General features: G+C 37.7%; 1 protein-coding gene across 1 annotated transcript; it reads left to right on the plus strand.

Annotated features, from left to right (window-relative positions):
- The first annotated feature begins 25475 nt into the window (after positions 1-25475).
- Positions 25476-56458, plus strand: Wdr75 (WD repeat domain 75). The gene is made up of 21 exons (XM_069995627.1): positions 25476-25836; positions 27311-27440; positions 29962-30027; positions 30798-30888; positions 34368-34492; positions 36077-36147; positions 37065-37184; positions 37650-37738; positions 39511-39669; positions 40601-40660; positions 40745-40860; positions 41211-41389; positions 42054-42214; positions 43483-43663; positions 44565-44659; positions 45393-45488; positions 45943-46112; positions 46825-46884; positions 49125-49271; positions 49820-49911; positions 50168-56458. Exons 1-21 carry the CDS (start codon positions 25751-25753, stop codon positions 50367-50369), a joined length of 2496 nt encoding a protein of 831 aa, XP_069851728.1. The 5' UTR covers positions 25476-25750; the 3' UTR covers positions 50370-56458.
- Positions 56459-72089: the final 15631 nt, after the last annotated feature.

Consider the following 72089-nt stretch of genomic DNA (forward strand, 5'->3'; position numbering starts at 1 on the left):
GAATTTCCACATTTAAGGACAAGCTTAAAATGAGAGCCCGTCATTCCCATTAAGCACAAGAAATCAACTTGCTAGCTTCTGAAATGAAGGTTGATTTGGGGCAGTCACAAAGTACAGACTTAGGGTGAACACAATCATATTTGAACAAAAAATTATAATGCCTTAAATATAATGTGCAAGGTATAATTCACTTTAGATTCTCTTTTAGCCATAGAATGGATATATTCAATATGTATTCTATTCTCTCACATATATGGTATTATCAGAGGGCATTCATCAAAATTCTCCCACTAAAAACAAAGAACCATTCTTTGGGGGGACAAAAATGATATTTAGGTCCTTTAATGGACATCAACTGTTTTCTTTCATACTTCTTGGATAGAGAGAAAATTTAGGGTTTGCTTTGTAAAATACATCATATGTAACTCAGTCCACATACTAAAATTTTATTTTTGTGGTTGAATTTTTCTAACTTACTCTTAATTCTTCCATTTGAATGGATATGTTGTCATGTATTAACTGTACATAAAAATATTACAAAGCTGGATATTAAAATACAGTGGTGTTTTCTTAAGAAACCATTTCCCATACACTATTAATGTCTACCTGAGGTTTTGGTTTATCCATTATTAAAACATTCTGCCATGATAATATATTGTTTTTATTAATATTTAAAATAAAACAAATTGAGATACGTCAATGTGGAAGTATTTTTACTTTTGTGTATCTAGTTATAGTATATAAGTTTAGACATCATACTGAATTCAACTGTTTCAAATTCCATTTTTCAGTTTCCAGTTTTCCACTTTCCAACTTGGAAAGTTAATTGGGAGATATGAGAAATTGCCAATACAGTCCTAAGAATGAGAACTCTTAAAATTTGTTGAGCTCTGAACTAGATTTAGAAATAGGTACATTACTCAAGAAACACTTTCTGAAAATGTCACAATGACATTTTAATTAAGCCCTATAAAATATAGGAATACGGAGATTAAATGATCACCTATCCCTTGGATAAGGAGATTAAATGATCACCTATCCCTTTTCCTTGAATTGAAAAAAACAGAATTTATATGCCTGATTTCTAGCAGCAAAGAATTTCCCTTCTTCCTTCTTCCAACTTTATAGGACAAAAATGTTTTCACAAATCATCCTACTTTATCACCAGTTCAAGTGGATTCCACTGCCCCATTATTCCTAGACCATAGCTTGTAACCAGCCTTGCAGCATATGGACATAAGAAAGGAGAAGATAGAAGTAGGATGGGAATTTACTACAGTGGTGATAGGAGTGATGCGTACAGTATATCACACTCAGCACATGGCCCATGGTGAAGGTAACCTTTGAAAGGACCATCTATTTCCCAACCTTGCCTCAAAGAATTCCTTAGCACCCTCTCTTTGGATTTAGTCTAGTGACAAATTATCCAGTCACCTTGGTAGTTTAAGAATCTACCCTGAAGACTTAAGAGATATTACATTTATACAAAATTGATGAAAGCTGTGGTACCTCTTACATGTTGGTTGCCCTTACAGTTTCATCTCATTATTCCTGTTTACTGAAGAAATATCACAAATAAAAAAACTTTACTGTACGGACAAATAGATTAAAATAAACACTTTTGTCTATGCTGAGGTTTGAGCAGAAAAACACAAAAATAAATTCATACTAGTTGTGACATCGTGCTATATACATGAAAGTACACTGATAGAGTCAGATAGTCAGATTTGATATTTAGACTTGTTCTCTGGTACATATGCTATTGTCAGACAACAACATTTAGTCCAATACTTTAGAAAGTTAATTATAAAATGAAAGATAGCAAGTGGCACTGTGGCTCCAAGTGGTAGAGCACTAGCCTTGAGATAAAGGAGCTCAGGGACAGTGGCTAAACCCAGAGTTTGATCCCCAGGACAGGCAAAAAAAAACAAATAAAGATAACTACTAGGTAAATGAGACTAGATCATGTCTTTTCTATGGTAGAAAAGTTCATATTTTATATACATTTTCATTCATAATTTAATACTTTAATCAGCTTGAAAACTGACTAGGACAGAGACTTGTTTTTCTACATTCTAACATCTCTACTTAAACTTTTTTAAACTCCCATTTTTTAGTCAGAGTGAACAAAGTAGTATCTGTATAATGTCCAGCAGCTGATGGATTAGGCTGGTGAGGAATGTTGTTTATAACATCAAGATTTAAAGTCTGAGTTTCCTTGGATTACTGAAACAAACAAACTCTGCTAATCTACAAAGAAGCATTAGTCATGCTGTGCTAACTGCATCTTCCAATAGCGAATAATATCTTTCAGTGCTTCTTGGTCTGCTATTCCAATAAGTAAAAGGAACTTGTAAGCATTTTCATTTTGTGTCCAAATTCCTTCAATATTTCTCAGTGACAATGTCACCAGAGATAAATGGCTAGTTCTTTGTCCCTGGAGAAAGAATTTAGGGGTGAATACACAGAGTAGGATCACCAGAGTAAGACTGAAGTAAAAGCAAAAGTAGATCCCCCCACCCTCCAACACAAGAGGTTGTGGGTAGACAACTAGCTTGGTCAAGCAACTGAATGCAATGCAAAAGCACATGTACATCCTGCAAAAAAAGAAGAAAGTGAGCAACCAAACCAAGTAGCCCACTGCATCAGTACTTTCATGGAAAAAGTTGAATGATGGTGCTAAAGATACGTACATAATTATAGATATTTCTGGACAATGTGATATTTCCAAGAACCACGGGATACAAAATAGTTTCCATACTAAGGTGTCATCATAGGTAGCTTTTGGGAGGCATATGCATGACACTGAAGCTACAATGAGATGTAAGTGAGTCCTATAGCTAACCTTTAGAGTAGGGAAAAATCCATGTTGGGGGACTACTGCCCAATATACCAAGCAGTAACCATGGCCAACCATTGAATCAAGACAATAGAACAGCAAGATGTTGGCAAATGTACCTAGATACAGTACTATACCTGCTCTCGATCCTTTTTGATATGTAATTCCACTTTCTGCCTGCTTTCCCCCATTATCAAGACATTGAATTTTCATACAAGACCTTTGCCATAATACAAGATCCCAGTTACCCACATGCTCTTACTGCCTTCAAAAGTTATCCTGTCTTAATTTTTACTCCTTCCAACCACATTTGTTACATTCTCCATCCTTTGCAGGCCATTGCACTTATTTTGCCTTTGTTGATTGGAAACCAAATGGTGCCTCACCTTAGACATACTTCTCATTTACAAACTTCCATGGCAAGTAATCCTATACAATAAAGTGTTTTCACACAATTCACCTTTCTTCATCTCTCCATTCACCTTTCCCCTAGAAAGGACATATTTTAACTTCCTGATATTTATTTTTATTATAGGGCATGTTAATTATTCAAAGAGGCTTTACCATGGTACTTTACACATTCATATATCATACTTAAGCTGGTCACACACACACACACACATGATCCTCTGTGTGTGTGTGTGTGTATATATATATATGTATATATATATATATATATACATATATATATATATATGGAGACCTTTTAGGCTTAGCATCCACATATAAGAGGAAAAAGTATGAATTCTGAAATTGGCTTAATTTATTTAATATGATGGTCTCCAGATCCATCTATTACCCTGCAAACCACATAATTTATTTCTTTGTGCTGAATAATATTTGTGTGTGAGTGAGAGACAGAGACAGAGAGATAGAAACTGAGACACAGAGATTCTCTTGATCCATTTGTCAGTTTGAAGGCCATCTAAGCTGTTTCTATACCTTGGCTATTGTGAATAGTAGTACAATATACATCTTGTGCAAGCACTTCTGTTGTATTATGACTTATATCCCTGTGGTTACATGGCAAAGATCACTATCACTGGCTCTTATGAGAGTCCTGTTTTTAGTTTTTTGAGAAAACCACAAACTAGTTTCCATAGTGATTACACTAGTTTACATTCCCAGCAACACTGTAGAAGGCTTCCTATCTCCTCATATCCTCACCAACATTTGTTATTGTATTCTTGATGATGGCCAATCTGACTTGAGATGAAATCTGCGTCATTTTGATTAGCATTTCTTTTATGGCCAAGAATGCTGAACAATCTCTTATATAAATGCATGGATTTTTAAATGAAATTACATACACACACACACACACACACACACACACACACACATTATTGGCTCCTTCTACTTCTTTTGACAGTTCAAATTGCCCATTAATTAGGTTACTGATTCTTTGGAAGATTAGCGTTTTGAGCTACTTATAGATTCTAGTGATTAATCCTTTATCAGATGTATAGCTGACAAAAATCTCCAATTTTATGTTTGTTCAGCTTAGTGACTATATATTTTGCTATGCAGAAGCCTTTTCATTTCATTGGTTTGTGTGTGTTTGTGTGTTTTGTTTTAGGTTTTGTTGTTGTTGTTGTTGTTGGGTTTTTTATTGTTGTTGTTTGCATTCGTGGGGCTTTAACTCAGGGCCTGGGCACTGTCCCTGAGCTCTTTTGCTCAAGGCTAGCTCTATACCACTTTGAGTCACAACTCCACTTGCAGCTTTTGAGGGGTTAATTGGAGATAAGTCTTACAGGGACTTGTCTGCCCTTGACTGGCTTCAAATCATGATCCTCAGATCTCAGCCTTCTGAGTAGCTAGGATTACAGGCATGAGCCACCAGCATCTGGCAACAGTAATTAATTTTGACATTTCCAAATAAAATATTAAATTTATACTGTGAATGACTAAGGAATTTCAAAGAAATAAGTTCAAGATAACAGAGAAAAGAAAATCCATTATTAATGTGTTAGAAATTTCCAATTTTAGTTTCAATTTCATTTTAATTTTTATTGCATAGTGCTAAAACCTTGGAGTTGATGCTTAAGGGAGGTATTTATTCCAGTGAGCTTTGGTTTTTGGTAACCTGTTTAACAAATAATATGAAGATGTAGTAGAGTCCATCTGTAGGATAACACAATTACTACCTAAAGTTGACAAATTCATAAATATCTAAGAACATCAAAAAGTATATATTGTTTGTTAGATGTTTTTACTCATATGAGGATTCAATACCTAACAACAACAATAATAATAACAATAACAATAATAACAACAATAGGACAGGATTATAAAAAGAAGACTGCTTAGAGGCAAGGAAGCTGTGAGAAAGTGTACCTATATATATGTATATATACATATATACATATACATACACTGCATATATATGGGGGATAGCATTGTAAAACCACAAAAAACCTTTTCCTTATATGTATTCATGTAAATCTCACAATGAAACTTCTTTATACAACTAATTTATGGTACAAAAAAATTAAAGCATATGTTACTACAATTTTATTTTTTTTATTTTTTATTTTTTGGGTCTGGTTGTGGGTCCTGAACTCTGGGCCTGGGCGCTGTCCCTCAGTTCTTCAGCTCAAGGCCAGCACTCTACCACTTGAGCCACAGTACCACTTCCGGCTTTTTTCTTTTTGCTTATGTGGTGCTGAGGAATCGAACCCAGGGCCTCAGGCATGCAATGCAAGCGCTCTACCACTAAGCTACCTTCCCAGCCCCCTGAGGAATGTTTTGATCACTGAGAACATGAAGGCTGTTTTGCATCAAAGGGAAGGCTTTTTTTTTTTATGTTGGCAAAAGTTGGTGTTTTTTTTTAATTGTAAAGATGCTATACAGAGGGTTACAGTTACATGAGTGAGGTAATGAGTACACTTCCTATTGAGCATTGTTACCCCCTCCATTGTTTTCCCCTTACCATCCCTTCCCTCCCTACCTTCCCCAAGGTTCTTTTTTTTTTATTGTGATTAAGTGATTACATAATTTCTCGAATTTCACAGTATTGTGGAATAATGATGCTCATTTAAAGTCACAAGTTCATTCTAACTTTCCTGGAGCAAACTGTCTATCACAGTCTATAACATATAACTGTGTTCACATGTTATACACCATACATGTGATCAGCAGCATGGGGATATTTAGTAGTGGTTCAACCAGATGAGTGGGAGTTCTTTGTTTCTTAAGTCCTGTTGGTTTTGTCTTATCACCTAACATTTTGGATTTAGCATCCGCTTATCAGGGAGACCATGTACCGTTTGTCTCTTCACTCTTGGCTTACCTTGCTCAACATGATTCCTTCTAGCTCCATCCATTTCCCTGAAAATGCCATTATTTTGTCATTTCTAATGGCTGCATAATACTCCATTGTGTATAGGTACCACAATTTTTGGATCCATTCATCTGTGGTGGGGCATCTGGGTTGTTTCCATATCCTAGCTATTGTGAATAGTGCTGCAATAAACATGGAGGTGCTTGTGTCCTTGTATATTGGTTCCTGTTGTTCAGGGTAGATGCCTAGAAGTGGTATGACTGGGTCGTAAGGGAGGTCAATCTTTAGCTTTCTGAGGACCCTCCAGACTGCTTTCCAAAGTGGTTGTATAAGTGCACATTCCCACCAGCAGTGTAATAGGGTTCCTCTTTCTCCACATCCCCTCCAGCATTTGTCGTTGGCTGATTTGTGGATGTGGGACATTCTGACTGGGGTAAGGTGGTATCTCAGGGTTGTCTTTATTTGCATTTCCTTCACCACCAGGGATGATGAACATTTCCTCATGTGTTTCTTTGTCATTTTTATTTCTTCATTTGAGAAGTCCCTCTTTAGTTCCCTTGCCCATTTAGTAATTGGTTTGTTAGGTTTGGGAGAGATTAGTTTCTTGAGTTCCCTGTATATACAGGATGTTAATCCCTTGTCTGATATATTGCTGGGAAATATTTTTTCCCAATTAGTTGGTTGTCTTTCTAGCTTGGTTGCGATAGATTTATCTGTGCAGAAGCTTTTTATTTTAAGGTAGTCCCATTTGTCGAGTCTCTCTCCAACTTGTTGTGACCCTGGGACTCTGTTCAGGAAGTTTCTTCCTGTGCCTATTAGTTCAAGTGTTTCTCCTAATCTGTCCTGCAGTAGTTTCAGAGATTCAGGTTTAATGTTAAGGTCTTTTATCCATTTTGAGTTGATGTAGGTGCATGGTGATAGGCTGGGGTCCACTTTTAGTTTTCTGCATGTGGCCGCCCAGTTTTCCCAGCACCAGTGGTTGAAGAGGCTGTGTTTCTTCCATTGTATGTCTTTGGCTCCTTTGTCGAATATCAGCTGGCTGTAGGCCTGTGGATTTATTTCTGGATCTTCTATTCTGTTCCATTGGTCTTCGGGTCTGTTTTTGTGCCAGTACCATGCTGTCTTTGTTATTATAGCTCTGTAGTAGAGTTTGAAGTTCGGCATGGATAGCCCTCCCATATTGTCTTTATCCCCTAGAATTGTTTTGGCTATTCTAGGTCTTTTGTTGTTCCATATGAATTTTTGGACTGTTTTCTGTATTTCAGTGATGTATGCCATTGGATTTTAATAGGAATTGCATTGAATTTGTATATTAGTTTTGGAAGTATTACCATCTTTACTATATTAAGTTGGCCTATCCAAGAGCATAGGAGGTCTTTCCATTTCTTAATGTCTTCTGCAATTTCTTTCTTTAACTTTTTATAGTTTTCATTAAATAGTTCTTTTACATCTTTGGTTAGATTAATTCCTAAATATTTTATTTTTTGGAAGGTTATTGTGAATGGGGTTGTTCCCTTTATTTCCCTCTCTTCTTGTACATTGTCAGTGTACAGGAAGGCCACTGATTTTTGTGGGTTGATTTTGTATCCTGCTATTTTGCCGAAGTGATTTATGATTTCTAAGAGTTTGGGGATGGACTTTTTGGGATCGTGAAGGTATAGTATCATGTCGTCTGCAAAAAGGGATAGTTTAACTTCTTCTTTTCCTATGCGGATCCCTTTAATGTCTTTTTCTTGCCTTATTGCCCTGGCTAAGAGTTCCAGGACTATATTGAAGAGGAGTGGAGACAGTGGGCATCCTTGCCTTGTTCCTGATTTTAGGAGAATTGGTTGTAGCTTTTCCCCATTAAGTATAATATTGGCTATTGGTCTGTCATAAATGGCTTTTATTGTTTTTAGAAATGTTCCTTCTATTCCTATTTTCTCCAGAGCTTTTAGCATGAATGAATGTTGAATTTTATCAAAGGCCTTTTCTGCATCTGTGGCAATAATCATGTGATTCTTGACCTTGGCTCTGTTGATGTGTTGGATTACATTTACTGACTTACATATGTTAAACCATCCCTGAGTCTCTGGGATGAAGCCTACCTGGTCATAGTGTATAATTTTTTTTATGTTTTTCTGGATTCTGTTAGCTAGAATCTTGTTAAGGATCTTTGCATCTGTGTTCATCAAGGAAATTGGCCTGTAATTCTCCTTTTTGGTTGTGTCTTTGCCTGGTTTGGGGATGAGTGTGATATTGGCTTCGTAGAATGAGTTTGGGATAGCTCCCTCCTTCTCTGTTTCTCTGAAGAGCTTGAGGAGTATGGTTATTAGTTCTTGTTTAAAGGTCTTATAGAATTCTGCTGTGAATCCATCTGGTCCTGGGCTTTTTTTTGTTGGAAGACTTTTGATAGCTTCCTGTATCTCGTTATAGGATATTGGCTTATTTAATTGGTTTACTTCTTCTTTCCTCAGTTTGGGCAACTTGTATTTCTCTAAAAATGCATCCATTTCTGCCAGATTTTCTTCCTTTAGAGAGTATAACTTTTGAAAGTAGTCTGTTAGAATTGTTTGGATATCTTGGGCACGTGTTGTGATTTTTCCCGTGGTATCCCTAATCCTGTTATTATGGGTTTCCTCTCTTCTTTTTTTAATTAATATTGCCAACGGGCCATCAATTTTGTTTATTTTTTCAAAGAACCAGCTTTTTGTTTGGTTTATTTTGGTTATAGTTTTCTGATTTTCTAATTGGTTAATCTCTGCTCTTAATTTGGTTATCTGGCTTCGTCTAGTAACTTTAGGTTCCATTTTTTCTTGTTTTTCTAGCTGTTTTAATTGCAACATGAGATTATTTACTTGCTCTGTCTCCATTCTCTTGATGTGGGCACTGAGGGCAATGAATTTGCCCCTCAGGACTGCTTTTGCTGTGTCCCACAAGTTTCTTTGTGAGGTGTTTTCATTTTCATTGAGTTGTAGGAAATGCTTTATTTCTTCTCTGATCTCTTCCATTACCCAGGTATTGCTAAGGAGTGTGCTGTTCAATTTCCATGTATTAGAGAAATTTCTGCGGTATGCTTTTTTATTGAGAGCTAGCTTGATTCCACTGTGGTCAGATAGGATACAGGGGATTATGTCGATCCCTTTGTATTTGCTTAAGTTCCTTGTATGAACTATGATATGGTCTATTTTGGAGAAAGTTCCATGAGCTGCTGAGAAGAATGTGTACTGTGTTGTTTTAGGGTGAAATACTCGGTAGATGTCAGTTAATTCTGCTTGAAGTATGGCCTCACTTAATTCGGTAGCTTCATTGCCAATCCTCTGGTTGGTAGACCTGTCCTTTGGTGAGAGTGGTGTGTTAAAGTATCCTAGTATGATCGTATTGGGATCTATTTTATTCTGTAAGTTTCAGAGCGTTCGTTTAACATATCTGGGTGCACCAATATTTGGGGCACATAAGTTGATGATGGTAATATCCTCCTCTTGGATTGTTGCCTGTATTAATATGTAGTGTCCATTCTTGTCTTTCTGTATTGATTTTAATGAAAAGTTTATTTTGTCAGATATCAGGATAGCTACACCTGCTTTCTTGCTGGGGGCATTTGATTGGTAGATCCTTTTCCAACCCTTTACTGTGAGTTTGTTTGTATGTTTGGCTGAGAGGTGGGTCTCTTGAAGGCAACAGATGGATGGGTCTTGTTTTCTGATCCAGTCCTCAGTTCGTTTTCTTTTAATTGGCAAATTCAGCCCATTTATATTAAGAGAAAGTATAGAGAGATGCATTGTTGTCCCTGCCATTCCGTTTTCCTAAGTTTTTCTTCTTTCCTTTCCTCCTGTGCTTGCTCAGTTAGGCTTTGAGTAATGCCTGTCTGGGGCAGGTCCCAGTTCCTGGTTGCTTTCTTCAGGTTGTGTCCCTACTCTTAGAATTCTTTGTAATGCTGGCTTAATGTTTATGTATTCATTTATTTTTTCTTTGCTATTAAAAGTTTTCAGTTCTCCATCAAATGTGAATGCTAGCTTTGCGGGTTATATCAGTCTGGGTTGGCAGTTATTGGCTTTCAGGGCTTGTATGGTGCTTTCCCAGGCTTTTCTTGCATTCATTGCTTGTGTGGAGAGATCTGCAGTGATTCTAATTTTTTTCCCGTTGTAATATAGCTCCTTCTTCACTTTTGCTGCATGCAGGACTGTTTCCTTATTATTCAGATCTATTATTTTTACTATAATGTGTCTAGAAGTGTTTCTCCTGGGATCTTGCTTGTTGGGTGTTCTATATGCTTCTGTTATGTAGGTAAGGTGCTCCTTTTTGAGATGGGGAAATTTTTCACTGATTATCTTGTTGAATAGGTGTTGCATTCCCTTGCTCTGGAATTCCTCACCTTCGACCACTCCAATTACACGAAGGTTAAATTTCTTGGCATTATCTGCTTGCTCTTGAATTTCCCTTTGGTTTGAGTGATTTTTCCATATCTGTCACTTTTTGGTCCAGTTGGTGTATTCTGTCTTCTGTATCTGACACTCTACCTTCCATTTCATTCACTCTGTTGACCGTGGCTTCTATTGTGGTTTGCATGGAGGAAATGGATCCCTTTATGGATTCAATGTTGGTTCTCATAGTACTGATCTCAGTATGCATTACCTCTAATTTGGCGTTTATCTCACTTCTTACTGAGGTCTGTGCAGCTTCTATTTTTGCATGCATCTCTTGTTTGATATCCTGTATCTCTTTTGATAGTTCATCCTTGTGCTCTTTCAATTTCTGATCAATTTCTCGCTTTATTTCTTGAGTCATTGCCTCCAGCAGCCCTTGGATGTAGCTTTTGTCTTCCATTCCTGCTTTGCTCCCACTGGCTATCGAGGTTAGCTTGCTGTCCTGGGTGGTGGTAAACCTTGTAATTTTTCTCTGTGATTTTCGCATGGGGGTTCAGGAGACTGATCTGCAATTTTGTTTTGGTGTGTCTGTCTTTGCTTGGTTGCTGATTCTGTATTGGTAGAGAGAGTCTGTGCCTGATCTGGGTTCTGTTGGGGGCCTATTTCCAGCTGCTGTTCTGACCTACTTAGGATTCTCGGCTTTCTGCTGTAGATTGCTGGCAATTCCCACCTTTGGAAGGATTGAGCAGCCTAGACTGCTTGTGTTTGCTCCTACGGGTGCTCTTGGGAAGATCAGATGCTCTGGATGCACTCTCCCAGATACTGGAGTCTGCTATGGGCTCCTGTTGTGTTCTTGTTTGTTTGTTTTGGGCTGGTTGTGGGCTTGAACTCTAGGTTTGGGTGCTGTCCCTCAGCTCTTCAGCTCAAGGCTGGCACCCTACCATTTGAGCCACAGCGCCACTTCTGACCCTTTTTGCTTTTGTGATGCTGAGGAATCAGATCCAGGGCTTCATACATCCAAGACTATCACTCTACTGCTGAGCCACCTTATCAGCCTGAGCTCCTGCTTACTATCAGGTGCTGGCAGCCTGTGTTGGGGTTTGGGCTTCTCTTGTCCTGAGCCTCCAGATCTTTTGTTGTCACAGGCGTGCTTCCTGGGGAGTGCTGTTCCCTGTTTTTCTCCCCTCTGCTGAGGGGACTTCAGTTGGGGGGAGTTGGTTGTGTTGTTCAGGCACCAGATCCCCAGGCCTGGTTCCGGCCCCCGCCTGGAGCATGCTCGTTAGGCCTGTGCTGCTGTGTATACCACCTAGGTTATGCAGCCTTGGGTACACAGTTCAAATTTCTTCTACTGTTGGTAGTCTTGACCCGGGGCGCTGTTCCTGGCTTGGGCATTTAAGCTCCCTTCCAGGGGCGCTCTTGCTCTAGCCTGGCCAGCTAAGTGTGCTCCACAGGCTGGTGGAGCTCTCGAACAGTTCCCAGTTTTAGTGGGTCCTGTGATCCGGGTGTTGGTGTAGGCAATCTCGGTCAGGGTCTGGGGATTCCCTCCAGCTCTGGTCTCCCTTGAGGGATACACTGTCCCCTGTGGGGTACTCACCCTGGAGCTGGTTGTTTCTGTGTGGTGTAGATCGTCAGTTGTTGTTGCAATCCGAGTTCAGTTGGGGTGGTTGCGGGCTGGGCTGGGCGGTGGTGGCTCTGTGTGATTCTTTTCTGTCTCTGCCTCTATCAAAGCTGTCAGGTCCACAGTGTCCACACTCAGGCGGCTTCTGCGTGGGTGATCTGCAGGCAGCCCCCTGTGCCTCTGGGACAATGGGTTGTAGAGATGGGGGGTCTGACGCCGGTGCCTCAGGTGGCTTCTGCGTGGGTGATCTGCAGGCAGCCCCCTGTGCCTCTGGGACCCGGGCGGCCCCCGCTGGGTTGTCACAATCGCGATTAGGTGGGTCTGGTGCCTCAGGCGGCTTCTGCGGGGTGGTCTGCAGACAGCTCCCTTTTTCGCACTGCAGGTGCTGGGCGGCTTTGGCGGGATGGAGCCTCTCTGCTCAGGTGGAGAGTGAGGGGTGGGGGTGGGATCCTCGTGGAGACTCCCCACTGGTAGGTTTCTCTGTTCACGGTGATCAGCTGGTCTGCAAACCGGTACCTCAGGCGGCTTCTGCACAGGTGATCTGCAGGCGGCCCCCTGTGTCTCTGGGGCTCCGGCAGCCCCCACTGGGCTGACTGGCCGGCAGCTGGGTGCACTGCCGCATGGCCAGTAAAGGTTGGGGGAGGGGTCTTCGCTCTTCTCTGTTCTGAAATTCTTCTTTTCCTCCCTTTCTTTTTTATTTTCCACCTCCTGTTTTTCTCTGAGTGTTGGTCTTTTTGTTGTTGTTGGTCTCTTGGGGAGATTAAGCATTGGAACTCGAACTCTCTTTTTGGTTGGGGAGAGCTGTGGCGTTTCCCTACTGCCCCGTCGCCATCTTGGTCCCCCCTCAAAGGGAAGGCTTTTTAAAATATGCTAAAAGCTAAGTTTAGAATGCCTAGCTAAAAAGTTCCCTGTACACTGAAAGGGACACCCACCTTTTCCAAAACCTCACTTTCTATATCATGTACTTGTTCATGTTTTCAGGTGACCATGATCTAAAGTTATAATAACAAAAGATAATATTCTGCCTTTGAAACCTCTTTCCCCATCCTCCATCTACTCAGCAGCTGTGTATAATGAGTGTAAATAGACTCAAGAGACTTAATCTTTTCCAAGTCTTCAGTTTATGAATCAACTAACCAGCATAATTTTAATGGAAACAAAATTTCTTCCTAAAACAACAAATAAATTAACTCATAGTAGTACTGCTTCAAGATATCATGTCTGTTGTACTGAACAAATACAGGCTCAATTTGCTTTGCCTTAAGACATTTGTAACCATTGACATTTAATCAGAAAAATGACTATATGTTTTTCTGTTTTTCATTTTCTGGGAAAAGAAATATATTAAAACTAACTTTCCAATAACTTCCAATTTAAACTATATCTTGTTATAAAAGATGAAAGATCTTTTTACCCAGGATGCAATATTTCGAATGGTGAAAATAAGAATGAATTTCTTAAGGCTGCTCAAACAACCACTATGTTATCTGGCTCCAACTTTTCAGGATGTTCTACTTTCCAGATGTGTGTGCTTAAATTATAGATAAAGATATAAGCCATTAGAATATGGAGTTGCAAAGAAATTGTACTCTTGTGTAACCAATAAGGAAACATAAGACCCCCTTTTAAGTCACATGGTCATTACTGAAATACATTTTACTCTATTTTATTAACTATTAATGCTAGAATACATGTCCTAGTTAGTCAGAAATGTAAGTCAAATTAGAATTGTTTTATAGTATTCTTTGAGAAATAATGAAAAAGTTATTGCTAGTTTCTCCTTGATACATTTTTTGAGAAGCCTTAGAAATGAAGGATACTTTACTACTTCTCATTGTGAGGTGAGTAATTTTTTTGTTGGTCAATGGGCTTGAACTCAGGGCTTGGACACTATGCCTGAGCTTTTTCGCTGAAAGCTAGAGCTCTACCACTTTGAGCCACCATTCCACTTTCAAGTAATTTTTTTTTGGGGGGTCCGGTCATGGGGCCTGAACTCTTGGCCTGGGTGCTGTCCCTCAGCTCTTCAGCTCAAGGCTAGCACTCTCCCACTTGAGCCACAGCACCACTTCCAGCTTTTTTTTTCTGCTTATGTGGTGCTGAGGAATCGAACCCAGGGCCTTAAGCGCTCTACCACTGAGCCAACTTCCCAGCCCCTCAAGTAATTTTTAATAATTGTAAAAATTGACTTAAATTACTACTTAACTCCTTTATGAGCTTAATTCTAAAAATGGAATTATTTCAGTAAAAATAAAATATAAGCTAGAATAAACCTTTGTAGCACTGCATTATTTTGACAAGATAATTTAATTAACCAATTATTTTCTCAAATAGATTTTATAACTGAAATAGCTGTAGCTTACTATTTAAGTAGTTCAAACAGACTAAAAAACCTAAAGAATTTTTCATAATAGAATTTTATCCACTCCTTAACCACAGCTTGATGGAAACTAAAGTGGAAAGTAGAAGACATGCAATCTTCTGTCTTATAATTTAGGCAAAAAAAAAAAAAAAAACTTAAGAGCGAATTAACTGTTTGGCATTAAATGAAAAAGCACAATATGAATGTGTCTTCCTTAACTTAGAAGTGTATTTTTCTTAAACAAAAAAAAGATTACAAAGTACTTTAAGACACTCTTCCAAGAACATTTTTGAAAGAAATCCATGTTTCAGCAAATAGCTTATTTTTTTGCCACATTGCCAAGACTTTAGTGTCAAGAACAAAATATACATGATTTGTGAATGTAAGAAATACAAAATCAGAAAGTGAAATGTAACTTATTTTGTGAAACAGAAAATAGTATTATGTATTGTAAAAACAGAGAGCAAGAGACTGGAAGCTTAGTGACAGATTGCTCACCTAATATGCATAATACCCTGGGTTTAATCTCTAGTATTAAATAATCAAACAACTGGTGAATAAAAAATTTCCATCAGTGATCTAAAAGCTAGATAACACAGATTTTTTTTTTTGGTTGGGGGACAGGGTCGGTCATGGGGCTTGAACTCTGGGCCTAGGCACTGTCCCTCAGGTATTCAGTTCAAGGCTAGCACCTAACACTTGAGCCACAGCACCACTTCTGGTTTTCTGAGTGGTTTATTGGAGATAAGAGTCTCATGGACTTTCCTGCCCTGTCTGTCTTTGAACCATGATCCTTAAATCTCAGCCTCCTGAGTAGCTAGGATTACAGGCCTGAGCCACCGGGTGCCCAGCTAGATTTGTTTTTTGAATGTGATTTGCTTTGTGAAGAAGTCACTATATAGATAATTATTTCTTAATTATATTTAATAAATATAACTGCCAGCTATCATTTTCGTAAAATTCATAGAGAAAGAAAAATTCAACATCATCGTGGAGGAAAAGATAAATGAAGCTCATTTCTTACTTTTTTTAAAGCACAAATTAAAAGATAAAGGTATGGTTCTGGTGGTAGAGCCCCTGTCTACCAAGTCCATGGCCTGAGCTCAAACAAGAAAAATGCTCCCCAGAAAGCGGAGGAAAAGGTCAAATTATCCATTCCTCTTTAATATAACATTATAGCCATGCATCTTTGGCAGTTTTCACTAAGGCTTTACTTCTTAGTCTAGAAACCTAACATCCATGGACTTCAATGATTAAAGACAAATTCAAAGAGCAAAAATTATGGGAAAAGTAGACTGCATAGAATTTCCTAATTTTTTAATCAATTGGCATATTTCATGGATGTCACTAGAAAGTAATTTAAATTAATGTCTACATGTTCACTATCAAAGGAAAATTTATATGTTACACATTGAAATAATATATCCCAATATCTTAAATTTGTAACTACTAGCTTTTAATTTTCAAAATGTACATATATTTTCAAATTATTCAGCATGAATAAATCTGTCATTGTCCTTTCTTTTCATTCTGAAATACTAATTTCTTCCCCAATATATCTGTAAGGAAACTATATAAAGTTCTACTTGTATCCCACAAACTCATCATTTGATGCTCATTCCTTTCTGGTACATGGAATATATGCTCCCAAAGAAGCATATAAAGATAAAAACACCACATTCTCTATTATACTTTCTTAGTGATTTTTTTGCCAGTATAATAAATCATAGGGTTGTGTCTATATATTTTATATCTAGGCTATACTGAATGGTCTTGAAAAATAGGGTCTATTTTCATTAGTAACCTAGTCTAGTCTAAGAGGTACATATCTCAACAAATATCGTTGGAAAGAAAAAGGCAAGTATGAAAGGAGAGGATGATAAAAAGACATAAGAAGGTAACTAGATGTTAGTTCTAAGAGCACAGTTTCTTTGGGGAAAAAATGGAAGCACATGTCATTGTGATTTAGATATATATTTATCACCAACATAGTTCAGAAGTTGAAATGCTTTCAAAATAATTCACTTATTGCTTTAATGCTTTAATATTATTTTAATACTTAATATATAGGAGTGAGAAGTTATACAGTTATACTGATAGCCATAAAAACTTATGGCTATTTTTTTTTTGGGGGGTGAGTTAGTTTTCACTTAAGAAGTAGTATCAGTAAGACCTAGTTCATTTTTAAGAAAAGTTCTTTCATTAGGTGTGAAATTTGTAATTAAAGAAGAAAATTTAATGTTTGCAAAGAAAGAAGAAAATCACACTGTAATTAAAAGAATTTCAAGACAAATACAAGATTTATTTGGGGCAACTGTTTCCCAGGAATGAAATACTTACAGATAATGGGGTCAAAGACTGTAGATGGTCCTCCTGAGGCCCTTTTCTATTTAAATGGGCTTTCCAAATAAAGTGGAAGAGGCAGCTAAGGATTTGTTACTCCCTGAACCAAATGTATTCTCAGAGTACTAACATCTGTTTTAGTTTACATACTTTAAGTATGACTTTACACATGGAAATTAAACTTGGGAACCATGCTGAAGAAGCCTCCCTGAAAAGAACCACACGTACTATCCACAGCTGGATTTTGTATCAATTCACGTTCTACACAGCATAATACCCTTTAAGCCACCACTCTCAAAAACAAATGTCACAGAACATCATTTTACCATTCATGAAACTTTTATTATAGAGAGGGGAAAGGCAGTAAAGAAGATCCATCTGGTTGCAAAAATAAAATAAAATAAAATAAATTGGACTCCTAGCATTTAAGATGCAAGCAAGGGCTGGGAAGTTCGCTCAGTGGTAGAGTGCTTGCCTCTCATGCATGAAGCCCAGGGTTCAATTCCTCAGCCCCCAATAAGCAAAAAACAAAATAACAGAAGAAAAAAAAAAGATGCAAGCGATGCTTTTGTTTGGGAAAAAAACTTAAAAACAAAAGATCTTTCTACATTTCTTTACAGTAACAAGTGTTTGTGCTACTAAACTTCCTCATTAGCTAGTTAGATGTTTATAACAATTCACAATTTGCTATTAGGATAGTTTCTGAGAGTGAAGCCCTACAAAAACAATGATGTGCCTTTGCTGCCACCACGTGGTAAATCTGTTCTTTCTGCTTGTTTTTTTTTTTTTTTTTTTTTTTTTTTTTTTAATTTTATTGTCAAGGTGATGTTTTATTTTGTGTGTGTGTGGGGGCAGGGGGGTGTTTGCCGGTCCTGGGGCTTTAACTCAGGGTCTGGGCACTGTCCCTGAGGCTCTTTGTGCTCAAGGGCTAGCACTTTACCACTTGAGCCCACAGCACCACTTCTAGTTCTTCCTTAGTTTATTGGAGATAAGAGTCTCACAGACTTTCCTGTCTATGTTGGCTTTGAACAGTGATCCTCTGATCTCAGCCTCCTAGAATTACTGTCATAAGTCACTAGAGCCTGGCTTGGATCTATATTTTTTATAGTTATAGCTTCTATTTTTTTATTGTGAAAATACCATACAGAGGGGTTACAACTACATGAGCAAGGTAATAAGTACATTTCTTATAAAGCATTGTTGTCTCCTCCTTTGTTTCCCCTTCCCATCATTTCCCATCTTATAGTTATAGCTTCTGAAGCCATTACCATCATTTCAGACCTCAGACATGAAAGTAGTATTAAGGAGTTTAAGAGCACAAGATTTATCCACAGATAATTTACATATCAAGGAATTACTGATAAGCTAATAGTAAACAAGAGCCAGTAAGGCAAGAAGTGTTGTAATATGCCTAGAATAATATTTTCTTTTCCTCAAAGACCATATAGCCTTCAATATCAAAACAGGAAAATCAAGAATTAATACGTAACAACTCAAGAATTATGGTGTTATTATATGGCAATAGGTGGTAAAAAATGTGTTTTGAATATAAAATAGGAAAGTGCTTGAAATATTCATGGAAGAGGATTGAGATGTTTTATAACCATTGAAAAAGGTTTAGATATACAGAATGAAAATGAGAATGTATCACAAGAAGTAATGATAAACAAAGTATATATCTAGAATCATCAAAGAATGTTTAGAAGATAACTGTTACAAGGGAAGTTTCAGGATGCAAGAAAAAGTCATCAAATTATGACAGGTCTTTATTGCCAAGCCAGTAAAGCTTTGACAGGCTATTATCCAAGTAATGTGAATCATTAATTCCACGTATGTATTTCTCTATATTAGAAACAAAACTTCTGCTACATGAATTTACATTAAAACAATTTATTTCCCAAACTGAATAATCTAGTAATGGAGATCCTCTAATCCTTTACCCTAAGTAGGAAAGCTAAGACTCAGTCCTTGAAATCAAAGGAAACAAGTTAAGTCTCTTATCAAGTCTCTTGGGAGAAAAAAATTAAATAGATTTTTTTTTAAAATGATGACTGAGTCCAAGAAAATATCAGATCTCCTTCCAGAAATTTCACTGAGATCTGTTCTGAGATAGTAACAATAAATTCATGCTCATGGTGCCTAGCAGGCTATAATTTAATTTGATGTCAAGAACAAAGGGCTCAATCAAAGGATCAATCAAAGGGCTGAGAAGTCAGGTGACATGCAAGGTTAGTGACATTCAGATGTCCAGCCAAAAGTAAAAACTCCAGAATTGAGTCTTTTCTCTCAAAATCATGAAAATAATTTTTAAAACAAAATGCTTATGTGGTTGATATTATCTTAAATGTTGTATTGTTTGTTTGTAGATACAGAGAACCATAAAGAATAAAGGATCCACAGGGTGAAGATCAAAACAGCTTCTCAATCTTCACAGTCAGAAAACATTGGGAAAATTTATATGCATCCTCTTGGGAGAAATAATGATTACAAAAAAAGTAGTAAAAAGTCATATGATAATTTAAATCATTTTTCAGATTGTAACATTATAGGCAGATGCAATTATTCACTATCAAAAAAACCATATTAACATTAATACTCAGCAGAGCAATGATTTTCTTAATTGTCCTCCAAGATACAAAATGATCTTTGGGTATTAAAGATGCTGAAGAATTTTTATTGAGTCTCCTGATACAAAGTGACCATTCCTTAAACAAAAAGGATGAGAATATACAAAAGTCTTCCTAATTTTAATATTTTTGATAAGTAAAATTCATACGCAAGGCTCAATTATCCTCCTGCCTTAGCTTCCCATATGCCATTTTACAAACTTAAGCATCCAAGGATTTTTGTATCTGTGTGGGGGGAGGTCCTGGAACCATCTCCTATGGAAACCAATGGATAACTACAATACACTTAAAGATAAAAACATGGTCCACCACGGACTTACTAAATGGGGATATTCCTCTCACCTCTTTTTGATCACATATGACCTCACTTTAAAAATATGACACGTAGCTTTAGTATCTAAATCCTTTGGTATCAACTTCTATATCTTGAGTCTTACAAGGGAAGAACTGTTGGATCTTTGATTGAAAGCTGTATAAGCCATCTGTACTTGGAGAGATTTCTCTGAGATAATGTTTATGTAAGAAGTTTCACCTAAAATAATGTCTGGGGATTTGGGATTTTTAAAGTATAACTTCAACTTACTTTCATTGTTTATCTTGCCCATGTCTGGCATGCAGGAGCTTTACTGATTAATGGAAGACCAAATTCCAAATAAGAACACCACTCACATTCCCTTCATGGCTTACATGAAGGGCATATTCAATTATGCTTAGAAAAGCTAAAATTACAGCCTTTCATCAGATATTTATGAGATATTTATTGTGCCTTACAGTTAAGATGCAACTTATAAATCAAGAGTTATTTTACCACTGGCAATTTTATCAGTTTCCAGTGGATCTGACATGCAAAGTTAACTAGCAGACACATATCATGACCTTTTATCATTTCTTTACCAACACTCTTCACAGTGTGCTCTTAGGAGTCATTGTGACATTTCTACATATGTATACAATGTATCCTGATCAACCCTACCCACCTCCCCTACTTAAAATTATTTTAATAGGCCTCATTGTTATATTTCCATACATGCAAAAAACCTATTTCAACTATACTCATCCTCATTTACCCTCCTCATTCTTTACTCCATACAATGTATTCTTCAATGTAGTTTGTGAAGTTTCTCCCAACTAAATAAATGAACTATGGCAATTTAGCAGAATTAGGCAAACCCCTCTCCACTGTGCTGAAACTACCTCACAATTCTCCTGACCAAGAATATTGGCAGAATATTGTGATAGACTTCAAATCCACGCGACTACTAAATTTCACTGTGTGGGCAGAGTTATCCCCGTCCACAAGTGGGTTGACACTTACCTTGTGGAGGGATTGAAAAGAAGAGCTATGGAACAAAAACAGCCAGAATCCATGAATGTATATCCCTGAAAGAAAAGTTCTCCGGCCCTGATAACACCTTTAAAATGAAGAACCAGAATACTCATTCCCAATTCTATTTCACGCCATTTCTAATCACATGCATACCCATTCCCACCAAAACATTTATACATTAAAATGAAAAGAGTATATTGCCACTGCAGACTCCTACATAACCTAGAAATGACTGAAAATAAAGCACAAAAGACTGTTCCCTCACAGGATGGAAGGAAACTATCTATAGTAGCAGTGACGAGAGCAGAAGGCACCTCAATTGAGCATGGAGGCCCTCATTATAGAGAAAAACTAACTTCAATGTATGTTCAGTCAAAAAATGGACCAATGAACTCACCAACTGGTAAGGCCAAGATGTTTCTAATGGGGGGAAACACTTGTAGAAAAGAGATTTTCCTTCAGATAGATGTGACTCTGGAAGTTTATATTTTTCCAGTGATGTCCACAATAGTGATACATTGTACCTCCCTTTGAGAGGTGAGTCTATTTCCCCTCTGCTTGAAACTGGGCTGGCTGAACTCCTTTGAAGTCTCCACTGGTAACAGTGGAGATCATCTACTCCTCCTTGCAGATCTATCAGGTTTCACATCATGTGTTTTGATGACATGTTCTTAGGTACAAACACATTAAGGATTCTTTTTTTTTTTTTTTTTTTTTTTTTTACATTAAGGATTGTTATTTCTTCTTGGATCGTTAGTCCCTTTTTTAGGTCTTTTTTTTTCTTTGAAGCATGCATTGTTTGAAAATAATATAGCTTCTTAGTCTTTAGTGATAGCATGAGATATCTCTTTTCATCTTTATACTTAAAGTGGCTTTCTTTCTTTTTTTTTTTTGGTCGGTCATGGGGCCTGAACTCTGGGCCTGGGCACTGCCCCTCAGCTCTTCAGCTCAAGGCTAGCGCTCTACCACTGGAGCCACAGCTCCACTTCCGGCTTTTTTCTTTTTGCTTATGTGGTGCTGAGGAATCGAACCCACGGCCTCATGCATGCAAGGCAAGCACTCTACTACTGAGCCACTTTTCCAGCCCTTAAAGTGGGTTTCTTTTGTTGCTTTGCTTTCAGTTATTTTTCACTTTGAGTCTTGCATTTTTCCATCAGACCATGACTCTCTTACCTATGTTTCCCAGTAAACTGGATTACAGACACACATACTACACCAAACTTATTGGACAAAATGGATTCCCAGGCTCCACTGGGAGGATGCCCAATCCTCCCAATCTCCGCCCCTGGAGTAGCTGGAACTGCAGGTATGTACCATTACACCCAGCATAAAGCAGGTTTCTTATAGACAAAACACAGTTAGTTTTTCTTTCATGACCCACTATGGGACTCCCTCCACCCCCAGCTATTGGTGGTGAGGTTTATGAGGTTTAAATGATGACTGGTAGTGTTAAAATCTACTTTGATTTTTTTTTGCCTTTGTGTTTTCCTTTCCACTCATTTTCTGCTTTCTCTCTTTAAAATAACCAAGTTTATTCCATTTCCTCTGCTCTCTTAACACATTCATTATAGTCTTCACATTTTGAGATTGCCCTTGAGTTTGTAATAAACATTCAGAAGTAAACCACATTCACTTTCAAATAATGGTCCCACTTCACAGGTAGTTCCTATACCAGAATCTTCACAAATTCTCCCTTCTATGCTTTATCATGTTGCTGAGTTCAAGCCACTATATTAGCATAAAAAGTAGAAAGCAGGAAGGCAGGAAGGCAGGAAGGCAGGAAGGCAGGAAGGCAAAAAGGAAGGGGGGAGAGAGAAAGAGGGAAGGAGTGAGAGAGGGAGAAAGGGTGATGGAATTCCTACTTTTTTAAACTACCTTCCTGACACTGCTTTACAAATTTAAAATCTAAGGCAATAGAATGTATTGCAAAGTCAAAAATCTGTAATCTATAGATATACTGTAGACACTATAACTTTATGTAACACTGTAAAAGGTCTATGTTCTTCAACCTTTATATTTTTAGAGTTTTTATTTAATTTTTGGCTTAATTATGTTGCAGCATAACAAACGGCCAAAAATTTTAATTACATTATGACTTTCCCTAAAAAAGGAATTAAGATTATCTCAACTACAGGATAACATTGCCTGTAATACATATTTCATTATCAGATGTAATGTTTCTTAGACTTCATGAAATAAAAAAAGTAATAGTTTGAGACAAACTTGTTGGTTTTAGCTATATATATATATATATATATATATATATATATATATATTTTTTTTTTTTTTTTTTTTTTTTTTGGTAGGTCGTAGGGCTTGAGCTCTGGGCTTTGACACTGTCCCTTTGCTCTTCAGCTCAAGGCAAGTGCTCTACTGCTTGAGCCACAGCACCACTTCCAGTTTTCTAGTGGTTTATTGGAGATGAGTCTCATGTCTTTCCTGCCTGGGCTGGCTATGAACTGGGATCCTCAGCTCTCAGCCTCATGAGTGACTAGGATTACAGGTGTGAGCCACTGGCGCCAGGCAAAAAATCCGATATTCTTAAAGGGAAGAACAGAGATTGGTATTTTTTTGTTGCAGGAGCTAATCTAATCTTGTTAAATGTTAATCTTCTGCCTTCCAGATCTTCCTTGCACTAAACCTTTCTCACTAGACTAAGCTTGATCCAGCTTTTTACCAGTCAACTTTCTGTAGTTGAGCTAAACTTGATTTCCTCTTTTTATATAAAACCTTACCGTTGCTTTGTAAAACTACCTAAAACTAATTTAAAAATATGGTCCAATAAAGCCATTGCATCCAGGGCCTGTGCATTAGTGTGGTGGCAGTGGAATCACTAATGGGATAGTTTTGTTATATAATTTGGATCATTGCTCCTATTTAGCCTAGATATTCCGAGTGCCCTATCTCTTTTAAATTTTTTTAAAATCCTTTAAAATGTTTTAAATTAGAATATGTTCCATTACTGGCTTTTAACAATTTTGTCATACTGCCCCAATAATTCTACTTTGTTACCTACTTAAGGACTTCTCTAATCCCACTGCCTTTCTACTTTTCTCTTTCTTGAGTCTTTCTCAGCAGCATGCAAACACATGCATACATACCTATTTCTTCCAACTTAAAAGAAAAAGCAGCAGGACACTGAAGGCTCACACATGCAATCCTAGCCACTTGGGAGGCTGAGATCTGAGGATTGTGGTTCAAAGCCAGGCAGGAAAGTCTGTGAGACTCTGTTATCTCCAATAAACTACTCAGAAAAAGCCCAAAGTGGCACTGTGGCTCAAGTAATACCACGCTAGCCTTGAGCACAAAGAGACTCAGGGACAGTACTCAGGCCCCAAGTTCAAATCTCAGGGCTGACAAAGAAAAAAGAAAAAAAGAAATCTGTTTTAAATATATCTCCACTTCAAACTTCAGACAGTTCTTTCCTTTCAGAAAAACTCAAGAGTTATATACATATTCAATACCTAGTTTATCTCCATCCATTCTCTTTTGAATTCACTTCAGACTTATTCATGTCCCCGATTCCTCCATAACTAAGCCTTTTCCTCCTACTTTTCCTCCTAAAGATATGCCTTTACCTTTGAAAATAAACTATTTTCCCATGAGTGAACACATTTTGTGACCTCAAACTGTGCAATGTAAAGGCATCTGTTTCGGTTAAGCCAGCAAGGGCTCTTTCTCCTTAGTGGTGGCTCAGAGCCAGCACAGGTATTAAATATTAGAGATGAATGACTAAAAATAAGCATCCTCTTATATACAGGGAACATGAAAGTGATACATGTCTAACATGAAAACTTAGACTGGGGGCTGGGAAGGTGGCTCAGTGGTAGAGCGCTTGCCTTGCATGCATGAGGCCCTGGGTTCGATTCCTCAGCACCACATAAGCAAAAAAAAAAAAAGCCGGTAGTGGCACTGTGGCTCAAGTGGTAGAGCGCTAGCCTTGAGCTGAAGAGCTGAGGGACAGCGCCCAGGCCCAGAGTTCAGGCCCAGCAACCGGACCCCCCCCCCAAAAAAAAAAAGAAAAGAAAACTTGGACTGGTAAGAGAGAAACCTACATACTGAGTTCAGGGCTTTGTCACATTCCACTAATGTGACGAAGCAAAAACCCAAGTATATACCAACCAAAAAAAAAAAAAAATTCCTTGAGAAACCTATGTAGAGGGAGTTGGGGCACAATCTTAGGCTGTCAGACCAAGAAACCACTTTCTTTTCTTTTCTTTCTTTTTCTTCTTCTGCCAGTCCTGGAGCTCGAACTCAAGGCCTGGGTGCTCTCCCTGAGCAATTTTGCTCAAGGCCAGTGCTCTAGCACTTTGAGCCACAGCGCCATTTCAGGTTTCCTGACGGTTACTTGGAGGTAAGTCTCTCAGACCTTGCTGCCCGGGCTGGCTTCGAACCCGGGACCTATCGCGCTCAGCTGCCGAAGGAGCTAGGAGCCCAGGCGTGAGTCACTAGCGCCCGGTTTAGGAACCCCACTTACAACAACGACAAGAAGCTACCCCAGTCCACGGAGTTTCTGTGGGGATCCTGGGCAAGTGTTTAGGATATTAGCGCGACGGCTGATGAGTAAGAGGCGCAAAAGCTGTACGAATAGTGAGCGCTGCCGTCCTCCCGGAGAACGCAACACGGCGAAACGGGCGCGGTGTGCTTACGTCATATCTCACGACAAGAATCTCGGGGGCGGGGCGGAAAGTCACGTGACACCATTGCCTTCCGGCCGAACCTAAAGGCCGACTTTGACGACGGCTGAGGGAAGTTTCCTCATGGGATTCAATTGCCCGCTTGCTTTGCTTTCACTATTAAGAAATAAAAATGTTTTGTTTCGACGTTGCACAAATAAAAGATGGCCGTGCGAGCGCTGGGCCCAACCATAGAGTTCCAGCCCACCATCGAGTCTCCGTCCTAGAGGGGCCGGCGGCGGGCCGGCCGGGAAGGCACGCCCCGCCCTCGGCCCGGGTGAGCCGTCAGGGGCGGAGCTCGCCGTCGGCAGCCACTGCGTGTGCGCGCGAAGATGGTGGAGCAGGAGAGCATCCGCGTGGTTCACTGTGGCGGAAGCGAGCTGAACTTCAGGAGAGCTGTGTTCTCGGCGGATTCTAAGTAGGAGGGTGCCGGGCCGAGGGCGGGAGGCTGTGGGGGCCTGGGCCTCGGGGCTGTCAGGCGCTCCCCGGACTCCTCGGAGCTCTGCAGCGGCGGAGGTCGCGCGTGCTGGGGACCCCAGGGTGCTGAAGCATCCGCTGCGCGCGGAGGGGAGAGGGTGGTCACGCACGCTGCGGTTGCGCACCTTTGCATCCCCAGACTGAGCCTCCTGTTCGATTGAGAGGGCCCGAGGCGGGCCCACGTGTCTAGCATCACTTAGGATCTGGGATGGCTGGACAGTGATCCAGATCCAGGTCCAGGTCTGGACCACCCCACCCCAAAGAGTGTCCTGTCTTCTGTGTCGCAAAAGGTTACTGAACCCTCTTCCTTCAGACACACAGGCACAGATATATATTGGTACCTCTCCTCCTGTTTTTTTCTTTTGTGTTTCACAGATTACTCTGGGAGGATTACATGGCTCCCTGTATATAAAGCTCTTAGGATGTCTGGCATGTTTAATGACCCAGCGTAGGTCAGATGTCACCACTATTGCTACATTGTAGCTCCTATAATGGAAATAATGAAAAATGGGTTTTCAAAACACTTAAGATAGAATGATACCTTGTAAAAAAAAAAACTTTTTTTTCCGTCTTAGGACAGTAGATTGTATTTTATGAAAGTGTTCTCCTGCTTGTTGGCCTATTGGTCCAAGACAGTTGTTGAATGTGTGTGTAATGGAAGTTGTCGAATGCACACACATACATACATTGAATCGATTTTTGGAAGTGAAGGAGGCTTTGTTAACATCTTAAGAATCAGGAAGAAACTGAGGCATAAAGAAAGTTGTTAGAGTTCTGCCTCTTTTTACCTAAGGCTGACATTCTACCATTGAGCCACACCTCCACTTCTGTAGTTCTACCTCTTAAGCCTGATATCACTCAAGTATGCTGTTTCTTCCTCCAGTATGCTGGAGGAAGAAATCGAAACTAGCCTTTTTGTAACAAGAAAAAGAAAAGGAAGTTTTTTTACTGTTACCCAAGAGAGCCTGGACCTCATCTATTTAAACGGAGCCTTTAACTTATCATTTGTCAGCTGGTGTCCACAGTGAGCCATAAAAACCCTTGGGATCATGAGAACCTATTACTGTTAGCAGGACCATTGAATAAAAATAATAGGGAATGAAAAACTGCATCCATTTACTGATGTGTCCAGGAAGCTTGGTTAGACTTTGCTTTCAGAATAATTCTGTATAACCTTTTTCTACAGACAGGCAAAAGATGCAACATTGGCCTCAGAAATCTCTTCTGAGTTAAGGAACAACTCAATCTTAGATGTTCCCCACATAAACTTAAGCAGTATTCAAATTAAAATGTACAGTATTAACTACTTTGAAGGAAATATTGTCTGTGGTTATTTCTGTAATGGTCCATAAAAGGATTATACTCTTCAAAAAGTATGTGAAAGTCTTTGTTTTTTCCCTTTTCTTTTTTCCCAGGTATATCTTCTGTGTCTCTGGGGACTTTATTAAAGTGTATAGCACAGTTACAGAAGAGTGTGTACACACACTACATGGGCATAGAAATCTGGTAACTGGAATCCAACTCAACCCCAACAACCATCTTCAGGTGCCAAACACTTTACATTTGGTTATTTTAACATCAGCTTGTGTTGACAGAAGTCTGGGGAACTTTCTCTGGGAAATTTTGCTGGTTATGATCAGGAAGAAATCTGTTAATTTTCTAATTTAAGGTCATTTTTAGTTTTTACTAATTATAGAAGTAAGGTCAGGAGCTAGAACTACATGCCCGTTGTGTATTCTGAGAAACATTTGCTCCACAGGATGCTTACTGGTGTTATTTGAAGTGTATATTCTTGGCTATATGAGTTTCTGAAGTTCTGAAATTTAAACGTAGTGAAATGAATTTCTTGATTATAGATTTTTCTCAAATCCTCTTACACCACTGGTATTGGGAATATACCAAAGATGTATTTGTAAATTTCAGCAAAACTACTATAAATTTATTTCAATGGCATTTTGGTATTGCTATTGTTTTAAAGATTAGTCACAACCAACTTGAAAGTTTATTGCTGCTGTAAAATGGATTTGCATTGTCTTTTGCTACATAATCACAAAAGAAATAAAGAATAAAGCAACACTGATCAATCCTTTCCACACTTAAGTGAGCTACTTTTAAAAATCATAAATAGCTTTCTTACTGGGACTAGTTATACTTTTTATTCTGTTTTCTGATGATTTGACAAGATTTATTACCATATGTAGCTTTTGGATTTTTTTTTAAAGTTATTGTACCAAAAAATTTCAGTTCAAGAAGTCAGTTTATAAATACAGCTTAACTTGATGAGTGTCACTCCTATCATTCTTCCTCATCTTTAAATGAGTTAAAAACTAATGTTTTTAAGGGCCAAAAGTAAAAAATATATTTTGGTTAAAACTGAAACTTGTTAAAGTATGTTTTAGTAAGTTTTATAGCCAGACCAAATATATATATATATATATATATATATATATATATATATATATATATATATATATATATATACTCATTGCATAAAAGTTCTATTTCAGGTGACTGGACATTAATAAAATCAGACAAGGGTTTGTTGAAGTGAAAGGGCAGAGATCTGGGGATTTAGGAGTCATAATATTTCCGTGTTAACTATTGGACAATGAATATATGTTTGGCTTGTATATTGTACCACTTCATGCTTTTGAATTGTATATGTAGTGACCATGCCATCTATACTTAATATAATTCTTTTACTTAATAGATAATATTTACTTAATAGGTAATACTCCAAATACCTTCTTATTTCTATATTTTGAATTTCCATATTGGTATAAATCCTAAAATTGCCACTTAGTTTTTTAAAAAAACTTTTTCTTTATAAACCTTACAAACAGAATATTTTCACAGAGCAACAAAAAAGCACCTAATATAACTTATGTGAAACTAAGCCCACTTGGGACAAAAATAAACTCAGTTGTTACTAAGGGCTTCTGTCACTACCACCGTCTGGTCCACAGACTGATGTCCGAAATTATTGGTTACTAGCCTACAATGAATACAGACATTTAATGACTTGAAAGTTAATACTGTTTGCACAGCCTACATGTGCATAACACCTATTTCATTTTACGAAAAGATTATTCCTTTTGATGGATTGGACTTCTTTTTTTTTGTCGGTCATGGGGCTTGAACTCTGGGTCTGGGCATTGTCCCTCTTCAGCCCAAGGTGAGTGCTCTACCACTTGAGCCACAGTGCCACTACCGGCTTTTTCTGCTTATGTGGTGCTGAGGAATCAAACCCAGGGTCTCATGCATGTGAGGCAAGCACTCTACCACTGAGCCACTTTCCCAGCCCAGATTAGAATTCTTAAAAAGCAACATAAGATGTTTTCTGATCATTTGAGAATGTATATGTAAGATGAAAGCAATGTAGCTAATGAAAAGGAACTGAACTCTGAGAAATAGAAATACATTTTTGCTGCTTTTCATAGCTCTAAGATAAGATGTTTGATATTTCTCCTCCAGTTTAGTTAAACCTTCAGTTTGATGGAATTATTTCCTCCAAAAGATTATCTGATTTGCAAAAGCAGTACACATAATTTGGTCCCAAATAATTGGGACCAAAGTGTTTCAGATTGTGGAGTTTCAGAACAACTTAGAATATTTGTTCTGCTACTGAGCACTGGTGGCTCAGGCCCTGGCTACTACCCACTCAGAAGGCTGAGATCTGACTATTCCAGTTCAAAGCTAGCCTAGGCAGGAAAGTTCATGAGACTTTTATTTCCAATTAACCACCAAAAACTGTAAGTGGAACTGTGGCTCAAGTTATAGAGCACTAGCCTTGAGCAAAACAGCTCAGGAGACAGTTCACATACCCTGAGTTCAAGCCCCACGGCTGGTAAAAAAAAAAAAAAAATATTCTACAAAAAACTGAAGTTCAAAATGCTCTAAAGTCTTAAACATTTTTAAGTATTATTTTAGATTTTCAGAATTTAGAAATTATAATTAACCTGTATAAAGTCTATGAATTAATAAACAGATTGCTTCTGCATTAGCAGTTAATTGTTCATCTCTTAATAGAACCCCATTTTTAATCTTTTCTTCTTTAACCCTTTAGCTATATTCTTGTTCCTTTGATGGCACAATTAAACTGTGGGACTATCTAGATGGCATTTTGATAAAGGTATGTGGATTAATCTTCAGTTTTCCTGATATATGACAGACAACATGTTCTTCTGCCAGACCTCCTTTTTCCTGAACAAAGTTCATATATCATAATGCATAAATTTTACTGCATAAATTATTTAACAAAAAAGACTAGTAAAAAATACCAAAGGTGTTTTCTGTACTATCCCCCCAAAAAATTTAAAATCCATTGAAGAAAAACTAATAGGCATTTATAAACTCTGGGCAGAGGTACTGGCGATATAATTCAGTGGTAGATACGCCCAGCATGTCTGAAGCAACAGCACTTTTTTCCCTGTCAGTTTAGCCAGAATGCATGCACATTGGTGCAGGGGAAAAAAACAGTGATAGGTAAAATGCAGAAAAATGGATATTATATTGAGGGTAAAACTGTAGATGAAGAAATAGATTTTTCCAACACTGACCTATAAGAGTCTTATTATTGAGATAATGGTTTATATTTGTAGTACTTTAAACATTGCATTTTGTATGGTTAAAAAAACATTAGCTACAACCTTGATATCACTTAAAGTTATAGCACATTTCTCTTGTTATACTATATAGCTATTTAAAAGTCAGGTAGATCTGTATGCTCCAAAATTATGAAAATTCAGTAAACATGTATTGATTGTCCCCTTTATGCCAGGTCCTGCATGAGAATTCAACAGTAAGCAAAGCTGTAAAATAGCCCCACCCTGTGTGAGTTAAAGCTCTACTGACAGAAATAGATAATAATATGGTGTGGTTTTTGTTTGTTTTGTCTTCTAGACTTTCATTGTTGGGCATAAGCTTCATTCCCTCTTTTCTCTTGCCCAAGCTGAGGATTCTGTCTTTACTATAATAAATGAAGAAGAGTCAGGTATGGTATAATACATTTTGTTTTTATATGTTATGAAGTATCTCTTTACATTTTACAGCTAGTCAGAATTCAACATTTTGGGTTTATTTTCAAACTTTCCAGAGTTGAATTTAAATTGCTTTCACCATTTTCACATTTATTTGAGGATACTTTCTGTCAGTTTTCAATATACAAAAAGAATAATTAATTTCATATATAGTTGTGATATTCAACCTAGCTCAAATTTTCAAGCTGTTTTGAAAAACCACCAAGAAAGTTCTTACTCTGTTTTCTTGCTCATGGCTGTACTCTACTACTTAAGTAATAGATCAGATCTCTGTCTGACTTTTTTCTCAATAATTGAGAGTCTTGAAGTTTTCTGCCTTGGTTGGCTTTGAACCTCAGTCCTCCAGTCTCAGCCTCCTGAGTTGCTAGGATTCCAGGCACAAACCATGAACTACCATGCCCAGCTTAAATCTTGTAATTGTTAAGCATCACTATCCTTTACAGAATGCCCATTTATTGGATTAGAATCATTATGTCAAATGGTATAGAAAATTGGTTCATATTAAGAACTAATAATATGACCAGATTGATCAGTTTTACTATCACTGGAGCATTACTCATTAGATCTTCCATGTATCAGAGCACTTCAGTGGTTACAAATAACTTTTTCATAAGAGAATGTGATACAACAGAATTTTGACAAGAAATATAATGTCCAAAGAAACTTTCTAATTCCAGAATTGAAGTAAGCTATTGTGCTCTGTGGTATCCACCATAAAAATATTGTTGTCTTCAGAATTAAAAGTACAAAGCGTCTTGAAAATGTTTACTGGACAGTCTCCTAGACTGATTCATGGTTTATTTAACTAAGTGACTCTTTTGTACTACATTTTTGTTTGTTTTAGGTATTTTGCTGAAACATTTGTAAGTTCTATGTCATAGGCTTTTAAGTAACCTGTGAATAGTAAAAGTCCAAAAGGAGCTAAACATAATTTCTTTTGAAGATTTAAAAGGTCATTTTAAAGTAGTCTGAGCTGTGAGTGAAGCAGTAGGCCTACACTGAGCACTGGAAAGGATGAGACAGGAGCTTCAGAATTACAATTTGAAAGCTTCCTGACCTACACTGCAAGTTACATAGTAAAACCCTGTCTCAAAGAAAAAAAAAAATACAAGGACGGGTTACGTAGGTCAGTACAAGAGCACTTGCCTAGCATATTCAAGGCTCTGGATCCAGTCCCTAGCAGCAGGAAAACAAAAACTTTCTGAAGGCGAAATATTCTTTTGTTAAAGGTCATTTATTGCCATTCCTGATAATAAGTGATAATGTCAAGTATATAGATAAAAAGAAATGGAATAATAAGGTTAGTTGTCTTATGTGTATCAAAAGGTCCTTCTAAAGAACATTCAAAAAGATGTTCTGAACAAATGTAGGGGCACATGCTTGTAAAGCCTGCACTCGGAAAGCAGGAGCCAGGAGGATTGTGTGTTCAGGCCAACCTGGGCTGTGCAGGAGGAGTGTTTGTTTGAGGCCAGCCAGGACTGCACAACAAATAATTAGATCGCCTTCTCAAATGTGTAACCTCAAATATACTGTTTTTCCATGTTGAAGTTTTGTTTTATATATGTCTTATACATGGACTCTCAATTTCAGTCTGTGTGGATACTGAGAATTTGCATTGCTAATCTCACAGTAATACTCATTATATCTGGGAGGTAGAGTGCATTTTTAATACCTTCCCAGTGATTGTGCTTATCATTAATATTTGATATCTTCTTGTGTTCTTTTTATGATTCCTATATTGAAAGGATAGTTGCTAGTAGAAAAAGTTGTTATTCGTACCTATAAAACCAGTCATTGGGGCTGGGAAGGTGGCTCCGTGGTAGAGCGCTTGCCTTGCATGCCTGAGGCCCTGGGTTCGATTCCTCAGCACCACATAAACAAAAAGAAAAAAGCTGGAAGTGACCCTGTGGCTCAAGTGGTAGAGCGCTAGCCTTGAGCTGAAGAGCTAAGCGACAGCGTCCAGGCCCAGAGTTCAGGCCTCATGACCGGACCCCAAAAAAACAGTCATTGTTAACCAGAGTTGCACATGAGAAACAGCCATGGCCTCCCCTTAAAATTCTCTATGGTGGGACCTAATTGTTTAAAATGCTCTTAGTTGGTCTCATGTGCAAAGAAGGGTGTAAAACAAACAAACAAAAACCCCCTACTGATATTAAAGGAAATACCTTGGTCATTAGCCTTTTTAGTTAACTGAAAATTCTACTCACAATAGGATCCACTGTTAACTGCAGAACTGTCATATTATGGGCACCTAGCATATTAAAATCTTGGATATATATTACACAGAAATGTGAATTGGGCTTGTAAATATCCTGTGTTAGCTGGTTTGCTTACTATATCACTGTTCTTTCTGTGTTTCAAGCCCCAATCCAGAGTCTCTGTCAGAAAATTGTAGAAGTCATATTGAAACATGCTATTCTGATATTTAAAAAATTAGTCTTTTATTTACATGTGATCTTTTTAGTTTTCTTTCTTATCTGTATTTACTATAGTCATTCAACAGCTAATTGAGCATCAACCATGTGCTCAGATACTTTACGGTTGAATAGAACAAAACAGTAAGTTCCAAAAGCAAACTGACTGCAATGATCATATAATGCAATACAATAATAAATATTTCAAAAAATAATAAGGGGGGTAGAGTTAGTGTTGAAGGAATACATATTAAATAAATGTTCATGGAGAGTCTCTAGAGGAATAAGAATAAGTTGTATAGCTGTTTTGGCAAGCCTACTTTACTGCTTTAGGCTATTAAGATTTTTATTCTAAGGGAAAGTTATAAGAAATCAGAAACTTGAGTATGTCCACAACTTACTTATGAAGTTGCAGCAAGACCATAGTATTTCTGAAAACTTTAGAATGTTTATTGCTTCTGGTGGTTTAATTGATTATTTATAGTTCATCTTCATGTATTGTTTATTTATAGTTCATCTTTTTTTTTTTTTTTTTGGGTCCGGTTGTGGGGCCTGAACTCTGGGCCTGGGCGCTGTCCCTCAGCTCTTCAGCTCAAGGCTAGAGCTCTACCACTTGAGCCACAGTGCCACTTCCAGCTTTTTTCATTTTGCTTATGTGGTGCTGAGGAATCGAACCCAGGGCCTCAGCATGCAAGGCAAGCGTTCTACCACTGAGCCATCTTCCCAGCCCTATAGTTCATCTTTATGTTAAGCCTCAATTTGATACTTCTCAGTGTAGGATGCACCAGTATAAGACAAAAATTTTTCTTTCTACAAATAAAGGACATATGTGTATATAGAATTGTAGGACTAGACTTTCATCTAAAACATATATTCAAGTAAGGTACATTTTAAGTGTTAGCATTGAATGGACTTTAAAATCTTGGCTTTCTAGTACTGAATAATAGATTCATATCAATGAATGTACATGTTCACTTTCTTTAGAGAAGTTTTAAAGTAATATGGCTTCTTTTGGCTAGATGTATTTCAGCTGGTCTCAGTGAAACTGCCCAAATCAACAAGCCAGGAAGTAGAAGCTAAGGAGTTGTCTTTTGTTTTGGATTACATAAACCAGTCACCTAAGTGCATTGCCTTTGGAAATGAGGTAAATTTGTTTTGCTAGTTTTTTTAATTTTATCCATAATTTTATTTTTATTATAGTGATTTTAAAATTGCCTTGAATTACTGTAGTTTTGTTAATAAAGGAGTCTATTTCATTACTTAACATGTATTTATAGAATGAATTTTTTAAGACTTTGTAGAGTGTTAAGGAGTCTATTTCATTACTTAACATGTATTTATAGAATGAATTTTTAAGACTTTGTAGAGTGTTAACTATTGCCCTGTAAACACTCGAAGAGCTATTTAAGTTGTTTGCTTTTACACTGTGTGTTTTAAGAAAATATGGCCTGGGGCTGGGAAGGTGGCTCAGTGGTAGAGTGTTTGCCTTGCATGCATGAGACCCTGGGTTCAATTCCTTAGCACCACATAAGCAGAAAAGTGGCACTGTGGCTCAAGTGGTAGAACACTAGCCTTGAGCTGAAGAGCTGAGGGACAGTGCCCAGGCCCCATGACTGACCAAAAAAAAAAAAAGAAAAGAAAATATGGCCTTTTTATCTATAGTTTATACTCCCGTATAGAAAATTTGGATATAATAATCTCTCTAGTGAAAACAATTAGGGATTCTTTTTTAAACTTTTTAACATACATAAAATACTTTTCCCAAAAGAATTTAGGATTAGAAATGTTATCTTTCTTTTTCAACTTAACATAAAGGCATGAGTGTATACTAAAATGTTTTGTACAGATACTGTGTAGTGGTAATTCTTACTTAGTTATTCCCTGTAATAATTACTTTATTATTTTAAAGTTAAATGCCATCAAAAGACTGTATCACTTTAGTTGGAATCTATACTTTATCATTAGATTTTGTAGCATTACTCATTTTGAAAAGGATTAATTTCTCCAAGTAGAGAAAATATTTGTTTTTATTAGCTTATGTTAGCTAAAGAAAATACTGTGAACATTACTAATATCCTTCTATATCTTTAACTATCAATTATATTAATAGCTTACCAAAACATTACATGTCCACTGAAATTGTTAAGTGTTGTCAAAATTAAATACTTCTACCCAAGCTATTCCAATCTCAGATAAATAAAAACATGGCCACAAAATGATGAGAGCAGCAATAACTATTCATAATAGTTCCAAAATATAAGTAACCCAAATATCAACTGTTAAAAAAAAAACAAAATTGTGAGATGTGTTTCCTGTGAAATATTACTGAACTGGTAAGGGAATTAACAATACATAGAAGAGTGTGGATGAACTTAAAGAAAGATACTGAGCCAGAGAGTCCTAAACAGGGAAGAAAAGAGGCTGTGATGATAGAAATGAATATTGATGGGGAGGACACTGAGCAATAACTAAAGAAGAACAAGGGTACATCTGTAGGTGAAGGAAGTAGTCTAGATTGTGGTGGTGATTTTATTGTATGTATGCCTTAATGGAAACAAAATTTAATCATTAAACTTAAAACTAGTGAATCTAGTTTTAGGATTTAGTAATTAAGTTTGTCTTAATTGAAAAGTCTTATTCATTCTGTGGCTAGAGGAAAGTATATTTTATATTAATGCAGTCTTTTAAAGAATGTTGGCTCTTACAACTGTTGTCTTTAAAACACCAGGGAGAATATGTTGCTGCAGTACGGGACTTTTATTTGTCCGTTTATTTTTTCAAAAAGAAAGCAACATCAAGGTAAACACTCCTTTTCTATAGCTTTGTTTTTGTATTCAAGAGCTACACTCCTTTTCTATAGCTTTGTTTTTGTATTCAAGAGCTTGCTATAATTTTATTTCATCCTCATCTATAATTCATAGTTGTTAATAGTTTCATGTTAGAAGAGATTGTAGAACAAGGGCATTGAAAGAATGGAGATATAAGGGGTTATACCACAGGGGAGGGACATACAAAGCAAAAAAGAAATAATCTTATAAATATGTTAGAAACAATCGCATGAAAGAAAAAAACATTTGAATACATATCTTAGGGTTCATTTCCCTAACATCAACTTATCTGACCTTTTCTGCTTGACTCAGACATATACTAGTTATTACAAATAAGGAAAACCATGGGACCTATGTTTCTTTGGGCCTGGCTTACTTCACTTAATATAATTTTTTCCAAGTCTTTCCATTTCCTAACGGGGCAATGTCATTCTTTCTGAGGGAGGCATAGAATTCCGTTGTGTATATATACCACATTTTCTTGATCCATTCATCTACTGAGGGGCATCTGAGTTGGGTCCATATCTTAGTTATGGTAAATAATGCTGCAATAAACATAGTTGTGCTGGTAGCTTTAGTATGGTCTTGTTTGTGATAATTTGGGTAAATGCCCAAAAGTGGGATTGCTGGGTCATAGGGAAGCTCTATGTGGAGTCTTTTGAGGAACCTTTTCTTTTCTTTTTCCTATGGTTTATCCACTGTTGTCACTTTATTTGAATTTGGTACCCTGTGTATTGTATACTTGTTTATCTGAATTAGGAAATGGAAGGGGAACAACAAAATTGATTGAATCTGGCAGCTAATTTTGTTTGATAAGGTATAGACTCCTAAACCTACATTATTATTCTTAAGAGACATTAATAATCAAGGGAAATTTTTTTCTTCTAGATTTACTTTATCATCATCAAAAAATAAGAAGCATGCTAAGAATGAGTTTACATGTGTAGCATGCCACCCAAAGGAAGACTGCATCGCATCTGGTCATATGGACGGCAAAATTCGCCTTTGGTCAGTTAACCCACAGTGTCCATTTTTATAGTATTTCACACTAGTCCTGCAGAACAAGACCTTCTCTGGGTCCAGGAGAAAGGGCATACTGAAAAGCTATTGCTGATAATATGTTAGGTGTTGCAGCACCCTCCATTTCTTTTATTATCATGTTCTTAATTTCATGCATACTACTAGCTTACAGTGAGAATGAAAATTTCTGTGTAGCCTATTACTATTATATTGAAGAGAACTTTTCTTTCAGCTTTATCTCAAAGGGAAAGAGTAACAATACTGGAGTATACTAGCTATACCCCAGTAGTAGGTAGCAGAAATGCCATATTGTTTGTAGAAGTGATTGGTTAGAAATAAAAGTGTATTTTTGCCATTAAGACCAAAAAGCTAGGTGTTAGGATTTAATTACATTTAGCTGTTTTCCTAATTCACACCTAGGATCAAATTAAGAATTTTATTTTTCTCCAATAGGAGGAATTTTAGTGATGAGAAGAAATATATGTACACATGTTTACATTGGCACCATGATATGGTTATGGATTTGGCTTTTTCAGTGACAGGTAAGTGCAGGCTAACTAATTAAAAGAGCTTTTTTTTTTTTTTTTTTGGTCATGGGGCTTGAACTCTGAACTCTGGGCCTGGGCATTATTCCTCAGCTCTTCAGCTCTAGGTGAACACTCTACTTGAGCCACAGATCCAGTTCTGGTATTGAGTGGTTTATTTGGAGATAAGGGTCTCACGGACTTTCCTGCCCAGCCTGGCTTTGAACCGCAATCCTCAGATCTTAGCCTCCTGAGTAGCTAGGATTACAGGCGTGAGCCTCCAATGCCTAGCCTAAAATGAACTTTTGAAATATATGAGTTAAGTGTTTTAATTCATGGTATTTATAATTTGAGAGATTTAAAGTTGCATGGGCCACACAAATTGAAATGACTTGTTTATGGTCCATGCATTTTAGTCTTTGCTTAGCCCAATACTTTATCTTTTTTTTCACCCCAATACTTTATACTTTAGGTTTCAAAGCCCATAAAACTTCCAAAGTATGTTTATGATAAAGTCTTACAACCATAAACATTTATATAAACTATTAGTTTTTCTAAAAAGATATGTCTACGTAAATGTTTTCTGTTATGGCTATAAAGTTTTCCCTCCATCATGTATTTCTTGCTTTTTTGGTAATATCTAGCCAGTCTTAACTGGAGTGGGAACTATCAGATTGTGGTTTTAGTTTTCATTTCATGTTTAATGGTATTTTCTTTTTATACGTGTTTGCCATTTGTGTATCTTCTTTTGGGACATATCTGTTCAGGTCTTTTGCCTATTTTTCACGTATCATACATACAGGTTGATTTTGATTTTGCTTTATTTTTATTTTCTACATACAATTTGTTTAGGTTTTGTTTGGTTTGTTTTGCTTCGTTTTGACTTTGGCTTTGCTTTAGTTTTTTTGTTTTGTTTTTGCTATTGAGCTTTTTATATATCCTAGATATTAATCCTTATCAGTTGTGCTATTTACAAATGTTTTTATGTTGATTATTTCCTCTGTTAAATTATTGGATCACTATAGCACATACTGTACTTAGGAGAGATAATTCTGAGTATTTCATTACAAAGAAAACTTTAAGTATTGATAATTACTATGATTTGATCATTACATATTGTAAACAGTTGTCCAATACCAGCACAAGAGAAAAAGGAAAACAAAAGGAAGAAAGTTGGGTACAGGAGTTCTTGGGGGTATTACGTGAGAAAGCATACATTAAAACTTCTAGCAAGATTACCAAGATACATTAAGTACTGTATAATATGAGCCAAGTTCTACTGATGTGAAGCTTTATAAGTAGAGAAAAAACAGAAATCTTATGACTGCAGCATAGTTATATCCAGACATCATGCAAACAAGTTGCTTTGGTGACAAGAGTGAATCCAAAGATGCAGTCAGTTCACACAAATTGCGCAGAAATGCATCTTACTTTCTTGAAACATCAAAAACATGTCCATATTGTTATGCCATCTACAAGGAAAAACCAGTTGATAGCAACAGTTTTTAAGACCACTAGAGATCTAGGTCATGGAAAATGATTTCGACCATATTTACATACACATATGAGAACATCACATTGTAGCCTATACATTTATATAGTTAAATTGGTGACAGTACACAAACAAAATTTCAGTTAAGTATGGTATAAAAATACTTGTATATTAGCAATGAATTTACATTTATGACAGAAAAAAAATGGAGATGTTATCCTGGTTTTTTGTTTTGTTTTGTTTTTATGTTTTTTTTTCTCCAAAAACACTCCTTTAAATTTTTTTGATGTGTATCAAGGCACCAGTTTGCTGAGTGGTGGCCGTGAGAGTGTACTTGTAGAGTGGCGAGATGCAACAGAGAAGAACAAGGAGTTTCTCCCCCGCTTAGGAGCTACTATTGAGCATATCTCTGTCTCACCTGCAGGAGATTTGTTCTGCACTTCTCATTCTGATAATAGTAAGTCTAAATTTCTTTTTTCTTTTGTTTTTGTTGTTGGTCAAGGGGCTTGAACTTGGGGTCTGGGTGCTGTCCCTGAGCTCTTTTACTCAAAGCTAGCACTCTTTATCACTTTGAGCCACAGCCCGCTTCCAATATTCTGGTGTTTAATTGGAGATAAGAGTCTCCTGGGGACCTGTCAATCCCAGCTGGCTTTGAACCCTGATCCTCAGTTCAGCCTCCTGAGTAGCTATGATTACAGGCATGAGCCACCAGCACCTGACAGGTCTAAATTCTTACTATGAGGAAAGGTAATTTGTGCAGTGCCATAAACCAGCCAGCATCTATCACAATGAAAATATTAAGAGCCAACACTAAGAACAGTGTAAGATAATTAATGAAAATAAAAGGCCGTGTTTAGTTATTGGTGTACCACTTACATTTACAAAATCTTCTAAAGTGGGATGATTTAAGGTGTTTTTCTAAATATAATAACTTTTTAAACAATATCTTGAGATTCTCTTTTGGCATTATCTCAGTGCAAAAGTCGAAATCCTGTGGATTCTGATAGATATAGAGGCAGGCTTGGTATTTCTGCAAAAACATTGGCCATCCTGTTACTTCTCAGCCTACATCAAGGCCCCATTGCTTTCCTTTGCCTTCAAAAAGAAAGGTAACTGAACCATCATTAGTAGTTTGACTTAATTCAAATTGTCTTTTTTATGTAAACTTGATTTAAATATATAAATTATGGATATATGTAGTTTCTGAACACTCAGTGTATTCATAGGCACAACTTATTAAATCTTAATAAAGGCTATGACAAAAAAGCTACTATTCTTACCCCTGATATTTTAACTAAATCTCAAAGTCTAGTCCTGATATAATTGATTTTATTGGTCATATTTCAAAGTGACAAGTTCTGACATATGTTTAATTTTTTCCCCCTTAGAGATAACAGTTATTCACCGAAACCTTGATGCATCTGCAGTGATTCAAGGCCTAGTGAAAGGTATTGGAGAAGCCAGAACATTTGGAATATGTTTTAGAGTAAATGTTTATCTGTTTCAGCTATCATTTGTTGACTCTTTTACAGATAGGAATATTTTTACCGGTTTGATAATTGACCCAAGAACTAAAGCTTTAGTTTTGAATGGAAAGCCTGGTCATCTGCAGTTTTATTGTCTCCAGAGGGATAAGCAGTTATACAATGTAAGATTTTCCTCTATTAACTAACCTTCAGACCAATGGAAGTTCTTTACAGTTATCCCTGTGATCAGATCATTTATTTGGTAGTTTCTCACATAATATTGTTTACCTATTTTACTTGAACATTAATATATGACAGTTAACTTTTAGTGTCACAGTAGTTCATTTCTATAATCATAGATATTCTGGATCATGGTTCCATGCCATCTCAGGCAAAGAGCTAATGAGACTGTATATAAAAGAATCTGTTACCGTAGATCCTAGAAGTTACTCTAGTTAGTAGTTTTTGAAATGCTTTAACAAATGGACTTAGTTAAATAAGGATTGTTTTATTCTCTTTTTAACCCCATCAGTTAGATATTATACAGCAAGAATATATCAATGATGATGATCTGATCCAAATTGAACTAACAAAGGCTGCCTTTGGTTGCTTTGGCAAATGGCTTGCAACAGTGGAGGAGAGACAAGAAAAGAAAGAAACTGAACCAGAATTGCAGATGAAGCTATGGGTCTTCAATAAGAAAACACAAGGGTAATGTTACATGCACAGCCACTTCATCTCAGAGTACAAATTTAAGTTTCCACTTTGTGGCTGTAGTACTCTTTAAGATCTTTCATCTTGGTAGACTTAGGATTTAAGGGAGTTATTTCTCTAATGGAACTTTTTTCCTACATATTTTTATTAGCATACAGAAGTTACAGAAAAGAGTTTCATTGTTATTATTTCCACATGTGTATATGTATACAAGATATCTCCATCAATCTCACTCTTTGTATCATTCTCCCCCATCCCACTCACTCTTCAAACCATTTCAGCAGGTTTCATTATGCTTTACATACATGCAAATAAACTCCATCATATTCATGTCCCTATATGTATACAATATACCTTGACCAGATCTTTCCCAAACCAATTTCAGCAACATTCTGTGTTAGTTCTTAATAAGGACACTATTTTATTTTTTAATATATTATATATAATATATTATATATATAATATATTTTTTAATTTATTATTATATATTATTACGATGTTGGACAGAAAAGTTACCATTTAAAGACATTATTTTAAACCATAAGCTGCAATTTGAAAACAAATACAAAAATGACTGGGAACATTTTTTTACAAGACTCATATGATAGAATATCGTATTATCCCAATGTACAAATAAATGTGTTGTTTTCCTTCCTACTAGGTTTATTCTTAACACAAAGATTGCCATGCCACATGATGACCACATTACAGCTCTCTGTTTCTCTAATGCAGAAAAATCTGAAAAACCTATAACCTTGGTTACAGCTAGCAAAGATGGTCACTTCAAAGTGTGGATATTAACAGATGATTCTGATATATACAGTAAGTTAACTAAATATATTGAAAGAGTGTACCATTTTAAGAGTTAATCCTAGTTACTCGGGAGGCTGGGGTATTAGAATCTTGGTCCAGAGCCAGCCCTAGCAGACAAGTGGTAAAACACCAGAGGGGGAGGAAAAAAAAACATAGCTATGAGAAGCCCTTAATTCAAGCGTAGGGGAGAGGGAGTATTTTGTCACAAATTGTATCCATTTATGGAGGATTGTTTTCTACTTCCTTGAATTCTCTATAAGCTATTTCTTTCCTTTTCTTTCCTTTTCTTTTCTTTTTTTTTTTTTTTCTTCTTATTGGTTGTGGAGCCTGATCTCTGGGTCTGGGCGCTGTCCCTCAGCTTTTCATCTCAAGGCTAGTGTTCTACCACTTGAGTCATAGCACCACTTCCGGCTTTTTTCTGCTTATGTGGTGCTGAGGAATCGAACCCTGGGCCTCATGCACGCGAGGCAAGCACTCTTATCACTGAGCCACCTTCCCAGCCCTATAAGCTATTTCTTAAACCTAAAAGATTACATTTTTTTACTTGTGTTTGGGAATAGTAATTAAGCATGTGATTAATCATGTGCTAATTATTTGTGAGGCTTTTTTAGAAAGGGTTTTGGCAACCTGGAACTGGTGGTCCACGACTGAAATCCTATCTACTCATGATACTGAAATATGGAAGATAATTTTGAAGCCAGCTTGGGCAGACAAATCCAAGAAATTCTTTCCTCTTCAGTAAAATGCCTGAAGTTGGAGGTACAGCATGTGGCTCAAGTGGTAGAGTACCAGCTTTGAGCAAGAAAGCTAATAAGAGCACAAGGCCTTGATTTCAAGCCATATATATGTACATATATATATATATATATATGTACATATATATATATATATACACATATATGTAAATGTATCATAACCATCTAAAAGCTGGGATGGGATATAACTTAAATGATAAAATGCCAGCCAAACAAGCATGAGAGTGCCAAGAACAAATGTGAGACATCAAACTCAATCCCCAGTACTGGCAATAAATAAACAAATAAATGGGAAGTAAGAAGGCAGACTTTGGCCATTTGGCCTTTTTATAAAGCTCCACTAGAGGGAGATCAAAGTCTTCAGGGAAGGTATAAATTTCAATTCTTTGCAACTCTACTTTAAAAGAAGTGTGGGAAAAGGCTTCTTTTTTATGTGTCTTTGTATCTTAACCCTTATTTTATATAACATCTCTGATATCTAGTGCTTATGCCAATTTTAAATGTTATGGCTTGTATTTTCAGAGAAAGCTGTCGGCTGGACCTGTGACTTTGTGGGTAGCTATCACAAGTATCAAGCAACTAACTGTTGTTTCTCTGAAGATAGCTCTTTACTAGCAGTTAGCTTCGAGGAAATAGTTACAATATGGGATTCAGAAACATGGGAACTTAAGTGTACATTTTGCCAACGAGCTGGGAAAATAAGGTAGGTAAATTATTGGAGGAGGAGGAGGAGGAGGAGTAGTGTGTGTCTGTGTCTAAGCTGGTCCCAGGGCTTGAACTCAGGGCCTGAGCACTGTCCTTGAGCTTAGTTTTGTTCAAGGCTAGTGCTCTGCCACTTGAGCCACAGCTCCATTTCCAGATTTTATGTAGTTTATTGGAGATAAGAAACAATCTTTCCTCCCTGGACTGGCTTCTAACTGTGATTCTCAGATCTTAGCTTCCTGAGTAGCTAGAATTACAAGCACTAGTGCCCAGCAATAATATTTCTTTAAAAATTTTTTTCAGTTTTTTAAACTTCAATAATAATCTGCTTTGCTTGTTATAGATAGCCCAACAGTGGTGCAAACAGCTATCCAAAATACTGGAAGGCTGAAAATTCTAACTATCAGAACTGTGTCAACATTTCTGAAATTAAGATTCACATTTAATTCTTTTAGCTCTTTTCTTTGTAATAAATGCTTTCATGGGTATGCTATATAATAATAGGAGTTACACAAACTAAGAGGATTCTGAGGTGTTCATCTTCCATGTATCCCTTTAAAACCTGTCATACTCATTATTGTTTCCGAAGAAGCAACATTGATTGTTACATTGTATAATGTATTAGCAAATAAGTCATTGCTGTCAGGTTTTTTTTTTTTCCCTCTGAGTAGCTAGGATAACCGGTGTGAGCCACTGGCACTCAGCTCAAATTTTTGTTTTAAAGGAAAGAAAACACTTAAAGTAAATCTCTTCATATTCCATAGAGTCTTTCAGATAGAAACAAACAGAAAACTTTGTGTTGCATAAAACTAACAGTGGCTGGAAATCTGAAGTCCTTGCTACTAATTGTGATAGAACCACCTGTTTCTAACTTCCTAAAGTGATTGTTGTCAATAACCTAGGTACCTTTGCTTTGGGAGATTGACTTGTTCAAAGTATCTTCTTGGAGCTACTGAAGGTGGCATTCTTTGCTGTTGGAATCTGCTCACTTGCACATGTAAGGTATTTTGTACCCTAAAGTGACTTGGTAAAGCATCTGGAGAAAATTGCCATTAAACTTTGACATTTTAGGAATCATAGGTCAGGTCATATCCTTATGTTTCCACCCAGACAATAGTTAATTTTTCACATGACATTTTGTACCACCAAAATTTGGGAATGGTAAGTCTATTATAGATTACTTGAAAACCAACAAATTGACCAACAGTTGTATCCATATCTACATTTTCCCACTGTGATCAGGTATAAGGTTTTCTGTTATCCTCCATATTCTTCATCCTCATAAAAGTTTTGAGGAATACTTCTAATTTATGCTGGATACCATACCACATAGAATTTGAATGTGTTCTACCTCAGTTGTAACAAATAGGAGTTTTATGACACTTTGCTCATTGGAGCATAGGGAGGAGTGATTATTCAGAATAAATGTGTGCTTTCTTCTCTGTGGTGACTATTTCACTTACAGTTAGTAGAAGCATTGGACATAAGTTTGAAGCTAACTTTTTCATACTATAAAAGAATTAACAGAGTTTCTTTTTTGTTTGTTTTGTTTTTTGCCTCACTTCAGTGAAGCCCCCCACAAAGTCCTTGTGTTCTACGTGGCCCAACTACATAGATTGATTCCAGTAAAGAACAAGAATAGTTTAAGAATATCACTTTACCTACTGTAAATCTTTAAAAAGCTCTTGGTAAATCTCTTCTTAGAAGTGAATTGCCTTTTCTCCCCACAGTGGAATGGAGTGCAAAATTAAATGTTAGAGTGATGGAACCTGATCCTAATTCAGAGAATATTGCTGCAATTTCTCGGTCTTCAGTGGGTTCAGATTGTAAGTGCAACCTCTACATTGACAGTAAAAAAAAAAAAAAATTCTATATAAATGTTTTAGTACCTTTAATATGAACCATATATTCATTTGAAGCCATTTTGTCTGAGGTCCTGTTTTCTTTTCTTGTTCCAACATAAAGTGTGTGTCTGTGTCTGTGTCTGTGTCTGTGTCTGTGTCTGTCTGTCTGTCTGTCTGTCTGTCTGTGTGAACTATCTTTTCCAGTAGCCCTAGTCTCTGAAACAGTAATCTTTCTCTTTTTGAAGCTCATAGTCCTCATTACTAACCTGCTTGGCACACAGTAGACACTCAGTAAATAGTCATTAAATCAAAACATGAACAGTCCTGAGCTAGGCCATATATATTCTCAGTAGGGGGAGTCTCAGGTTTAGTATGGTCTGCTAGTGTCAGTCCAAGACTAAGCAAAATGTCATTATCTTTTTTATTCCCCTTCTAGTGTTTGTATTTAAACCTAGTGAACCAAGGCCATTGTATATCCAAAAGAATATCTCCAGAGAGGAAGTTCAGTGGGGAGTGTTTGTTCCACGAGACATCCCTGAATCATTTACCTCAGAAGCTTACCAGTGGCTGAATAGATCCCAGTTTTACTTCCTAACGAAATCACAGGTAATTTCTCCCCTCAAAAACAGTGACCTCACCAGGTGCCAGTGGCTCATGTCTATGATCCTAGCTACCCAGGAGGCTGAGACTGAGGATCATGGTTCAAAGCTAGCCCAGGGAAGTGGCACTGTGGCTCAAGCCGTAGAGCGCTCGCCTTCAGCTGAAGAGCACTGGGACAGCTCCTAGGCCCAGAGTTCAAGCCCCACAACTAACATAAAAAAAAAAGCTAGCCCAGGCAAGAAAGTCTCTTATCTCCAATAAACTACTCAGAAAAAGCCAGAAGTGGCGATTTGACTCAAGTGGTTAAAGTGCCAGTCTTGAGCAAAAAGAGGCTCACGGACAGTTCTTAGACCCTGAGTTCAAGCCCTGGGATCAGCAAAAATAAAGAACCATGACTTCTTTGAACACGTAATTAGACAGCCAAAAGAAATTTAATTCTAGCAGTTTTTTGTTTGCTGTTGAAGAAAATTATCACTTGAGTTTGAGCTATCAGTTGACTATTATGTCATTACCAGTTCTTAAATAGCACTCAGAGAACAATCTTGGAAATTTTACATTGGCTATGAAATAAATTTTCAACTTTTTATTTTCTGCAGCTGATGTATGTGTCAGAATTAAATTAAAATTTTAACTTCTTTTTAGTGCCTTGATTTACCTTGTTTATGTTTATACTTACTCTCTATTATACTTTGCATCATTATTTGATCTCTCTTTTCAGAGTTTATTGACATTCAGCACACAATCTCCAGAAGAGAAGCTCACACCAACAAGCAAACAGGTATGGTTCAGCCTTTCACAGTGTAAGCTGGAAGCATCAGTGAGGTTGTAGAGTGCCTGTCTTGCACATGGGAGCTGAGTGTCAGCCCCCATACCAGCACAGTGTTGACTGCAGTATTCTCCTAAAAAGATTATTCTCCTTTAAAGTTTAGCTATGAGAATATTTCATCTTGTCCTGATGGAATTTCAAAACATGGTATACCTTTCTTGAAGGTATAGTGCTCTCTACAAATTTATAATATCAGGAACATATATTTGCAGTTTGAAGAATCCAGTATAGTTTGCTCTCCATATTCATGGGTTCCAACCATTTGTAGATGGAAAATATTCAACAGGAAAAAAAAAAAAAACATACTGAAATGTATCAGAGTATATGCCTAGGTTTTATTAATACAGGCTTTGAGCAGCTTTGGGTTTAGCATCTGCAGAGTTCTGGCTCTAATCCTACATTGATACAAAGGGCAGTTACAGCACTCTAAGCCTCTTGGCAAAACTTCTCTACACTACTACCATTAGCCACAAAGAATATCACTCTTAATTAGATACATATAACTAATAAACAGTTCTGTTACTGATTCTGGATTGTTCAGATATATTGTCTATTATTATCTATTTAAGGTAAGGTTTCATTTTCACACTGCAGCTCCCCATATACACATATACATGTATATGTACATATATGTGTATGCATGTATATATACACATATATCCCTATTTTTTTATTATAGGTACTTTTTAATTGATCATGTTAGTAAGTCTTCTCAATAATTTTGGATACATTAGGTATTTTTTTTAATTATAAAGATATATTTCTGAAAACCTGGACTTACTTCATTCTGGATTGAAGTGATTAAATCTCCACAGTAGTTATTGAGGATTCACATTCATTCACATTCTTGGCATCTGTTTTACATGTGCTGTGATACCATAGTTCTTTTTGCTTTCTCTTCACTTTACTGGTATATGAATGAGATATTTAAGACTGTCCATATTTGAAAATATTTGTATTCTATCCTACTTGATCGATTGGTTGAAGATAAAGTTATAATTGAAAATCACTTTCAGTACTTTGAAAGTATTCGGTCACCTTATAGCTTCTAGGTTTACTAGAAATCCAATACCCTCTTAATCTTTCTTTTATCTTTGAATTGTGTTACTTTGAAAATTTGCTGCATTTATTCAAGAATTTTTTTTCCAGTTACTTGCTATATGTCAGGGACTTTGTAGAGATATGTTAGCAAAATAGGTCTCTAAATTTCTGGTGTTTATAGGAAGATACAGACAGTAACAAGCAATAAGTAAAATACATAGTACTTTTGAAAATAAGAGTAAACCAGGTGTGGTGTTGCATGTCTTTAATTTCAGCACTCTATACAGGGTGAGGCAGGAGGATCAAGAGTTCAAAGCCAACCTTGGCTACATGCATATTAGAGTGTGGGTCTGTGTAGGTAGGTTAGCAAAAAAAAACAGTTTAGAAATTCTGTTTGGAACCTATCCTGTATCTGGCTCAGCTGTTTCATTATGAAACATGCCAATGTCACGTTATTACTTTACATCATCTTCCCTTAAGTTCTTGTTTGAAAAATTAGACCTGACTTCCAGTATTCCAGTATTTATTTGTTCCATTCTGAGAATCCTTTTCACTGCCTTGACCTGTGAAAATATCACTACCCACCTACTCCCATCTATAGATATACTTTTCTCCTGTTCTCCAAAGAATGTACTTTGAGCCTTCTGCTGGGGCTAAGCAGGAGATGGAAGAATCATAGAACTTCTTAAATAAAATGTCCATCTTCATCTGGTTTTTCAGCCCAACTTTCATCCTCATCTACAGAGATAGTATTAGTATCAGTTGCTCAGCATTTGTTAGATTCCTTTTGTGAGTTGGAATATGTCTTGGCCTTTCCTAAAGCCAGCTTAGCCTTTTACTTTATTAGCTTTACTAAAATGCCATCTTGAGCCTGCTTCACACTTCTAACTTGTCACTATTATAGCCTTTCCCCCTTTTGAAAGCCCTCTTGCTGTAAATATGTATTTATTTAGTTCACCTAAGTGTCTCATAGCTTTCCCATGGAAAGTGAGATGCTAGGCCTCTATTGCTTTACCTATAAAATGAGAGAATAATTCTAAATAATTTCACATTCTATGCTGGATATTTTATGATTCAATAGTGCTTATTGCTCAGTCAAAAGAGCCCCTCCTCCTTGCTGATACAATTTCATTTTGTCTTAATCATTACAGTTGTTAGCAGAAGAAAGTCTTCCAACGACCCCATTTTATTTTATATTGGGAAAACATAGGCAACGGCAGGATGAAAAATTGAAGGAAACTTCAGAGAATGAGTTGGTACAGTTACCCTTAGCTGAGAATATACCTGCAATTAATGAGGTAAGTAGAGAGCAAATTATGGAACAGATAATTTGGAGGGTTTTACTGTTATTCTTGTTCGGTCATGGGGCTTTAACTCAAGCCCTGAGTATGGTCTCTGAGTGCTAGCTCAAGACTAGCACTCTTATCACTTTGAGCCCACAGTTCCACCTCTGGTTTTCTGGTGGTAAATTAATGGTAAGTCTCACAGCCTTTCCTGCCCAGGCTGGCCTCAGGTCTCAGACTCCTGAGTTGCTAATATTACAGGTTTGAGCCACCAGTTCCTGACAATTTGGAGTTTTTATACCATCAGTCTGTCCCATCTAATTTTTATATAATCATTTGTACATTATACTACATTAATACCCAATGTAAATATCATATAACCTTATGATATGGGATCATTTGAACTTAGAATGGGCTGTTGACAGAAATGTAGGATAATGGAAAGACTTCTCCTTAGGTTTGGTTTTTCTCTAGGTAAAACCTTTTGTTTTATTCTTGGTCTAAAGACCTCATGCCAGCAGCTAACCTTTGTAAGTTAAACAGTTTTTCTGCTTTTATTCTAGCTTCTTCACACTCCAGCCCATGTACTACCGTCTGCCTCTTTCCTATGTTCCCTGTTTGTGAATTCATTATTGCTATCTACAGAGACTAAGAGGTAAAATGGTTCTTGAAATATGTTTCTGTTTGAAGGAACAGTGTTTGTTTTGTCCTTTATTATAATATTTTTCCACTGTATATTTATGTCAGTTTTAAATTTTAAGGGCACAGAATATTGTCAAGTAAAATGGTTTTCAAATACTAGACAAGAGATGTTCTTTGTGTACACAGATAGTATGGAATTTATAAAATCACCTGCTCTTTTATAATAACCCAAGGTTTTTTTTTAATGTTTTCTTCCATTCCTGTTAAAGCGGTGAAGAAGTTCCTGATGATGTAGATATGGAAGAAGAAAAAGGAAGTGATGATTCTGATGAAGAAACTCATTTTACTGAGCAAGTTCAAGATACAAACATCACAGATTTAGAAGATGTTGTACATCAGTTGTCAAAATCTGAAGAGAAAGAGCTGAGGAAGTTCAGGAAAGTTGACTATAGCTGGATTGCTGCTCTTTAGGCCTTGGACATGAGGTGGAGAGAGGAGTTTTACACTTTGTGTTTTTTATTGTATGGCAATACTCAAAAAACATTTTAATATTTCTATTCTTTCTGTCCCAGTACTGGGGCTTGAACTTGAGACCTCATGCTCTCGTTTGGCTTTTTCTCTCAGGGTTGGAACACTACCAATTTGAGCCACACCTCCACTTCCAGCTTTTTGCTGGTTAGAAAAATCTCATGGACTTTCCTGTCATATCTGGCTTTCAACTGTAATCTTCAGATTGACATTACTCAGCCTCATGAGTAGCTAGGATTACAAACATCAGCACCCAGCACCAAGCACCCAGCAAATGTTTTCTGTTCTTAAAATAAAATACTAAATATTTACAGGACTTGCTCTTTTAAAGAAACAGGTAATAGGAAACTGCATTTGCTTCATGCTTTACAGTTACTAAGTACCTTTATCATATGTCAGTTTTTATTCTGAATAATGCATTAGCTTTATGATATAGCAGTGCTGGAACTAGAACTTAAATGATCTACCGTCACCCCTTACCTGCAATCTGGAAATATGAAGAGTTTTAAAAACCAAAAGCTTTGTTATGCTGTATGCTGTTTTGATTTTGATGCTGAAGTTGATTTAGTGGCTAGATATAACCTGAACTGATATATTTTAGTCCTAATTCATTCCTTTTAGTACATTTATTTCTTTTCTCTTAGAGAGCTTTAAAAATACTTGATGTAGTATCACACACAGACATTACAGAACCTATTATATAATGATATAAACTGCCAAAGCCAAAATAGTTATAAATTCAGGTCACCTGGCCCCAAGTTATTTTTTTAGTAGTAAACCATCCAAATATCCTCTTTATTTTGAAGTAATAGAGTTGCTGCATCTTAACTACTTAGTATTTTGAGTTTTTCAGTTCTCTGGTAGTAATTATGCTAAAACTGTGCAAACAAACAGCAGAGTATACAAGTCAGAAGAACACATCTCTGAATACACACACTTGCTTCTGTTTAGTATGTGCTGCAGACTGAACACTTGTTTCTTCCCTGAAATTCATACTCAATCACCTCTGGAAGGTGATTAGGTTGTGAAGATGGAGCCTTGGTGAATAGTGATAACATTATAAGAGAAAACCAAGGGCTGTAGCTCAGTAGTTAGCCTCTTGCCTAGCTTATGCAAGGCCCTTGGTTTTTATCCCCAGCAAGATAAAATTTAATAAATAGATGAGCAACGCAGGATCCAGAAGGCTCCCTCAATCTTTCCATATGGGAATATAGCAAGAAGACAACCATCTGTTGTCTGTGACAACCATCTGTTGTCTGTATAGGAAGTGACACCACACCAGACATCATGTGTAATGCTTTTTGCTACATTTCCCACTCTGTAGACAGTGAGACATATATTTTGTTACAGCAGTCCAAATGGACTGAGTATGTCTAAGTTTAGTGAGGTGTATATTTTTAGGTAATAGTTTTGATTTATAATTTATAAACCACATAACTTATTCATGTAAGGTGGGCAGTTCAGTGGTTTGAGATATTTATTTGCATTGGTATGCACCATCACCACAATCAATTTTACTATAATTTTATCCTCCCAGATACTCTAAGCAACTACTAGTCAACTAATTTTTCTAGTTCTGTGTCTATTATCAACATTTTTTTTTGTCAGTCATGGGGCTTGAACTCTGGGCCTGAGTGTTGTCCCACAGCTCTTCAGCTCAAGGCGAGTGCTCTACCACTTGAGCTACAGCGCCACTTCCAGTTTTGTGGTGGTTTATTGGAGATGAGAGTCTCAGATTTTCCTCCCCGGGCTGGCTTTGAACTGATATCCTCAGATCTCAGCCTCCTGAGAAACTAGGATTATAGGCATGAGCCACCGGCGCCCGGCTTATTAGGAATATTTTCTATCAATTAAATCTCACCACCACCAGCTCCTGTGTCAAATATCTGAGAGAAACAGTTTGAAGAATGAGATTTATTTTAGATTCAGAGATTTCAGTCCGAGGTTAGCTAATTAGATTGCCATGGCCTATAATGAGGCTGAACATCATGACATGATGGCAAGATTATATGATAGGAAACCGTTCACCTCATGGTGGCTTTGCAAAAGACAAAAGGGGAGGGGGCCAAGATAACTCAAGGACCTGTCTACAGTGACCTGTATTCTCCAATGAGGCCCCATCTCCTTAATACTAACTATGAATTCATCATTGTGTTAATCCATTAATGAAGTTAGCACCCTCATGATCCAGTCAACTCCAGTAGTGCTAGCTGGGGGTACCAGTTCAACTCATGAGCCTGTGGTGGACATAACATTCATCCATAACACTTAGCTTGCATGTGATAGCTATATCTGTACTTCATTCCTGCTTACTGTATTCATGTCTCTTGGCTATATGTCTAGGACTACCTTTGAAGGACCACCATATACACCATGATACATTATACATGGTCCAAACATTGCTTATTACCCTGATAACTTAATCTTAGGTCCCAATGCAAGGTTTGGTTGTTTTACATCTTTTTTAAAAAAGAAAATAAATTTTAAGTTCAGAATTGAGAAGGTACAGAGATTTGCCATAATGCTTCCCCTATGCAGAACCTCTCCCCCCCCCATTACCATTAATCCCCTCTTCTACCACACACACCCTCCAGAGACATGTTGTAATCAACAAATCTGCGTTAAGATTCTATCACACAAAGTTCTAATTTACAAATGCCCTTTTTGTGTACATTTTAAAAGTAAAAGTTTGGACAGATATATAATGTATTATACAGAGCATTTTCATTGCTCTGAAAATATGGAGCTATTTTTTGAGGCCAATCAGTCCTTGAGTTTTACTCTAATCCTGGGAGGATTCTTTATCTGCTTCTTCCTAGCTATCTGGTTTGTGGTCAAACATGTTCTCAGGGAGATAACAGCTTCCATTTTATTTCTTACTACCAAAAACCTCATTGTTTTCAAGAGCAACCTTAGAATTGAACTTCTACATTAGTTACCTATTCTTGGGAACCATGGCTTGTCCCTAGGCAAAAATCTAAGCGACTTCTCCAGAATTGTGGGTAGGCATCAAGGCCCACATTTTTCAGACTCATGCCTTATAATTGGGTAAAGACAAAAGCCTCTTAATCTCATCGCTGCTGACATGGAATTCTACTCTGAGCAAACTAGGGCAAGAGCAAGCAAGCCTCTAGTGTTTTAAGCCCCTTGTGGTAGTTTCTACTCAAAGTAGGCCTGATGAAGGAAGGGAGACCCTGGCCTCTAGTTTGGAAGTTACCCTCTGCAACACAGAGATGGGAGTAAGAAGTGTTGGCAGCTTACCCCTGAGAAGTGTATTTTTCCCCCACCAGTTTCAGTGGTTCTGAAGATCAGGTGAATGGGTCTCATACTGCCTTTCCAGAAATAGAACTCCCAATTCTTGGTGTGTATCCTCTTCTTTGTTGTTCCTTCCCCGACTTTTCTGTGCATGATTTGCCTAGAAGACACAAGAACCCTGCCTGTCACATTCCAAATCCTGTACCCTTCTAGAATATTATTGTCTCTAAAACACTTAAAACTGCTAATTAGGATTGCAAATAATTAGGGAAGATTTTGTGTGTCACTCAGCAAGGCAAAAATTTGCTTCTGTGCAGAAGGGTGTGCCATCAGCCAAAACTAGCTAGAAAGCACACAGGGCAGCAAGCTGCTCCCTATTTATGCTTGTAATAGCTCCAATTTAGCTAGGAACTGTCTCCCACCTCTGACCTGGCTACAGTCCTTTAAGCTGTCTGAGTTTCAACACTCATCTGTAAAGTGAAGTGTTCCCTCCCTGTGCAGATGGTGGTGTTCCTCACTTGTACATAGGCAAAGCATGCAAAATCTTGATATTGTACATGATCATACATGGGAGTATAAGGTTTTTTTAAAGAAAAATCTAGGCTAATTGCTGCATTGATTAAATAAGATTGTTAATGTTATGGAACAACATTCAGGTATTTTTTAAAATCACAGATTAGCATCCAGTAAAGAAATTATATTTTGTAATACTGTAGATGTTTTCAATAATTTCCAGTGTTTATACCATTACTGGGATTGAGCTTTTAACAGAAACTTAAGTTAAATATAACCATCTAGCTAGCATTAACTATGTCTTGTAAAAAAATGGCACTGATTTATTTGTGAAGCTGCTGTATCTGAACTACTACTTTTACAAATGGTGCTTTCCATTATTGGCTGATAACCATGAAATGATATTTTGCACCACACCAGTGTCAAGATTCTTGTGGTGAACAGTTGGGGACAGAATTAAGACAGTGGTTAGTAAGTACTGGGAAATAACTTTCTAACACACTAGAATAGCTACAGTTGACAAAGATAGTAGAGAGGACTTTGAATGTTCTCATCACAAATAATTGTTGTAACACTTACCTGATTGGTACCACATAAAACAGTAAAATTGCTATAAGTGAATTTAAGGTAAAAGGCATTAAATAAAGATGAAATGGAAGAAAAAGGTGCCAAAGAGGCAGTTGAGCAGAGTGGGTCAAACAAACATGCCTTGGTGAAAGGAGAGCCACAGTATGCATGATGGTGAGGTCACAGATGCGCAGAGCATTCCTGCCTCCTTGCACATCCTTAATTCTCCGCAGGGAATAGAAAAGCTATTACCATCCTCTCCAGGCTAGCATTATAGAATTCTTTCCCCTCTTTTTGTTTTCATTCTTCCCCATCAACTAATTACATTGCTCTCTTTAGAATAGCATAAAATACAATTTTTTAAAAACTGGAAAACAGCCGGGCACTGGTGGCTCACGCCTGTAATCCTAGCTACTCAGGAGGCTGAGATCTGAGGATTGCATTTCAAAGCCAGCCCAGGCAGGAAAGTCTCGAGACTGATCTCCAATAAACCACCAGAAAACTGGAAGTGGCGCTGTGACTCAAGTGGTAGAGTGCTAGCCTTGAGCTGAAGAGCTGAGGGACAGTGCCCAAACCCATGACAGAAAAAAAAAAAAAAAAAAAAAAACCTGGAAAACTTTGAAACATTGAGGTATTTCAAAGTGACAAATATGAATATGTGTGCAACTCATTTTTTGATTAGAAAAGTCTAGGTGGATGAGGATACTCAGTTATCACATTAGATAATATGTCTTATTTTTTGAAGATATATTTGCTCAAGAGCAAAGCCTTAATGGTCATTTGCTTAATATTGGGGTTTTTTTTAATTAAAAAAGGATAAAAATTATTTTTTAAAAAGGTGACTCCAAGCCGGGCGCTGGTGGCTCACGCCTGTAATCCTAGTTTCTCAGGAGGCTGAAATCTGAGGATCGAGGTTCAAAGCCAGTCTGGGCAGGAAAGTCCGTGAGACTCTTCTCTCCACTAGAAAACTGGAAGTGGCACTGTGGCTCAAGCGGTAGAGCACTCACCTTGAGCTGAAGAGCACAGGGATAGAGCCCAAGCCCCAGAGTTCAAGCCCCACGACCGACAAAAAAAAAAAAAAAAGGTGACTCCAAGTCAGGGCATTGTAGTGTCTGTTTGTAATATCAGCTACTAGGAAAGAGAATGATTATGGTCTGGGCAAAACTTTGAGATCATATCTGAAAAGAAAACTAAAAGCAGAATGATTGGGCTCTAGTTCCAGTGGTAGAGTACTGGCCTAACAAGCTGGAAACCCTGCATTCAATCTCTAGTAACCTGTCATCACAGCAACCTCACTGTGGTGGTAAAAGAGAAGATCTGAAAAGGGTTTAAGATCCCAGGTGGATTCTCACTGATGAATACCTGTGAGACTTAAAGGGAAATAGCAGTAACCGTAATTTGACAGTAGTGTACTTTGGGGCAGTAGAATAAAATCAAAATTAACCACTCCAACCACAGAGATACAGTCAATGATTGTTAAATTGTTCTTACTTTCTGGAAACCATGAATGAACTACTTAATATCTGATTTACAGTTCCTTTCTCTAAATTGCAGAACAAGATTAAACAGCATACATGACCATAAAACTAAATCAGATGCCAGAGTGATGCTGTCTAGCCCCCACTCCCATTCCATTCCCTACAAAGCCAACCAGCTGGCCAGTCCTTCACATACTAAATTCATGACAGGTGTGTAGAAACTGGAGCTAGTGCTATCTAGGTTTCCTGTCTTCAGACACAATACTCCTTTGGCTTAACAACTCCATGGGAGATTAAAAGACATGGTTCACAAGCTATTGTTTCATTGAGTTTTGATCATCCTTGTTAATAGTTACTTACTTTAACGGAAGGACTGATATGTGCTCTGAAAACAAGCACTTTAAATGTAAATATTGATGTTGTACCTAGGAAAGTAAATTTAAAAGTATTGTTCCTTCAGAAATCCCTGTGTGCAGTTGTGAAATTTGAGTCCACAAGTGCAGCTTTACTTGGTGAGCAGATTATATTGGAAGGAGCCTTGGCCTAGAGTTGGAAGACCACTCATTTTAGCTCTCCTTCCTAGGTTTGTGCTTCTGTGAAAAGTTGAGTTCCTATTTTTATCTCCAAGTAAAAAGAGACTGACTTTCATTAGATGGTCCCCTCAAGGCCCCTTCTTGATTCTCAAATTGTAATTCACACGAGGACCCAGCACTCTTTGACCCCATCCAAACATTTATTCCTGGCCTTGCTATTTTATCCAGTCTCCTCTGGTTAATAGGAGAGTTTTAAAATGTTCACTTACAGTCTAAGATGTTCTTTGCATGAATCTCCACAGGCTGTATGCCAGAGAGCAACATGGAGTCCCAATTCCTCATTAATTATGTCCTCAGAAACTGAGCAAATTCAAAGAAGTTATGAGGCTCAGGCTGAATCTACTCATATTTGTTGAATGAAGGGAGTGCTGCAGCTTTACTTATTTTCAACAATCAGTGAAAATGAAGAGCTCCCAACTTGACCTGTATAACAAACCCTGACATGAACTGCAGTTATGCTCACCTGCCTGGTGTCCTACAGATGTTGACTCTACGTGTGTATGAATACCATGTGGAGGGGGCCATTGCTGAGGGTTGAGGGTGGGATGGGAGCCCAGACATGAAACAATGTCACACAAGATCATTGGAAGTTTCTAAGCATCCCTACAGATAAAATAATAAGTGAGAACAATACCCCATACTTCCAGCTTATCTGGTACCATTTAACTCATACCTTAGGATATGGTTACATATGAAAATCTATCTATCTTACAGAATAGACCACTGAAGCCCAGAAAAGTCAAAGGTCAAGGTGCTAGTAAATCTGAAGAACCAAAATAACAGCTCCATTTGGCTGTAGGACCTGTTTCCTTAGCCACTAGGGTCCTCAAAGTTAGCAAGGCTTTCTTACCACTACTACAACACCATATCACTTTCCCATAGCCCACTGCATCTTGAAAATACAATGCTGAAGCCGGGCGCTGGTGGCTCACGCCTGTAATCCTAGCTACTCAGGAGGCTGAGATCTGAGGATCGAGGTTCAAAGCCAGCTCGGGCAGGAGAGACCGTGAGACTCCTATCTCCAATAAACCACCAGAAAACCGGAAGTGGCGCTGTAGCTCAAGTGGTAGAGTGCTCGCCTTGAGCTGAAGAGCTGAGGGACAGCGCCCAGGCCCAGAGTTCAAGCCCCACGACCGACAAAAAAAAAAAAAAAAAAAAAAAAAAAAAAAGAAAAGAAAATACAATGCTGAAGATCTGGAAAATCTGATAGGTTTCCATGCTCATCCCCAGCCGCAGGAGGCCCTTTGATAGGTTTCCACGCTCATCCCCAGCCTCAGGGGGTCCTTTCCAATCTTGCCATAGCCTCTGCTGCATCATCTTCACACTGCTCAGCTGGTGAATGTTTGAAGCCTGTCCTGGGGACAACCACCTGCCTCACTAACAGCAACCATTGCAATCTCAGAGGGCTATGTCCTGAGGGTCACAGAGCAAGACCAAGAGCCAGGCAGTGGGACTTCCCTGGTGGTGTGCCACTAGCCACTCATACCCTTTCCATCACCATGCTTTTTATGGCTTTTCTAGGCCAGATAGAATGCCTGTGTAAAGGACAAGTATTCTACCTGATTCTCACCTTGGGGATTTTTTTTCTCATCCTGGAGCTAACCTGGTCTCTAACTGCTGAAAAGCTCACAGCATCATGTGGGGCTGGTGAAAGAAACGAGTTGTCCGAATCCATATGAAATTGCAATGTCAGCCCTAACTAACAGAAAAACTAACAACAACCAAAATGAATGATCCTAGAAGTTGTGAATGGAAAGGTCTTACATGTGACTGCCTAATAATAGCTAGCACCAAAGATTCAGCCAGGCCAGCATCTTACACAAATGTCATTACCTTCCACAGAAAATCCTTCTACCAGGACCTCTGTCCAGCAACAGTGTGAAGCCTCAGAATGATACCATTCTTGGGAGAGGTCATTGTGGCCTATAACTAGTATGTCAAAACAGCTCATGTAATCCTCATTTTTTTCTTTAAAAAAACTTTCCTACTCCAATCCTTTTCAATACACTGATAGTTTACTATGGCCTGAATATTCCCATCATAATAATCAGCTCTTACCAAATAATACTGCCGTTCTTAGAGAATATGCCTCTGTCTTTGATTTAGGTTGCCAGATTCCAATATACAACTGGTGACAGATGCCTCCCTTTTCTTGTCTATGGCTCCTTCCTTGTGCTGTGTGAGATATGAATAGCGGTGGAGATCTGGAGTGACGGGAATGCCTCACTAGCACTGTTTGGCATTTTTTGTCCATTCACATACCACAGAAAGAGCAGGAAATTATTTTTCATAGTTGTGAAGAATATAAAGTTTAAGATCAAAGTGCCAACAGCGTCTATGTCTGAAATCTTCCTCCTAGAAAGCTCCATTAAATGCTGTGGCCTGGAGTGTCTTCTGTGGGGACACTAATCTCATTCATAAATATTCTATGCTTATGATCTGGTCACCTAACAAAGGCTCCACCTCATAAAAACCATCACATTATGGGTTTCCTAGCCCATAGGAAACCTGATAGGAATCATGTTGGGGTTGAACACAAACATTCAATATACACACATATCCTTTTATTCTGCCTCTTATTGGAAAACCCTTTGGATATTGCAGAATTGCACCTACAGATGGGGACTGGGGACTTTTTTTTTTTTCAATGGAGGCTTCTCTTAAAGTCATCCAACAGATAATGAGATTTGAAAGCTTTGGGACTTTTTTCATTGTTTGCTTTTGCATTTTGTTCTTTTTAAATTTTTTCTGCAATATTTAATCCATTAAATGACAGAGCTAAGAAAATGATGCAGATCCCCATCCTAGAGTTCCCACCTTTGGATGTGGAAGCCAAAGATGATGGTGTGAAGCCCCAGGATCTTCCTCCACAGCCTCCATGTGGAAATTGGCCACATCTCCATGACAAACATGAAGCTGGGAGCATAGTGGGTAGGGTGCTTTTTGTTTGTTTGTTTGTTTTTCTGGCTCCAGTGCTGGAGGTTTGAACTTGGGGCCCGGATTCTGTCATTTAGCTTTTTTAAAAGCTAAAGTCTGACACTCTACCACTCTAGCCACAGCTTCCAGCATTTTGGGTGGTTAATTGAAGATAAAGAGTCCCATAGACTTTCCTGCCCAGGTTGGCTTCTAACTGCAATCCTCAAATCTCAGCCTCCTGAGAAGCTAGCATTATAGGCATGAGCCAACCAGCATCCAGCCAGAAAGGCTGCTTCTGTCTTGGTTCGAACAATGTATTTGGTCTATAAAGTGGTTGTTGCTTTCCAAAAAGGATTCAATTCCCACAGGCCTCTGGAAGGTTCACAGTCCCTTGCTGTATATAGCTCCTACAATAGCAGTTTACAACTCAGACTTTGAAGTCTTCTGACCTGAGGCTCCAATTCTTGTTTAATCTGTTCCTTCCAAGAATGGGGATTCCTGGTCCCCAGATTGCTCAGACTCTTTCACTTTTGAACCATTGCATATGCACCCTACACCTCCCTAGACTTTCAAGTTTGGTTTTTGTTGTTCTTTCTAAAAAAAGTGTATGACCTTTTGAAACAGGATCTTGTTATGTAGCCTAGTCCGACTTGGAACTCATAATCCTCCTGCCTCAACAAGCCTGGAATTATAAGCATGCACTAGCATGTTAAAAATAATAATAAAAGAAGAAAGAACTGCTGGGTGCCAGTGACTCAAGCCTGTGAGAAGTCCAGGCAATAAAATCCATGAGACTCTTTGTTTGTTTGTTTGGGCAGGGGTTCTGCCAGTCCTTGAACTCAGGGCCTGCCTGGGTACCTAGGCACTGTCCTTGAGCTTCTTTTGCTCAAGGCTAGCACTGTATCACTTGAACCACAGAGCCACTTCTGGCTTTTTCTGTTTATGTGGTACTGAGGAATTAAACCCAGGGCTTAATACATGCTAGACAAGCACTCTACCACTAAGCTACAGTCCTAGTTATCTCCGATTAAGTACCACAAAAGCTGAAGTGGCTGAAGTGGTAGAGTGCTAGACTTGAGCAGAAGCTCAGGGACAGCACTCAGACCCCCAGTTCAAACCTTAGGACTGGCACCAAACAAAAAAAAAATGAAGCCAGGTGCCAGTGGCTTATGCCTGTAATCTTAGCTACTCAGAAGACTGAGATCTGAAGATTATGGTTCAAAGCCAGCCCAGGCAGGCAAAGTCTGTGAGACTCTTATCTCCAGTAAACCACCAGAAAACCAGAAGTGGTGCTGTGGCTCAAGTGGTAGAGTGGTAGCCTTGAACTAGAGAGCTGAGGTACAGTTCCCAGGCCCAGAGTTTAACCCCTATGCCTGACCAAGAGAGAGAGAGAGAGAGAGAGAGAGAGAGAGAGAGAGAGAGAGAGAGAGAGAGAGAGAGAGAGAGAGAGAGAGAGAGAGAGAGAGAGAGAGAGAGAGAGAGAGAGAGAGAGAGAGAGAGAGAGAGAGAGAGAGAGAGAGAGAGGGAATCTATACTTCAAGCCACATATTGCCCATTACTCCCCTTGACTACAAACTCAGGAGACAATTTTATAATATGTCAAAGACCATTATATTTTTATAGTTCATTGTAACTAATTTCATTCCAAATATGTGCTCCAAGTGTCTGAATCACTGTATGTGTACCTAGGCTTAACCTCAAGGCCTTGGACACATACTTGGCTTTCTTGTTCACAGAGGGTACTCTACCAGTTGAGCCATACCTCCAGTCTGCCATTTTTGCTGGTTAATTGGAGATGGAGTATTACAGGCTTTTTTGGCTTCAAACCTTGTTTCTCAAGGTCTTTCCCTCTTGAGTAGCTAGGATTGCTTTTGTTACTCTTCAAATCATAATACCACATGTCCTGTATCTAAATGGCCAAGAAAATTGCTGACCCATTGACAGTGCACACAACTGTCTTTGGGCTTGTGTTATTAGTTATCCAGGCCCCTCCACAGTTTATGAAATAAACCTCTACAGAACTCCTCACTAATCCTGGTTAACTAAAAAACTAGGCTGAAGAGTGATTAAAATAGCCTAGAAGAAGTGACTGTCCAAAAGTCAAATGAGAAATACGTAATAGAATAAGTGATGAGCAAGGTGATGACAATAAATGATGGATATGTGTCAAACTAATTTGGAGCCCAGATTCTAGTCCCAAACTCTTGGCTACAAAACCAAAACCCTGCCCAGTACTTTTATGTAAATCCAATAATATTAATCATAAGTTAGCTGTAATTGCTGTCATTAATCTCATTAATATGTTAAAACTTCTTAAACCAGGCAAGCTCAAGCACTTGCATAAAAATGAATTGAAGGCTTAACCAATATCTTAGGGAACAACTTGAATGCTGGGAAATGGCAGCAGTAAGTGGGCCATTAGATGTGTGATGATCTAAGCTGGCATCACTTTCCAAAACTGGGGAAAACGCATCACTTTTTTTCAACAAGGATATTTTGTAAATATATTATGAATGCTTTAGAGCAAACCTTTGGACACAAAATTAGCAAAGTTTTGCTTAAGTTAAAACCCCATTTAATTAAAGATAGTTATCCAGGAGAAATGAGCAGTAATTTCCACTACTTAATGCCAATCCTATACAACACAAACTTTATCATAACTGCTCATTTCTTCCACTGCTCTTCTGAACCTCAAGGAGGAAAAGGGGACACTTAAACATGGAACAAAATACATCGCAAACTAGCTACATGGTATGATTCCTAATAACCATAAATACATTTTGACTCAGCTGTCTAACCAATTAACTGAAGGTTAGCTGTGTGCTTGCTCCCAGAGTTGATAAGAGCTTTTGTTTTTAGAGTTTAGTAAAAGTATTACAATAGGTGAGAAATACTGTTTCAACACTCGTGTTCTGAAAATAATTCCTTTATTTATTTACTCGTATATATATATATATATATATATATATTTGACCTCTGTAAAGACTATTAGATAGAGGACCTTTACAAGTTAGGTATGGGTTATGGTTGCTCTTGTTTTTAAGTCAGGAAATGTTACTCTCAAAGACTATAAGAATGCTGACAGAAGAGTTTGAACAGCTGCCAATAATTCACTTCCATTGTGCAAAGGTTAAGGCATCTTTAAGCCCCTCTGGGCTTGATAAAACTGGATTCACAGGCTTTCAGAATAGCAACATTTTTTCACTGAGTGGTCAATAACATCCTTCATTTTTGCTGCATCTTCAAAGTGCTGACAGGATTCTGGAATAATCCAGAGGCATCATTTAATATACTCTTGAAAAGATAAAATAAAAATAGAAATCCTCAACCATTTTGGTATATCTAGGCAATAGCCCAAACACCCACATTTACTCTTGATGAAGATGCTTTCTTAGTGATTGCTTTGAATTCCATTTCTTATCACAGATAGAATTGTGGGCTGCTGAATTCTCTTTACTTTGATCTTATCTTTTTAAGGAACTCCCCTACTTTTTCCTTTGTCTTTGATGATATATATGTGCAAAAAAGAATCTTGGCTTCTTGGCTTCTTCAGCAAATTGCTTACTATTCATCAGCATCTCCATCTTAAACAGTGTTAAGGATTTATCCATCACACCATTCTTTTTAAATTCCCAGACATCAGCTACCTCAGAAACATTGAAATAAAGATTCATTACTGACTATGTCCAATCTTCTGGAGTAATCCATAAGCATTATACATCTTGGGACCCAGATCTGGCCATTCAAACCAGGTCAGCAGTCTAAAGATAAAAATTTATTATATTTAGTGTAATCAGGCAGTGGAATGTGTGCGATTAGAGATTACCAAGGAAGGCAAGCTATCCTTAAATTTTTCTCTTGGTTCTAGTCTTTAAATTTCAGCATCATTGATTCTTCTTGTTTTGAAGTTAATTTGAACTTCAAATTCACTCCCGAAATATTCTACTCTGGCCTAATTATTTCATTGGTCCTATGATTAACTAGGCCAACTTCTTGGTCAAAAGGAGATTATCAGTCTCTTTGCTGAAGGATTCAGGCTTTCAAAGTTCAATGTTCAATTTATAAAGCAATCCTGTCACCATCCCTAGCTGCCCTTGTTTTTAGCCCTCCCTGAACACATTCCAGTTGCACCTATTCTTGAGATCTTACAAACTCAGCAAGGGATTATCACAGAGTCAATTGTGAGGAGTTTCAAAATACAAGGCTCAGCCTTAGTCCTTGAAGACAAATCAGAAGATGTCATATTTACCACCAAAAATCTGAAGACATCATGAATTATTGTTCTGTTTCACCCTCAGGTAACTTCTGTCTTTGTTTTCCTGTTGGCATTCCCATCAGTTACGTCTATCCGCCATTTTAAGGTGATAGATTGGCTGGACTCCCAGGCTTCATGCTCTGAGCTGACTTGGAGGCAGCCATATCCAACATGGAGAAATTCTCCTTGGGCACAGTACCAAGAATGGGTTTTGTACAACTAAGGATGTCTGTTTTATGCCTTAATTCGAGACTGGCTTTGAAAAGTGAGTTTCCTGTTTGAACAGAGATTAGTTCCCTTTATTTAACATCTTTCAATTTTAAAATAAAAAGTTTTCAGCAGAATAGTTTTTCAAAAAATGTCTTTGTAGGCCTCAAATTCTGTCATTCTGTCTTTGCTTAGTGAAAGTCTTGAAGGACACACCATATTGGTACTTTCTCCTTTGGCCAAAACCCTTCACCTTCCAAGTTCATCTTGAGTTAGTTACCTAGTACAAGTTGATGATGGTCATCACACAGTGCTAGATTGCCTTGATGGTTGACTTCACAGCAGTCCTCAAAGAGATGCTCTTACATAGTTGGCATAGCTTCCTTTTCAGAAATCAAAATTTGGCAGCATGGTCTCCAGTGTTGGCCAGGATGTCTTTTGCAGTATCTAAATAAATGACCCCCCTACTCCTTGTTCTTAGTTAAAGGAAAAATATAATCTAACGTTTTCACTATACTACATACATCTGACAAAGAGAAAGCATAGCAGAGAATGAAGGCATGGCTCAGTCGGTACAGCATGAGCCAGTAAGTGAAAATGTAAGGTACTGAGTTTGAGTTCTGGTCTCAGACATGAGAAAGAGAGAGAGAGCATAGCAAAAACCATAGGGTTCTAATAAATAAGGAGTAGGAATTAGGAACACATGCTGCATTCTCTCCTTCATCCCTTATACCACAAACAATGACTAGTCAGTTTAATATACTAAGTGGTACTATTAGGTACATTAGGTTAGAAATTCCTTGGGGAACAAGAAACAGGAAACCTGATTAAATTGGAAGTTGAGAGATAGGAAGTTATAAATATTGGCCAAACACTAAAATTTGCCATCTGAAACTCAGACTTCCTGTTTCCTCAATTATCTTTAGTTATGAGGACTGAGATTTTCATCTCACTGTCTTTTTATTGAATTTTCCATTAAGAAAAAATGAAAACAGTTTCTAGCATCTACTATTCTTTTTTCCAGAGAAGCATAAGCATTGCCAGGAGGCCTTAATACACTACTTTCATAGAACTCAACTGGATCATCTGGCTACCCATAGCTTCAAGAGAATCTAGAAATCAAGTATCTGGAAAACAACAAGAGTATTTGCTTAGCCTAATTATGATTCATCCTCCAGCTGGGCATATTGCCACCTGTCTGACTGCACACCAAAACAGGCAGCTGCCAATGTCTTAGTGGTTTACAAAAACCAAGTAATTGTTCCTCACTTTAAGTTATCTGGTCAGAGTTGACTGCATGTGGATCAAGGCTTTGTATGTTTTTATGTCTGTCCCACATATGTCCTTATTCTGGCACTACTATCCCCACTGTATGCTCCTCTCATGATAATTGGGAGGTATACAAGCAGCCAACACACACCCTAATACATTTAGTGTCTGGGCTCATGTTACATCCATTAACATTCCATTTGGCAAAAAAAATCACCTCACCAAGGTCAACACAAATGGGCCAGGGATATATGTCCTGCCCTCTCCACTAGAGAGGGCAACAAAGCACAGGCCAAGATGTGTAGGTGTGTACTTCATTACCTAGATGGAATGTAGTACTGGGAACACAAACCAAGTCTTATCACCTCACCCCGAAAAAAACTGAAGCCCTGACAGCTGGCAAGAAAAAAATAGATGTTGAAGAATCAAACAATGGTTGCATTCATATTCAGATAGTTGAAATAAGTCTGAGAAATTTATTTTTGTGGTTCAGTTGGCAGAAAAAGAAGAGAAAATAATAAAATAGTAGAGTTACAAAGTTCCTGCCTGCTTGCAGGGATTTTCAGCTATAGCATTGACACTAATCAGGATGGGCAGTTAACAAACACCGTCCATTTCAATAGACAGCTCTAAAAACTACTACCTTCAATGGTATGCTCTCCAGTAGAAACTAAACTATTTGTGGAGCATGAAGACTATGAGCCTCAAATATAATATTTTCCATAAGTTTCAGAAATGTATGGAATGTTGCAAAATGTCTACATTATTTTAAAGATAGGCTAATAAACTTTCCTATCACTTCCACTAAATTACAAATAAATATAAACCTTACAGAGGAGACAGACTCCAAATCAAGCAGCCAATGAAAGGGGTAGGAAAATAGGAAGTAAGGAAATAAAGTAGAAAAACTAAAGAAATTAAGCTCAGGGGGAAGTGGGGAACAGATAAAGTGAGTAGTAACTTGATCATTCTAAGAGAAGTAAGCTAAAAGAAAGGTTTTGTGTTTGCTGTTCTAGTGGTTTAATGATGGTAAGTACCAGGGCATATTTTTATACCAAAGGAAATCATGGGTTGAAAAAACTTCAGTGAAAGGGCAGAGACGTTTCCAAGAGGAATGCTTTTTCCTTAGCATTTGAGAAAGTCTTTAAGTACTTTGGCAAATTCCACTTCAGCTCTCTTCCATGTTCCTAATCTATCTTCCATGTTCCTAAACTCAGCAACTGAATACTGTAGACAACATACCTGAGAGATCTTGTTGAAGGTCCACGAACCACAAATCTCAAAGGAGTGCTTAATACTAACCAGGCCTATCATACTTCCCTAATGGAGTGTAGTCTCCTCTCTCCAAAAACTTACTTGTGCTCTTCTCCTTCACTCTTCTCTTCCCACCATCAAACTTACCTCTTTCCTCCATCTTCAGCTAGCTCCCATGAGGCTCTGCCCTCGCTTGATTGTAACAGGAAACAGGCTGAAGGAAAACTATACACATTAACCAAGAAAAAAGCTTCAAAGAGTTGATATACACAAAATTAAATGAAAATTTCTAAAGACACACACACACATATATAAATACACACACACACACACATACTAGAAATTGGATTAAAACAATGGAAGATCAATCTTCTTGAAAAGATTAGATTTGTAAAATTTGATGTGAAAAAATTAGACTTGATATTAATGATGAACCAAAATAGAGGTCAAGTACTAGCCCAGGCAAAAATGCAAGATCTTATCTGCAAAACTAACGAAGCAAAAACCACTTTAAATCATGGCTCAAGTGGTAGACTGCTTGTCTAGCAAAGCAAAAATAATTTTAAAAAATTAAGTTAGATATTCCTCTAGCACTGTTATCGCAGCTAAGGTTGTTTTTGCTATTTGGGGTCTTTTATTGTTCCAGATGAATTTTTGGATTGCTTCTTCTATTTCACTGAAGAATGAGGTTGGGATTTTGATGGGTATTGCATTGAATTTGTAGATAGCCCTTGGCAGTGTTGTCATTTTCACAATGTTAATCCTCCCAATCCAGGAACACAGGAGGTTTTTTCCACTTCCTTAGTTCTTCTTTAATTTCCTTTTTCAGGTTTTTGAAGTTTTCATCATAGAGGTCCTTCACCTCTTCTTCTTTTTTTTTTTTTTTTTGGTCATGGGGCTTGAACTCTGGGCCTCTGTGCTGTCCCTCAGCTCTTCAGTTCAAGGCGAGTGCTCTACTACTTGAGCCACAGCACCCACCACTTCTGATTTTCTGAGTGGTTTATTGGAGATAAGAGTCTCACAGACTTTCCTGTCCAGGCTGGCTTTGAACCATAATCCTCAGATCTCAGCCTCCTGAGTAGCTAGGATTACAGGCCATCAGCGCCTGGCCCTTCACTTCTTTAGTTAACTCGTAGGTATTTTATATTTTGTGGGGGCTATTACAAAAGGATTTGCTTTCCTGATTTCAGCCATGCTCTTCTTGTTATTGACATACAGAAAAGCCATTGATTTTTAAGGGTTAATTTTATACCTTGCTACTCTGCAAAAGTTTCAGATCAGCTAGAGTAACTTGGGAGTGGAGTCCATGGGATTCTGTAAATACAAGATCATGTCATCTGCAAAGAGGGAGAGTTTTACTTCATCTTTCCCTATTTGGATCCCTTTTATGTTTGCATCTTGTCTTATTGCTCTTGCTAGGCATTCTAATACTAAATTGAAGAGGAGTGATGAGAGTGGACATCCTTGTCTCATTCTTGAATTTAGAGGAAATGGCTTTAGCTTTTCATCATTAAGTATAATGCTGGCTATAGGTTTGTCATACACAGCCTTTATTATATTGAGGAATGTTCTATAGATTCCTAGTTTCTCCAGAGCTTTCATCTAAAGCACTGTTGGATCTTGTCAAATGTTTTTTCTATATCTATTGAGATAACCATGTAGTTCTTATCCTTGCTCTTGTTGATGTGATAAATTATAGTAATTATTTACATATATTGAACCAGTTTTGCATCCCCAAAATGAACTCTGTTTGATCATAGTAGATTGCTGGAGGAATATCAATACCAAACTTCAAACTCTCTTACAAAGCCATAGTAATTAAAAAGGCTTGGTACTGGCACAAGAACAGGCCTGAGGACCAGTGGAATAGAATTGAAAACCCAGAAATGAACCTGCAGACCTATAGTCACCTAATCTTCGATAAGGGAGCCAAAAAATAGAATAGAAGAAAGACAGCCTCTTCAGTATATGGTGCTGACAAAATTAGCTAAACACCTGCAGAAAATTAAAGATCCTTATATATCACCCTAACCAGAATCAGCTCCTAATGGATCAAAGACCTTGAGATAAAAGCATATACCCTGAAAACAGGAGAATGAATAGGAGAAACTCTAGGGCTTCTTGGCACAGGCCAAAATTTTCTTAATAAAGACCCAAAAACACAACAAATCAAAGAAAGGTTGGACAAATGGGATTCCATGAAAGTTCAGAGCTTCTGTATGGCAAAGGACATAGTTAGCAAGATCAATAGAAAGCCCACAGATTCAGAGAAGATCTTTACTAGCCATACAATGGACAAGGGTCTCACACCTAAAATATACTTAGAACTCAAAAAATTAACTCCCCCAACAACAAATCCTCAAAGAAACAACCACCCCATTAATAAGGGGACTAAAGACTTAAAGAGAGACTTCTCTGAAGAGGAAATAAGAATGCTCAATAGACACATGAAGAAATGCTCAACTTTCCTAGCCATAAAAGAAATGCAAATCAAAACAACATTGAGATACCACCTCACCCCAGTTAGAATGACAAAAATCAAGAACTCTAACAACAACAGATGCTGGAGGGGATGTGGACAGAAGGGAACCTTACTGCATTGTTGGCAGGAGTGTAAAGTTGTTCAACCACTTTGGAAAACAGCATGGAGGTTCCTCAAAAGACTCCACATAGAGCTCCCCTATGACCCAGCAATCCCACTTTTGGGCATTTCCCCAAATAATCATAAACAAGGCCATACTAAAGCTACCATACTAAAGCTAACTATGTTTATTGCAGCATTATTCATCATAGCTCAGATATGGAACTAACCCACTGCAAATGAATGGACCAAGAAAATGTGGTATGTTTGTAGATAGATAGATAGATAGATAGATAGATAGATAGATAGATAGATAGATAGATAGATAGATACATACATACATACATACATACATACATACATACATACATACATACATACACACATACATACATACATACATACATACATACACACATACATACATACATACAGTGGAATTCTATGCCTCCATCAGAAAGAATGTTAGGAAGTGGAAAGACTTGGAAAAAATTATATTGTGAAGTAAGCCAGACCCAAAGAAACATAGGTCCCATGGTTTCCCTTATTTGCAATAAGTAGTATACGTCTAGGATAATCTTACCAGACAAGCAGAAAAGGTCAAAAGCTATGTACATATGTCCATGTAAGATGATGCTAAGCGAAATGAACCCCAAGATAGGGACACAAGATTTTTTTTCTTTGTGGTTGTTGTTCTTAATGTACTATGTGATTTTGTTTCTTTTGTATTTTCTTCCCCCTATAGAATATCCCTGTTGTCACTGTATTTGATTTTGGTACCCTGCATCTTGTATATACATTTATCTAATTTGGGGAGGGGAAGGGAAATAACAAAATGTGCTGAAACAAGGACACAGGATGACCCATTGCAACAATGAGACTCACAAGACATATGTTGGAAATGAACTTTACAACTTCAGGGTGGGGGGTCGAGTGGGGAGGTGGGGGAGGGAAGGGATAGTAGGAGAAAAAGGAGGGGGTAACAATGCTCCACAAAAAATGTACTCATTATCTTACTCATGTAACTGTTGTTGTAAGGTAAATCATCCTAGAAGCCACATTTTAAAATATGGCATATTGGAGTCTTTATTATACAGTTAACAGGCTGCAGGCCACCAGTGGTTACAAAGGCCTGCAGCATGCAAATACACATAACCCAGCTAGGAAGCATGCTAAAGAGGAAGAAAGAACTAGAACAATACCAATAAGCCAATTCAGCTCCAGGACATGACCACAGAGACACCCGTGGCATTGAGTCCTGGCAGCTAGTCTGGTCTGGTCCTAAATAGGTTGGCGCAGGGGGCAGATCCTCAGGAAATTCCCACTCCCAGGCAGTAGAATGACAGATTCAGTAATCTACCAGCCAAGTGCCTGCCCCTGCCTCCAGGAATCTGCGCATGCCCATTACATTGGAGGCGGGCAGGTGATGGAGGGGGAGGAGGGGTTCCTTCCCCAGCATGAAGACAAGATGCCAGACCCTACCATCCACCATGTGCCCAATATGGCACCAGCCAGACCTGGCCTCCTTACTTCACTGTAACCCCTCTGTACAGCATCTTTACAATAAAATTTCAAAAATGAAAAAGAAAAAAAATTAAGTTAGAAACAATTGTCTCTCATAGGTTAAAATTTGATCTATTATAATTCCATATATTTCCTATACTAATTTGGCATATTTTCTTCCAAATCTCTCCTGTATATTCAAACCAAACTGAAGATCCAACTCTTCCTGCTCTCAAATTGGGTTAATTTTTTAACCCAATTGTCACATACAATCACCACAATAAGCGACCTTGAACTAACAAGTATCATTAAAATATGGTAGGATATCTTAGACACTTACCAAAAAAGCAAAGCTTTGGTGTACTGTTGTTGTACAGGTAATTAGTTGCAAGATAACAGAAGCCACATTCTGAGAGGTTGAATTGGGAGTCTTTATTAGGAAGCCAGCAACTTCAGGTGGACTCCTGTCTGAAAGACCTACAGCCACCTCAAATACACTTACCATTGCTAGAAAACTGAGCCATGAGAGTAGGAAAGAAAGGCAAGAGCAGAAAAACAATCCCAACAAACCAGATCAGCTCCAATGGAGAGCTGAAGTGGGACACCATGGCGACTGGAGGAGGGCCATGAGACATGAGGCACGGCATAATGGCACCTGAGCTGGTCCAGGGTCAGGGTCAGGGGGCAGTCTTGAGAGTGGAAGGTACAGGACTGTATTCAAATCATTAGTAAAGATTACTCTTCCTCCACATGAGTCCTTCCATTGTTAAAATGAAAAGGAAGAAGGAGAAGGAGAAGGAGGAGGAGGAAGAAAAGATTTACATATGCTAAAAATAGTCCCTTAATTTTTAAAGAGTATATGGAGATATGTATGAAGAAGTAAGTAGTAAGATGGGAGAGTCCCTCTCCTGTCCCAATTTCTCACTTCTCTGTTTCCTTACTTATTACTTTAAAAGTGATATCTAAAGTTTAGATATTGGGATGACCCCTATTTATATATATGAGTAAGGAAGTACAATATGGCTCTCCCTAAAATCATATGCCTGTTCAATTACTTTTTCAAACATATGATTACAACACATTCAGTGATTTGGCATACATATCGGGATATTTTGCTCTAAACTGTTTTCCTTTGTAAAGACAAAATATTGGAAAGTCAGTTTTTAAAAATGAAAACTGATAGTGAATGTTTAATAAATGGACTAGGTAAGGTCTTGGATGTGGTGTTATTCGTTGAATAGCAGTTCCCTTTAACTTGAAGATGGAGCAACA

The sequence above is a fragment of the Dipodomys merriami genome, unplaced genomic scaffold, assembly GCF_024711535.1.
Source record: "Dipodomys merriami isolate MVZ:Mamm:240054 unplaced genomic scaffold, mDipMer1.0.p SCAF_49, whole genome shotgun sequence".
Taxonomy (NCBI): domain Eukaryota; kingdom Metazoa; phylum Chordata; class Mammalia; order Rodentia; family Heteromyidae; genus Dipodomys; species Dipodomys merriami.

What these genes read in the sequence shown, in the direction of transcription:
- Wdr75 (XM_069995627.1), top strand. Translation starts at nt 25,751, where the DNA reads ATGGTGGAGCAGGAGAGCATCCGCGTGGTTCACTGTGGCGGAAGCGAG. An exon ending in GTGTTCTCGGCGGATTCTAA is followed by an intron (nt 25,837 to 27,310) that starts GTAGGAGGGTGC and finishes CTTTTTTCCCAG; the next exon opens with GTATATCTTCTGTGTCTCTG. An exon ending in CACTTCTCATTCTGATAATA is followed by an intron (nt 39,670 to 40,600) that starts GTAAGTCTAAAT and finishes TTTCCCCCTTAG; the next exon opens with AGATAACAGTTATTCACCGA.